The sequence below is a fragment of the Coffea eugenioides genome, chromosome 2 (genome assembly GCF_003713205.1).
Source record: "Coffea eugenioides isolate CCC68of chromosome 2, Ceug_1.0, whole genome shotgun sequence".
Lineage (NCBI taxonomy): Eukaryota > Viridiplantae > Streptophyta > Magnoliopsida > Gentianales > Rubiaceae > Coffea > Coffea eugenioides.
The window spans coordinates 18,114,111-18,172,770 of record NC_040036.1 but is presented as its reverse complement, the minus strand read 5'-3'; the positions used below and the strand labels follow the sequence as shown (position 1 = coordinate 18,172,770).

Here is a 58,660-nt window from a genome sequence, read left to right as displayed (position 1 = left end):
TCAGAGTGGGAATCACAATCAGATGTCTAATACACACACACCCACACACACACACATATATATATTTGAGATATTAATGTTACAGAGTTTGAGAGATAATTACACATGTTGCATAGTGGAATCAAGCAAAGAAGGATTAGATCAACGAGATAGCTAACAAATTCTGCCTGAAAACCTCTGGTGAAGATTTCTTCTTGTGTTCTGATGTTAATCAAGTAGTTTGCTTCGTATAGTTCATTGGTGAATTCAAACAAGGGAGTACGTAATTGTAATTCTCACATGTTTGTAGAACAAGATGCTAATAACTAAAACCATGTAAATTATATCGTTCTCCCATGACGTTCACGTACTGATTTACCAATCTGTGCAGTGCTCTTCATTAATAACGCGGTATATTTGTCTGGCAAAGCCGGTTTACTCACTTCCACCTTCCACCATGTATGGTTCTTTATCAATACTCTCTAGAAATAGAATAGATATTGAACATCAATCAAGCACAATTTGATCTGTTCAATCAGTCGGGACGCGCGGTATCAATGCATGGAAGAAAGCAATGAATGATACTGCGAGGGAGCGATAGGGAAACTTTCATTGATGGTGAACTGTAAACACAAGAAGAAATGGAGGACATTATTTCTGGGTGTTTATGCAGTGCACTCGAAAATTTACAAGCTTTACAAATCACTAACGTCCGACTGATAACTTGACAATCTCACACACAGGTCAACTTCATGCATGCAATCACAGCAACAACTAAAATTAATACAATATTCGACTTTCTCTCCATTTGTCTCTCTTTTTTTTTTTGCCCCCTTTTTTCTCCAAAGTACATTCTTTTTCTTCACATATCTGTTTTGGTTTAAGGATTTTATTATTGTAGAACCGGAAATTTCCCAAAACATCCTATATAGAATATTCAGGGGCAAATATATAGAAATCCTAAGGAGTAGACAAATGAGGTGACAGAGGAGGCAAAAGTCCAACTATAGGGTGAGGGGGGAAGACCTTCGGAGGGAACTTTGGAAGAGGAGGAAGCTTAGGAACTGGTGGAAAGGGTTTCTTGAAGGGGAATGGTGGTTTTGGGAAAAATGGGAAAGGTACAAGTGGCTTCTGGTACACCGGAGGCTTGTAGATTGGCACCGGCGGTGGGAGTGGCTTCTGGTACACCGGAGGCTTGTAGATTGGCACATACGGGCGGTGGAGGCTTGTACACGATTGGATTGGCTGGGAGTGGCTTCTGGTTGTAGATTGGCACGGCGGTGGGAGTGGCTTCTGGTACACCGGAGGCTTGTAGATTGGCACCGGCGGTGGGAGTGGCTTCTGGTACACAGGAGGCTTGTAGATTGGCACCGGCGGTGGACATGGCTTTTTGACTACTGGAGGCTTGTAGATTGGCACTGGCGGTGGAAGTGGCTTCTTGTACACCGGAGGCTTGTAGATTGGCACGGGGGGTGGAAGAGGTTTTATGATTGGAGGAGGCTTGATTATGGGAACAGGCGGAGGAAGTGGTTTTTTGTAGATTGGGATTGGTGGTGGAAGTGGCTTCTTGTAAATAGGGATTGGTGGGAGTGGTTTCTTGTAGATTGGGGGGAAAGGCAACTTAGGCAAAGGAGGGTGTGTAAACCAGGGATGGCCCGTGGGCAAAGGTGGATTCTTGAAGAATGGCCACAAGAAAGCTGAAGCACACAGTGCTGAGGTGAACTTGACACTTTCAGCTGGACCAAAAGTCAGTTTTCCATCAGTATCTGGCTTGGCTACAATTTTGTTGGCTTCAAGGCCATTGTGCGCTGGGCATGGGGTTGCTGATGCACTATGGAGTTGTGCAAAGCACTCCTCATCTAGTTTCCCATCTTTCAGAATTTCTCTGGGAACGGATACCCTGAACTTCCCGTCTGAATCAAGCTCTCCAGAACCCCTTCTTGTCACCTCTCCATTTTTGAGCTTGCAATCAACAGTCACACGTAGCCCTGCAAAAGGCAAAATCAAGAATATTCAAGGACTCTTTATAAAGAAGATAGACTGCACTGCATGCATTTTGGCCATCAGTAGCAGATACTTTTGGTTATTTTTGTCAATTAGCTTGAATACATGCCATGCCTCTCTCAACTGCAAAATCTTTACTGCTGCGGCCCCATTTAAGTAAAGTTAAAATGAGCCAACATCATCAGATCAAGGATTAATGCATGGGACAAGCATGAGATGTAGACAAAGATCTACCACACAAGTAATTAAGTACATGTACAGGTTCCAGTAAGTACTGCCGAATGAATGGCCTGCCATTTTTAGTATATTTGGGAATATATTGAAAGCGGTCATGCTGTGCAATTTGAGCTGCTTCACATGAGCAAGCTAGGATAAAACTAGTACGTTGTCAGATACCCCTTACAAAAAGGTACCCAGGATAGGACAAACCTGAGAAGGCCTGACTAGTCTTGATCTTAAAGTCCTTGCAATCTGCGCATTCTCCAGCCCCAACAACCTGGACCGTTTTGTCATCAGCACGGCAAAAGCTGACAACAAAGAAGATACTAACCAATAAGAACAGAAGATGGGAAACACCCCTCATTGAGTTAGCGGTTCCCTTCTCTCTTGTGAACTAGTTTTGAGTGATTTGAGTCAGAAAAACGTTGCTATATATATAATGATGATGATCACCAGGGGGAAGGGTCCACCGACACCAAAACTTAAAGGGCATCACATGAGGTTAGGTCCCAGTGAGCTTGACTTGTGCCCCGGGAAAACATTTCTCAAGCATAAGTGATCAATGGCCATTATCTTCGTTCAATGTCCTTTCAACTGCACAACCCGACTTTGTCCATCTGTAAACCTACTTACCAGCGCCATAATTAAATATCACTCGCTATTCTAAAATCCCATGTTGAATTCGTGAAAGATTTATATTGGTCTTTCTTTTTTTCCTTTCTTTAGTTCCAAGAGTTATTTTTGGCAGCAAAGCATGGGCTCTAGCCAGTAAAGAAGTACTTGGACTTCTTGCTTGGAGAATTACACACACAGAAACAGAACAACAAAAAGAGAAGGGCGCCATGTGCTAGACATTAAGTGACTAACTCCAAAATCTCAAAATCCATGTGAATAAACAAGCTTTTTACCCTAATAAATGAATTTCCTCAACAGTCTCTCGGCCTTGCTGCAATTCGATTGGCCAGTATTCAATCGTACAAGAACTGCTTTCTTTCCATTGCATAATGCACGAGAGACTATTAAACATGTCAGATTATGAGAAACTATATGTTGTTATTGTTTCGCCATGTCAGACTGTGGGATACGGAATTGTGATTACATACAGTAATGGGTTAGAGCAAGGAGTAGTTAAGTTCTAGTTCGTACCCAATAATCGACTTGCTACTGGAAAAAACTTGAATGCAGCAGCTGGATGGCAATAATGTTCACACTGTGCATGGCTCTTAACTAGAAACTTGGCCTAATTGATCGGCCACTCAAATCAACCAAAGCATGCTTCCCACCTATGTTTCAAGGGCACATGCACAGCCCTTTTCGGCCAGGAAGACAAGTAGGTGGCTGAATTGTAAAGACTAGCTCAAAAAGACAGATTTAAACATGAAAATGATGTTCTAACTAATTAAGCAGGCGCTTTACTCGATTCCTCCTGTGTAACATTCCACGAATTCAAATGAGAGCCCTCAAGTTCCCTTCCGATTCTTAGTATTGAGAGCTGCAATTAACCATTCTATATGGTATTCCATAGGGAAGTCAAAGGCCTCAAAGATCATTCCCAAGTGGGAGTGAAAACAAGAAATGGAAGTTCTTGCCAAAAAAGAAGAAGGAAGAAAGGTTGGGATGCAGTGTTTGTTTGATAATGCACGTCAGATACAAGAAAGATAATGTCCCCTGTAGAAAGATAATGATCATAGAAGCCGCACACAAGGCTATCAAAAAACTGAATAATGTAACGTGGTAAAGTAGCATATCATGTACTATGGAATAGCTCTCCATAGTTAATTAATCAATTACTGCTGATCAATTCCGTCGTAGAAAACTAGGTTCAAAAGATTGGTGAAATGAGATTTCATGCATACATGTGTATATATAAAAAGAACATTAAACAAAAGAAAGAAAAACTGGTAAACGAAAAGGACTGCATGAAGTAGAGAAGAAATCAGGTTAGAATGGGTTTTGGTTGCTTTCTCGTACGCCAGTTTAAATCACCTCATCTAAGTTAAGCGACACTTAACCAGAAGATTCGGTCCCTTTAATGTAAATGAATCAACAATCTGACTGTTTTGCTGACCAGAAGTGGGCCCAATGAAGAAAAGAAAGCTCAAACCGAGCGAATTAGTGCTTAAAAAAAAATTGGCAGTGCAGCTTAAGATGGTCAATTTATTATTGCTTTTTCTGTTTCTTTAGTGCATGAAATGAACCCATATCTTGATTTTGGTGTTCCTTTAACCAGCCCCGTCAATAGTGACAGATAATAGTCTCTGCGGCATTAATGTCAGGGGCAAATATCTGCGATATGTGCTTTGGATTTGTTAACGTCACATAATGCAGGAAGCTCTGTAGCACTAATGTAGTGGATACTGCTAATTTATTCATTCATCTTCATATGCATATAAGCGGAAGCGGCAAGCCAATCGTACGTAATTCATTATTTTTACAAGTAACCTGTAATTGTAGAATCAATACGTCTGTGCTATTAACAACTCAACAAAATTCCAATTTATAACTCACAAGTAGTAGAATCAAATATTAACAACACTACCAAGGGATTAATACATACCAATTATACTTCAGCAAAGTTGCAATTAATAACTCACAAATTGTGGGTAAAAACTAATAATAATATGTATTATGCACAAGTTTAAAGAAAAGACGAGGTACCCACATAGAGTGCCTTTTCCAACACTGAAAGTTGTGGTCTTATTCTCTATCGAAGTTTGTAAATGACTTCGAATTCAATTTTCGGGTTAGTTGACATCCAAGAATCCTTCTTTCTTTTCAAGAGAAGAAGAAAAGACAACAGACACTATCGGTTACAATTGGAAAAATCATCAGCCGCTGTCATTTTTACGAGCTGCTTTACTGCAGTAGCCCTCTGGGACAGAAATATAAATCCCTTGACAGTGGACATTATCGCTTTCTCCATATGCTTTTCTCCAAACGCATCAGAATCCAGTGCTGGGATGTAGGTTTCAGAATTTACAGTTTCCAGTGTTTACCCTAAAATTTTGAGATAATTTAACGTAAGACAGTAGTTTCTTCTATTCTATCGAGCAAATCAGTCCCAACAGTGACACTTCTCAGATTACTTGAGCTAATACTCAGTTTATTAACATATGCCATCATGCTTATTTTCTGTCGGGTACTTTCAAAAATCACATCCGTCCAAAACATCCCCCGATTCTTGTCAATGTCAACAAACAACTCTTTAATTACTATAATAAGTGGGCAGACAATACAGATTTTTTTCACAATCTTCAATATCATAGTCATACCGCTGTCACAGAAAAAACACCACCACAAAACACACAAAGGGAGCGGTCCTCCTCTTCTCAAAAAATTAAAAAAAAAAAAGGAAATAAAATCATGCAGCCATTCGACCATAGATATGCTCAATTTGTGGACTCGTCTAGCCTGCTGGGGCGTTTGAACGGCCCAGCAGACAAGACGCCACCAATAAGGATTAGAATTGCACAGTTGTAATGGGAAAATTCGCTCTGGCAGACTGGTCCCAACTCCCAACTTGTACTACCATCCATGAAACAGCAAGATGAACATGAACATACCTTTTTAAGGAAAAATCCGTGTTTCACAAAATTGTTTTTGTCTTTTTACCTGATCAATTCTCAACTAATTTGGCATTAAGAAAGGCTCAACTTTCAAAATCTCTTAATTTAACAAAATGAGTTTTCTTCCTCCTCCTACAACAGTGAGGCAATAAGTCGTTCTCAAGTTTAATTCCAAAAGAACATTCCACCTTCTGGGGCTCCTTCACTATCAAAGATGCCTAAGCTGTGTTACAAGAACTATGGCCTTGTCAAAACTCTCCTGAAGGGCAAGTGACCTCAGCAAGGTTTATCTACTTCTTCTTCTTTAATTTGCTGGATTGAGACTGACTATAAGCAGTTCCCTGTGAGAAAAAGAGTGGGCAATTTAATGAAGATATTTCATAAATTACTCCTCGAAAAGGTATCTAGAAGGTAAAAAAATATTCCTCAGTTAAAAACTTTGGATGGTCATAGTGCACAAACTACAAACCTCCAGCCACTCATCCATAGAGGCATCAGTTGTACCAGTTCCAACCTCCACCTTTGGCGCCCTCTTGCTTTTCTGATAAAGAGAAAGAAATAGGGGAGTGAAAACAAGTAAAGGGAAAGGAGGGCAGGCAAATGCAGATAACACTTAACGACCTATGATCAATTGAAATTAACCCTTTCAGAAAAGTCTAACAGATGAGCTATTGTCTTATTAACTTCTATTTTTCCTGTCATATGGAACAATTGGAAGGGGATAAAACATTAAATGCAAAGTAATCACAACTCTTCTTATGACATTGTCATATGCTCTTCCCTCTCTTGGTTAGACAATAAGAAATTTGACTATAGGTTTTCCTGACACATTCTGTAGATTGCAGCTATGTGATGCCAGTTTCACGTGCTATACCAGACAAGATGCAGGTCAATGTCTATAGAAATGTCAATGAATCAGACAATGCATTAGATATCCTTTTTTTTCTCTCGAAAACAAAACAATGCTCTACTTCCTAGTAATGGGAACAAATATTACTTTTAGATCCCAAGAAAGAAGAGAATACAGGAAAGCATCAATAAATGAAGTTGACTAGAACCATTCCTGCTCAATCTAAAGAGTTACTAATATTAGGCATCTGATTATCGAGATGCATTCAATGACGATAAGCCCCAATCCAAGGGAGTAACTTAAAACATTAATCATCTCCCCAAGATATCCAGTGCAAACACAGCCACTAACAGATTTTATAAGAAATGCCAAGATACTTTCTGTTCAGCTTCTAAGAATTATCTTACATTTTAAATCATCCAGATTACCACAACCTTTGGCTACTGTTGTATCTGAAAGGAAAAAGGTCAACTCACCTTTGACCAATGTTGTATCTGATTCCGTATCCAAAATACTGCAAAGCCAACAAAAGCAATTGCAAGAGAAACTAAGAAAACAGATTCCACGCTCAGAGGACCACTAGCCTCAGTTACTTCAATAGTACCATTGTAGAAGGTACTTTGATAGGGATGTTGATCTATTTCATAGACAATTGTGCCCACAAGATCAAATGCTCCAGGCTGCAAAATAGAAAAGTATAATAAGTAAAGCAGCCTTTGCAATGAATTTTATCAATTTAAGTAGTAAAGTAAATGGAAGATGTTATGAAAACAAATCAAGAAAACTATATTAGCTGCAAGTAATTAACCTAACCTGCAAAAATTTGCTGACGGCGAATATGTATGGGAATGTGGCTTGAGCAGCAGGAGGGACAGAGGCATTGGTAAAAGCCTAGAGAGACAAAAAAATTATGTTGTTACATCCTCAGTCAGAAAACTTGGTAACTAACATGTGAAGTCCAAGAAACAGTTGAAATTCTAATTCCAAAAGATTTAAGGACTTTGAAAGATAAAGTAGCATTACTCATCTAGAGCACTGAGAGCTCATAAATATTATAAACACAAAGTTCTGCAGTCAAACCTAATTCAGAGTAAAATCCTTAATCATTGCAACAGCAATCACCCCAATTTTCAAGGTTATGAGGGAAACAAACACATTAAAAGTATTGTTATGGCAGGTATTTTCAAATTCAATGCACACCAAGCTGTGCTTCATCTCACATCAATAGCCTGCAAATGAATTGTTAAAAAGTTAAAAAAGCAACTACTACGCCTCTTGAAAAATTACAAAACTTGGCCCCCTACTAATGAGATCCACCCTTCCATGATTGCAAACTCCAAGAAAATAATTATATTGATACAAGAGTTTAAGGCATGACAAGGCACAAGAAACCATAAATTGTCAAAAAACACCATATATGATATTCATATCACTACAAGAAAGCAGGATTCATGATTGAGCCCTCTAGATTGCACACAAAACTCGTGACAGAATTTACTTGAATATAACACAAATTGCAAATATTTTGAGATAATGAACTAGATTGCACACAAAGCTTGTGACAAGATTACTTTAAGATTCCACAAACTGTGAAGAAACAACAGTACCATTTGTTCTCCCCTGCAGTGACTCCTAAAATCATCTCTAACACAGAATCACAACGTGATAGCAATTTCCATAGAAACAACGGGTAACATTGTTATGTTAACTCATACAACTCTGAGCTCCGTGCTTTAATCCATAACATAGCCAGCACATGTCTCTATATGTGCAAAACAACCTAACACAGGTCACAGTGTGAACAAATTTTGCCTCCTACAAATGTTATAGTCCCAACACAAAAAGCTGGAGAAGCTCGATAATTGTTTTCCAGTCCTCTTTGTATCACAAAGCACAACTAGATTTTCATCAAGTAGTCTAGTCAATTTGAACAAACCACACAGTAAGAATTCAAACTGCAGAGCTTTACAAAGTGACAGCAAACTCAGTGTGGTAGAAGGCTGTTAATTTTATTTATCAATACAGATAGCAATTATCCAGTCAGGGAATCAACTGAATCAAGCAGCAAGCATACACCACTTACCTGACTAGAGATATTCTGAATCAGATACTTATGATCATATGGAAGATGAACACTAGCATGGATTGCAATGATATTCAGACTTGATTCTCCTGTTTCAATCATTATTATCAGAGAAAGACCCACAGAATAACAACAGATACATATAACTAAAGAACTGTACTACAAGAGACATATAAGAACTTAGATGATCCAAAAAAAACCATTTCAATCAAAAGAGGTTGCAAAACTGAAACGCAATAACAAAATCATCCACCAAGCTTGATACTTTTAAAAGAAACGGTGTACTACCAAATAGCAAGCTTACCATCATTCTTAACACCAACTAATAGTTCACCTTCTTCACCCGCAGTAACCACTGAAAAGGGGCAAACAGCATATCAAAGTTCCATTTTGGAGGAAAGAGAATGCACATTGTAATACAACAAAGAGGTGAGATTACATGCACTCATAATTACAAATCAAAAAGGAGTTGTTACTTACATTTAGAAGGATTCTTCGGGAAAACACAGATAGTCTCCACCCCAGGAGCTGGACCAAAACTCCCACCACCAATATCTTGGACATCATCACCGACGATACCAAGATCACTCACTTCCTCAGAACCTTCAACTATTTCAGCATCTGGGTCCGGTTCACCCCTAACAACTATCAAGTGAAAATACAGCTAATGAACCTCAGTCGCAACTTGTTACAGATACAAATTCAATGAAAACTCACTTAAATTATATGTACGGTAATTCCCTATATCATTGCTAACAAAATAAGTACAGAGAATCCATAGCAATAAGCTTGGCAGAGCTAAGCAGAAGCAGAATCAAATAAATCAATTTCCCCGGAAATTCTCTCCAGGGACCAGGCAGAGTTATTAACGAAACAGTCGAGCAGCATCCTCATCAGTAATAGAAAAGTTTCTGCCTATTTGAAATTGACAATTGCCCCTTTCAACTGTACACCACAGTAAAGGAGCAACAGATTTCGTATCAATTAAACGGAATAACTACAACGATCGCCACTTGAATGAAATATAGCCTTTGCCTAAAAGACTATATAGCATATTGTTTAAAAAGAGAGAAGCAATTCATTCAGGCAGCGTTTAACCTCAAATCAACCCAGGCGTTGACCGAGCAACATATGAAAGAGACCTAAATCACATGCATGACAAGGGAAACTTATGCAGTAGTAACTATCATTCTATACATGAACGAATTGCGTGGTAGAATTTGAATCCGAATTCGGATCGAATGTGAGTTGGACGGATGAAAAGCCCAGATAATGTATAGCAATTAAAAAATCCAAACATCGAACTCATTATTCCGCATGCAGAGGTATCAATACAAGTCAAATTAAGCATTAGAAAATTGAACTTTCCGAGCTACACTTGTCAAGTACAAATCATTCGGACATATAATTGAAAATGAATCCAGATCTACGATCGTAAGCAAACCTTGGAGGAAAGAGGAGGAAAATACAAGCAGCGCGAGGACGAAGAAAAACCTAATCGACATTCTCGCCTCGGTAAATGAAGAGGGGAGAGAGAGAGAGAGAGAGCACAAAGGGTACAGATAGACTTCCAGAAAAATGCACGAAGGGGGGAAATGCCTGGGTTTGGGTTCGGGTTGGGTTCTGGGCTCTGTTTTTTGGTGAAAACTGGAGCGGTGATGAGGAATTGGGGAGTTTTGGGAAACTGGGAGCTCTCTCTAACTCGAGGGCGAAGACAAAGAAAGCCAACAACCAAAAGACGTCAATGCTGAGGCAAATTTGCCCCCTTTCCCTTGCACCTTTTTATGCCCTCTTCTCCCCCCGCCCCCCCCCCCCCCCCCTCCTCTCTAATCCTTTTTATGCCCTCTTGCACATGTTGTGATAATTTTGGTAGGAAATAAGGTTCGAACCCTTGACCCCCGCACCACCAAACCTAAGAAAGCTTGGGATGATCATGGGAGCTCTCTCTAACTCGAGGGCAGAGACAAAGAAAACCAACAACCAAAAGATGTCAATGTTGAGGCAAATTTGCCCCCTTTCCCTTGCACATTTTTTATGCCCTCTTCCTCCCGCACCACCAAACCTAAGAAGGTTTGGGATGACCACTGGACCAAAAGGCCCAGTGGCCCTTTTTCTCTATCTAATTGCTTATTAATTTGTTTGATCACTCTCCATTTAATGATTGATACTTGTTATTACAGGAGTTTTAGTTATTGTGTTTGGAACCCTAGAGAGTTTGGGAGAGTGGAGTTGAAGTAGGCTTGGAATTTGCGAACCAGGCTTTGTCTAATATTATATATATATATATATATATAATGTTTAGATTCAGGAATTAGAGTTGCTATTCTCAAATTCTATTCTATTTAATTTTGTGTTTAAATTAGCACCATTATTCTTGATAATTTTTATAATACTATTAAGTTGCTAATTTATTTGGATTGCTTCTTTCTCTTTTTTTACCATCTTATTTTAGAAAAAAAAATATATCAATTCCATGAGAGGATTATTAGCGCATTTTTAGTCCTGACTTATGGGATTGAAGTTCAACACTCTAGAGACTTGTTCAGAAAGGAATAGCTAAACCATCTGGTTTGTGCTTTGGTTTTCATTTTTCGGGCTCAACTGAAGCCCATGAAACGTTGCTGAGTTTTATTTCTGGGCCTAGATTGTGTTCAATTCCTTTAATTTGTATCTGTTATGACCCAAGGAAAAAAAAAGAGAAAGCAATGGTGTCAAGTATAAACAATTTACTTTTAAGTCAAAGATTACTTATAATTTATTTCATCTTAACCGTCAATTCTTTCAATAGACTGAATAATTCACTTAGGAACTTTGAACACTTCACTTTGACCCAACACTGATAGCATAACAACATGCAAAAAGGTTGATCAAATCCTAACACTGAATTTAAATTTGGCACCACCCACGCCTTTATTGTGAAAGCGCTGCTAGAAAATCTATTAGGCGAACGTTTTGTCCACAATCAAATTTTATCTCCAGCTTCAAAACAAAAACGTTGTGTGTTTGTGATATTTCATTGCCAGCAAACCTTTTGATATCATTTCAAGCTGGGTCTTGTATTTCTTTAGCTATCCACCTATGAAATACATTATTTACAAAAAAAAAAGGACAGAAAATAACATTATTATATACTAGTAGTAGTCCACTAGATTGGGAGATGAGATTTGAGTAGAGAAAAAAATAAAGGAAGAGAAAGTAATAAGTCTTCCCAATTGATTTTGGAGGATGCGGCGGGGGCTGCGATGGTAAAAAAATTTCCATCCAAAATTGAACAGAAAAGGAAGGAAATTTATAGTAAAAAAGTTTTCCATCCAAAATTGAACATAAAATGAAGGAAATTTGTGGGAAGTCTACCCCAAATTTTTTTTTTTAAACTATCCAATCTATCCTTAAAAAAGCTATTGAATAAAAATTTATTAACTAATATATTCAAAATTATTTCATTTATTTCATAAACTCTCAAACGTTAAAATCCCTTTTCTTATCCATCACTTTCTCTCATAGGCTTTCTTTTATTTCCTTTTCTATCCTCAACTCCCAAACTAGCTGTTGGGCTCTTAGCTAGCGGAGGAGGAGAAGGAAAGAAGTCTTCGTCTCCATTGCAATTTGCGAGGTCAGGGACTAGTTACAGGGTAAAAAAATGGATCAATTTAATCATCAGGAAACTGTTTATCATCATCAACAAGTTCAGCCCCCAAATCCCCCGCTTCCCGAGTTTGGACAGCCTCCGCCTGATATGCACTTATCTTCTAATCGCCCCAATCTTGACTCCAGGTTTTGCCCCCTTCCCTTTCTCCTGCAATTCCAGATTCTCTAGTTTCGAAAGATCAACTTTTGCATGCAAGTTGTATTTATGAGATTGGGTTTTGCTTCCCTGGTGGTTTTTTGCTTTCCAGGTTTGGCTGGTATTGTTTGTCGTGATTTATTTGATCCTGACGCCTTAACTTGTGAACTGTGTGCTAGGGTTTAAGTTAAAATGGGGGGTGTTAATTGGTTAGGAAAAGCATGTGGAACAAGTTCAAATTTTTGATGCTATATGATGCTGCCCTATTAAGGTGGGCAAATGGGTGTATCTTGGGTAAATTTACTCTGAGAGGTTATATTACAAGCTACCCATAAATTTAACTAGTTTCTAGAAAGAGAAATCATTAGCTGGAATTATCAGGGAGTGTATGATTGTGGTTGCTTTTCGAGGAAAAGAGGGTACAAGTTTTTAAGTTTAAAATTGTGTAGAAACCTTTACGGTGAATGAGGACTTCTGTTATTGAGTATACAAAGCTTCTCTGAGTGGTAAATGCAGTGTAATTTGTAGGATGGAAATGCTTAATATTGAAAAGTGATCCAGTGTGTATATTTGTTATCTGAATGTAAAGAAAGCAGATGATTGAAAATCTGATGAGTTAAATGAAGTTCTGGTTAAGTTTTACTGCATTGCTTACTAGCGTGTGGAAGTTGAAGTGGTAGATGCAACAAGATAATTGCTTTTGACTTTCGTTGAAGAATTATCTGAAAAGGAATACACAGAAACGTGTCAGGCATTTACTGAGGTTAAAGGAAGCGAATGCTGAAAACTGTTGAAACTCGATTAGCTGTTGTCAAGTAATAACACTCACGTGTACCCCATTGACAACAAAAAATGAGAAACACTAAAATTACATATTTATCATATAAATTTGTGCATCCTTGGCTGATATAGTATTTGACACTCAATACCTCAACAGCTTACGTTCGAGTTGTGGGAAAACCTTATTACCACCCTTGAGACACTTCAAATAAGTGAATAACCTCTTATTTGCACACGACTGGTAGTCCATATTAGAAATAAGGATTAAGCTTAAAACAGCAGGAGTATTTGTGTGGTGATGATTGCTTGTCCTATGGAGCTCACAAACTATATGGAAATTGTAGCTGAGGTCAAAGGATCTGCTCCTTTCCATTTTCCCTTTGATAAATCCCGAGCCTTACTTTTGCAGACAACTTCACCACTTCTGGACTCATAAACAAGGAAGGTTCTTGTAATACTAGAAATATGAAGCGTCTCTAATTTATGGTGTCAGCGTGCCTGTATAGCACTTTTTTGTGTGGCGTAGCCAAATGTCGGAGCAAAAAAAAAAAATTACAAATAGGGCCACACATCAATTTTCTTGTCTTATAGAGGCACAATCATTTTCCTTCTCTTGTCATGCTTGCACAAGTAATAATCTGTTTCTTGGGTATAGTATTTTCTTACATGGCAATAAATATGCTGCTTTACAATGGTCAATATATTTTTCCGCCATCATCCTCTTGTATTAGGTGGAGTAGAATTCATGATTTCATTGAAATTTTGCTGATTTATTCTGTAAAGGGCTAAAGGCCATGGATCAATGTAGCTTAGTTTGAGAATAGAACAGTTTTTCTTTGAGTCTCGAGTGTGTTGTTGAGGATGGATGGGGATTGTTAAATACAAGTCAATTTATCAGTCTTTCAAAATCAAATCTCTGCCAGACTTACATAGAGAGAGAGATTTATTTCCTGCCTTGTGAAACATAGGTCTTTTGTGTATTTTAGTTCTCTGCTAAATATACTGTGTTTACCCATTCATAAGATGAATATCTAGCATCCAGTTGGCATAGTATTGATTCGCAAAAATGGTATAACAGATCATATAGCTTGGGTCTTTGATAGATGAAACTTGATAACTCTTTATACACAAGAGTATATATCTCTGCTGGATAAAATTGTTTTTGAAACATTAAATTTTTCATTTATATTTTACTGACCCTTCTCTCTCACCTCCCCCCTCTCTCTCCCTCTCTCTCTCTCTATCTCTCTGTCTTTTTATGTCCTTATTCTCCTTATTGCCTGGGTGGTCACTTGAAGGCCAGAAGCAGTGCCAAAGGACTCCATTGCCGCAAGGAAAGTCCAAAAAGCTGACCGTGAGAAGCTACGGAGGGATCGCTTAAATGAGCAGTTTGCTGAGTTGGGAAATACCCTTGGTAAGCCCAAAAGTTTTGAATTAGCTTGGTAACGTGGCAACTAATGCATTCTGCTTTCTATGAAATCTGTTGAACATCTTATCCTGGAACTCATTATAATGAAAATAGTATCCCAGAAATGTATATTGTGAGTGGGTTCATATCTCTTCTTCTGTACCTTGCTTTACTCGCAGAATCTTATGCAATTTTCTCATTACTTGAATTTCTTTTTCTTTGACTTATAAAGAGTTTGCCCCATTTGTAAGGAATTGTTTAACCAAATCCTTCTGAAGATTCACCAATTTAGTGGATTTTTTCTCTGGTCAAATCTCATTTGTGACATGGTCTAAAGTTATCACATCTGGAGGCACATTGCCGTCGGATATTCTCATGGTCTAAAGTTTGCCCCAGTGGACTTCTTTTTTTTTTTGTCTTAAATTTAGTATGCTAGTTACTGTTAAACATTAAGCATTAAATGACTGTTTGACTTCATAGCAGAAGTGGGGACCAGTTGTAGGACATTCATGTCATGGATCTTTTAACACTTGTTCCCTCTCCTCACTACCTTAATACTGGAAAACAATTTGCACTCTACTATAGTTGATGTCTCATATGCTTTCTGTTTAGTGTTGTAGAGCAACTAGACAACTGTATGACGATGTTTAATCCTGCACCCCTATAAACCCTCCTTGAATAGACAAAATCCTAATTTCTGGTATTACTTGAAACAACCAAGAGATTTTATATATTCAATTTTCAGCCAGTATGATCATGAAAGTAGCTTGTTGTTATGTAGTGTTGTCACTGGTGTTTCCCAAACATCTGTAACTTGGGCTGATTATGAAGTTTGATTTCAACCGCAAAACTTTGTCAAGAAACTTATTATTTAGGGTAAAATACATTAAACCCCCTTGTGGTTTGGGTTATTGTCATAATGCCTCCTCATTGTTTAAAAACCCCCATATAAACTCCTTGTGCTTTGGACTTCTTTGGAAAATGGATGGAAATCGTCCAATTTGACGGAAAGTGAATTACACACGCTTGACAAGCGAGTGTGATAACAATACATCAAGGGTAATGTGGTAATTTTACATTTTCTTTTCTTTTCTTTTTTTCCTTGTTCTTCCTTTTTTTTCTTTTCTTTTGAACCATCTGGAGTAAAAAACAGAAGCAAAACTGAAGCAAAATCAACACCAACCTTTGTTAATCTTGCTTTTCGTTTTTTCTTCTTTCCTTCCTCCTTCTTTTTCTTCTTTTTTTTTCATTTTTTCTCCTTTCCCTTCTGGTGCAACTACAAGTAGAAACCCAAAGCTCCGTGACCTTTGATAAACCCTCTCAAATTGGACTTGAATTTCTCTCACCAAGTCAAAATCTCCCTTAAACTTACAATTCACTCAATTCTTGAAGCCAAAGACACCACCATCTCATAGCCTTCAGGTGATCCCTTCACCATTCGTCCTCATCCACTGCCACCACCAATTTCGCTTCGCCGCTGTTGCCATCGACACTACTGCTTAGATTTCCTGGTGTGGGTTGCATCGCCAAGTCCGTCAACGACCACAAGGCCAGTCTAGATCTCATTTCGATAGACAATCTGCCCAAGCCACTCACCATTGCAGACATCTCTCCAACTCCGATGCATGGCTTGAAGCTCCATATTGCCCACCAAGGTGTTCCCGGAGCTTTCAGCGAAGCCACTGCCGGCAAAGTTTATATGAACATGCGAAGTGGGTTATCGGGGGTAATTCTTAAAGTAGTGAATTTTAATGTGTAGAAATATTTGATCTAGTGATTTTCATGAAGAAATTTTGTGGGTTTTAATTGAATTTTGATTTCTCATTGCCCAAATCGAATACAAGTTGACTTTAATTTGAGCGGTTTCTACTTAATTTAGTATTGAGATTCTTGGCGTTGATATTAATTTGATTTGATCAATTTAGTATGAAGGAAGAAAAGAAAAGGAAAAGGAAGGAAAATGCAAAAAAAAAGAGGCCTGGTATAAATGATTGATGGTTGAACCTAGATATGATGACAATGGAAAAGGCATTAGTGTTTGCAGCGTGAAGGAAGGTAGGTTGGAGAAGATGACTGTTTGGAAAAGATGAAATCTTTTTAAAATTTCAATTTAGCCCCTTAATTTACATTTTGTTCTCAAATGAATTAAGAAACTTAGTAAAATAACAGCTAAATCCTAAATTAACTATTGGTACATTTTGAAAACGGGGTTAGCATTGGAATTTTACGTCTTTCCGTCAATTTGGATGATTTCCATCCATTTTCCAAAGAAGTCCAAAGCACAAGGAGTTTATATGGGGGTTTTCAAACAATGAGGAGGCTTTATGACAATAACCCAAACCACAAGGGGGTTTAATGTATTTTACCCTATTATTTACGTACATATGGTTGAACCTATATCCCTTTTTTGTTTGGTTCAAGTAACTTATTTACCTGTAGTAAGTTTCATGTGATTTTTTCTTCTGGGAAGAAATTTAGCTAGGGAAATCTCATTAGATGTGTTTAACGAGTTTGCAGATCCTGATAGGCCAAAAAATGACAAAGCATCTATCCTCACTGATGCTATCCAAATGGTGAAGGAATTGACTGCTCAGATTGACAAATTAAAAGCTGAACATGCTGCACTTAACGAAGAATCTCGTGAGGTGATTGTTCTAGCTACTCATCCCCTTTTTTCCCCTTTCTTTTCTTCTCCTCGCGGCCCGGTGAGGACTGTTTTACTGAGTACTTCCATTTCCCAGCAGTTGACTCAGGAGAAAAATGATCTTCGAGAAGAGAAGGCATCTCTTAAGTCAGATATTGAGAGCCTTAATGGACAATATCAGCAGAGAGTGAGAGCTATGTATCCGTGGGCAGGCATGGATCATTCTGTTGTCATGCACCCAGCTTCTTATCCTTTTCCATTGCCCATGCCGATACCTGCTGGTCCAATTCCCATGCATCCATCTTTGCAGCCATTCCCACTTTATGGGAATCAGAATGCTGCGGTTGTTCCAAGTCCTGTGTCAACTTTTGTTCCATATATGGCTCCTAATAGCATTATTGAACAGCAATCAACACAACATGTTTCTCAAGTAACACAACCTGGTAGCAGATCCCATACTTCAAGCAGGCAAGATTCTAGACCCAAAGCATGCAATCAGAAGGATAGCAGAAGTGAAAAAAGCGAGACTTCAGATGATGTTGCAACTGACCTTGAGCTCAAGACCCCTGGGTCTACAGTAGAACAGGTTAAAATACAGGGTTTATTCTACTCTGTCAAGAAGGTCTTTTAGGTAAAATAATGAAGAGAATTTGACATGGCTGAACAACCTTGTGCAGGATGTTTCACCTGGACAAAGAAAAGCCAAAAGATCACCTAGGAAGGAGAGTAACATTACGGAAGGAAGTTCTTCAAGCAGGTGTTCATCGTCTCACAGTGTACAGGCTGCTTCGTCAAATAGTGTAGTTGGTGGCACAAAAACAGATGAGTGAAGGAGGAAACCTGAACCTGGTTATTTCAAATTCATTCTCCTCTCTTAATCGCTCTGAGTTAACCTTTGTCAACTGCTGGTGCCATTCTTCTACTCTGGTGTGCAGCAGCTGCGGCGGACTTCAGCTGGATACCAGAGGACGAGTCCAAGTGTAAATATGGTGTAGTTCCTCTCCATAAGTAGGTTAGTGCTTCCACAGGACGTGGATTATAATGGAGCCAGCATCTGGAAAAGTAATTTCAGAGGTGATCTATGTAAGCTTTGCTTTATATTTTTTGACCTGTTATCACGCATTCCTTTCTTGTTGTTGTACAGCTGTGTAAATTTTTATGTTTTAAGGATTAGATAAAGATTTTTACTGACTTCAAGGATGATCAAGTTTCGGTGAATGGACTTGTTGATGAATGAATGGGGGCACACACTGAGTTAGCCGAGTAGAAGTCAGGAGAATACAAATGCAGTGAAGTTAGCCGAGTAGGAAGTCAGTCAGTGATGAAAGTTATGCGACTCTTCACTGCTCCTATATGAATGTGGCACGACCAAATTTTCACTCACTGAGTCGTTACCATTGGCCATGCCCACTACATTTTCTAGCGCTCCAGTTCTTTTTCTGCTTTTGAAGGGAGGATGGAGTGCTATTTGACCCTTTTTTTTTTTTTTTTTTAAGGAGTGCTGGCAAAGAATGTGGTGCAGCGTAATGGTCTTCTCAAATGAAGAAACAAATGTATTCTACTAATGTCGAAAACCAACATAAAGGTGAAATGAAGAAACAAATGTATTCTACTAATGTCGAAAACCAACATAAAGGTGACAAATAGATAGTGGTGGGCCATATGAGCCAAGCAAGCAAACCTTTTAACCGGTTGAGACAGGGGTATGTCACTGGCAAAAAAAATTGTTGTGGGACCTCTCGGAATTTAATAATGTATTCAGTAAGACCTTCTCTTGACGCCAAAGAAATGCAATGGCACGAAATGCAATTGCGCGAAATACTTCTGACGATTAAGATATTTCCAAATTGCCCGCGTGCCAATGGTTAGGAGGGATATTTGTAATAAAAACTTGGGCGTTATTTGATAGTTTTTGGATGCCTAAAAGGCGTGATCTATCATTTTGGCAAATGGCGTGCTTTAATTTTGTCAAAACCACACGCTTTTAAGTTATTATGATTAATTGATGTAGGTGAGATCATATTAGTAACTTTAATCAACTATGTTCGACTTAGTTGACCATGAACAATCATATAAATAGTCCTTATTAACAGTTATATAAATAGGCATAAGTAGTTATAATCGTTGGAATCCACTATCTGATTAATGGCTATTATGAGTTATTATCTTCTTAGTCCAAAAACAATTTGAGAGATAACAATGATCCATATCTACCACCATCTTATGAGCTAGCATCAAGGAATCGACAATTAGATTAGACCCTTAATTAGTTATAATCGTCGGAATTGACAATCCAATTTAATTGTTATAATGAGTTGTTATCATCTTAACCCATGGAGGAATTGGGGAATTCATAGCAAGATGATCCATATTTACAACCATCTACTTATGAGTTAGCACCAAGGAATCTATAATCAAATTAGAGACTCAATTAGTTATAATTATCGGAATCGACTATCTGATTAATCGCTATAATCAACTATTATCGTCATAGTGTTACAACGCATTAGAAAATGCATAACGAAATGATCCTTATCTATTACCGTTTTCTTATGAACTAGCAACAAAGAATCGACTATCGGATTGAATGCATAATTATGTGGTATTTGGTAAAAGGATTTCGGTATAGAGAATTGGAATAAACCTCATAATCATTGTTTGGATTACTATTATCGGAATTGAAATTTTGGAATTATATATAAAAATGCAATGGCGTTTCCCAATTCCCTAGTAACTTGGAAGGTTTTGGATAAAAGCCAAGTTTGATTCCCTTTTAGAAATAGGGCTCGTCCCGCTACTCGTTAAAAAAATTAACATATAATAATAAATATAAATGTAATTATATTTATAATTATTATATACACATATAATATATTATATAAATATATATTATAAATTTATTAATATTAAATAATAATATATTTATATTATTTAATTAAATTCATAAGGAGAGGAATTATCATCTTAGGAGGTTTAATCTTTGTTGCCTTATTTTCTTTCATCTTAGGAGTTTTAATCTTTATTACCTTATTTTGTTTACATGTATATTAGTACTGGTATTCGTTTCATCGAATGTGAATTAGTAATAGTACTACTTTTCATTACACGTGTACCGTGTACTTAGAGGTGTCAAAATGGATGATTTGGGCGGGTTTGGGTTAGGTAAAATGGGTAATGGGTATAAATGAGTCAACCCATTTATACCAATTTAATTAGATGGGTATAAATGGGTAAGTCAAAAAATGAATTGGATAACCCAATTATCCATTTATAACCCATTTATTTTAACTTATTGTAAATTCATTTAAATTCATTTTTGCAAACTAAGTTATCAATTTATACCATCCTTTACACCCATCATTAGTTTAAAATATTTATTTATAATACTCAATAAACCTAATTATCAATTTTTTCCATATGTACTATATGTCGCAAAATTACATACTATTTAATAATTAAACAATAAGAATATAAAATTTTGAACTAAATACTATAAAAGTTAACATAAAAACTTAATCCAAAAATTTTGAACCTCTAGCATTTTTTCGTGTATAAATTTAAAATTTCATTTTGGAAAAATAAGAAAAGAGACTAAAACTTGTCATAAATTGATAATGGTGAAAAATAAGCAAGTTAACGGGTGGGGGAAGAGAGGAGGTTTGGGAGAAAATAATTCTAATTAGGTTAATTGGGTTTGATGGGTTACCCAATAATACCCAATTATTTAAATGGGTATTATTGGGTAATCCATTTATACCCATATGCAAAAATTGTACATACCCATACCCATACCCATTTAAGTACAATCAAATTTTTGTACTCTCATCAGCCATAACTGAACGGGTTTATTTGAAATATAGCAGGGATAAACACTTGGAAGAGGCCCTAACGTGACGAATGACTGATGGGCTACGTTATTTAACATATAGCAGGGATAACTAATTTCAGCAGGGATAAACACGATGAGTAAAGTATGACTGACGGGCACGAAAATTAAATGGAAGAAGAAAACTATCTATTTCCTCCACCAAACAAATTAGTATGGCTGATGCATAATTTATTTAAATTTTGAGAAATACACCGTTTGGAATGGAGGGGAAAAAATACACAGTTTGGAATCACAATAAATGGACTGTCATGAGTGCCTAACTTCCATTTGGTATTCAAATACTAACTATTGGTATTTAAAAATTGCACTCTATTTTATCCAATCAGAATAAATCCTTATACTTTTTTATTTTTATTTGTTATTAATATACTCAATTTTTGGTAATAAAAAGTAAGACAACAAAAAGGTAAATTTGAAATTATATTTTTAATATACTCAAAATGAATTTTTTAATATTATATTTCAAAATGAGCTGTAAATAAACAAATAGTTTAAAGTAAGGGGGCAAGTGAGTTTCAGACCCAAAAAAAAAATAGAGGCAAGTGAGATTTTTCAATATTTGTGAGTGCCAAGTAAAATTGTTAGAAACCTCCGGGGAGGTTTATGAAATTATTCCAAACAAAAATTAAGAATGAATAAGTTGTTTTTTATAATGGTTCTAAAGGTTCCTTGAGACTTTATAAATTAGATGTCTTGAGTTTGCAAAAACAATTTCTTGCATATCTTTGTAGTGGAAACGGAGTTTAAACTTGCTATAGGTTAGTTTCTTGTTTTCCATTGTATCCTAAAAGGGTAATTTGGCATTCAACCTAATTTTATTCTCATTTTATCCAACTAATAAATTAGCTTATGAAAAAAATGGGAAAATAGATAATTTATGGAGAAAAGTCATAAAGAGCTGGTGTTTTATTGGAAAACGGGTTTATTTTTATTTGTCCGATAAATAAATTTGTTTATGGAAAAATGGGTACTCTATTCTTATAATGGAAGAAAGCCATAAAGAGCTGTTGTTTTATTGGAAAATGGTTTTATTTTTATTTTATCAGATAAATAAATTTGTTTATGGAAAATGGGTACTCTGTTCTTATAATGGAGGAAAGATATAAAAAGTTGGTCTTTTATTAGATAACGGGTTTATTTTTATTTTATCTGATAAATAAATTTGTTTATGGAAAAATGGGTACTCTGTTTACTCTGTTCTTATAATGGAGGAAAGCCATAAAGAGCTGGTCTTTTATTAAAAATGGGTTTATTTTTATTTTATCCGATAAATAAATTTATTTATGGAAAAATGGGTACTCTGTTCTTATAATGGAGGAACGGGTTTATTTTTATTTTATTCGATAAATAAATTTATTTATGAAAAAATGGGTACTCTGTTCTTATAATGGAGGAAAGCCATAAAGAGCTGGTTGTTTATGGGAAAGTGATACTTTACAGAAAGTGATCGTGATTTGGTTTATGAAATTATCCCAAAAAAAAATTTAGAATGAATGTATTTATTTTGAAAGTTGTATAACGATCGTTAAATTTCAAATATCCATTCCTTAAACTTCAAAATCATCTCCACACAATCACAAACTCCAAACCCTCCGTCTCTCTCCCTTCCTTAGAGTAAAATTTCTAGTGAATAAATGGGTTTAATATGTAATACCTGTGTTCCCATTAATTACTATTTATTTTTGGCTTTCCTCCATAAACTGCTCATTTTCCCCTTTTTCTATGAATTACCAGTTCTTTATATCACTCCTCCACGAATTATTTATTTAATTCATGTTGCTATTTTTCTTGGTCCGGTTTCGCGCTTCTTCATTTTATATGTCTACAGTGACAAATGGTGTCGGGTTGGGCAGCCCTATGTGTCCTTATATGTTAAATTCATTTTTTACCCTTCAAACAATGTACTCCCTCCCTTTTTTTATGACTGACGTTTAAGGTTTTACACACCAATTAAGAAAAGTTTTTCATTGTTTAAATCTATACACTACTTTCCTTTTGTACCCTCATTAATTGTCCAATTCACCCATGTTATCTCTCACTAAAGTATTAAATGGTGCTGTTTTATTAGGCCAAAAGCAATGCAAACTAACTCCCACCAATTATGAAAAGAGAGATAAAAGGGTAAAATTGTGAAAAAATAATTAATGCTGCAGGGGATAATAAAACGACAGATAAAAGTACTTAAGAGCAAATTTCTTAAACGTCAGTTATAAAAAAAAGGAGGGAGTATCATTTTCTTTGGTTGGTCAAATGAAAGCTTTTACTTCTACAACCGGTATCCAACCACTACATCTGAAATCGTGCCACTTCTTCTAAGTACAATCCAACGGCTATATCGCACACAAGTCCATCTTTTGGTTGAGATTAAATTTCTACCACAGACATCAGAATTATTTCTGTGCTGTAGACGCATCCTTGGATTTGTTACGGTACAACTGACACCATAGGATGTGCTGACGTCATAGTGAGTGGTATTTGCCATTCGGTGAGCCATTCTGATGGGGGGAAAATATAAATAAATATGGTGTAGTTTTCATTATTGTTGGTTGGTGTGGGTGAGAAAGTAAGGCAGGACATAAATAGGAGATACAAACATAGCCGCGCGTGCAATTCCTTCCTTTCTTTTTTCTTTTTCCCATCTTTTAATGGAGGAGATATAGATACAAAATATGGCTGCTACAAACAAATTTTCATATTTCAACGGACGGGTGTGTTTGGATGAGGAATTATTTGAAATGATTGTTATAGTAATTTTTGTAATGTGATGTATGTGAAATAAAAATATTATTAAAAATATAAAAAATTGATTAAAAATCATAATTGTGATGTAAGTAAAATAATATTTAGAACAAATGTTGCTATCCAAGCTTGCTCAATTAAATATTTTGTTTGTATAAAAAACATAATTTCTAATTAACTTTTCAACTTGCTGTTATCGTTTGAAAAAAAAAATTAACTTTTCATCTTTTTAATCAGTTTATTTGCATACATCCCATTCCAAACATAGATATTAACCATAGGTTACCATTAAAGAAACCATTTGGAATTCATAGAATTTAAGTCATAAATTGCAAAATTTATATTCAAAAATACATATGAATTGCAAATGAATTATATGCAATGGTAATCGGACTTAAATCCACTGACTGTAAATTTCAAGGCTTGAAAAAAAAAAAGGAATTTTTTGAAAAAGCCCAAGGCATTATCTTGACTCTTGAGGTTAGGTGGACCATTGATTGTGTAATGCACGCGGCGAAAGCAACCGTGGGATGAGAGAGAAGCAGCCAACAACTCCGTACCAATAAAATACATCGCCACATGTCGAGGGACTGACTGAGAGGTGGCTTTCTCCCAATCTTAAAAAATTATCTGCTCTGTTCTCTCTGCTCACTTCTGCTTGACGAGGAGTAAAACTTTTAGTTGGCCAAGGCGTAGTAATAGAGAGTAACAACAATAATGGCTGTGGCTTCCACATCTCTGGCTTGCCCCCAATTCTCCGGCCTCCGCCGTTCTTCTTGTCCCAAGCTCGATTCTCCACCTCTTTCTATTTCCACTGCTCAATCTTTCTTCCAAAATTTGGACTCTCATCTCCGCCTTTCTTCTTCTTCCCCCCGCAATAAAGCTTGCCGGCCTGTCGTTGCAATGGCCGGCTCCGGAAAGGTTATTTTTTTTCATCCTTTTTATTCTAGTCTTTTATTATTATTGTTTTTATTTTTTTTTTGTAAACTTGACTTCTTTGACTGACTGTTGTTACTGTTGCCAGCCTATAAATATTGGGTTCCATGAGATGACAGATTTATTCCTTTGAAATTCATTGGGGTAGTTCTGGACTCTTAATTATAGTTTAAGGATTTATGCTAATTTATTATGAAAATGTAATGAAGCATTGGATTTAATGACTCTAGTCATTGGGTGGTTGAACTGGAACAATGATGAAGTAAACTGGACTTCAATTTGATACCTTTATTTCTTGTCCCCTCCCTCAAAACCAAACTAAAAAGAAAGAGGAAAAAGAAAAGGCTCCGGATAGTAAGAATTAGACCTTGTACTACTTTATTCGTAAGTCTTCAATGAAATGCGAATCTCTAAAAGCTCATATTGTTCGACAAGATCATGATGCTTACCGCACAGTGATAAATTATGACATTTCTTTCATAAGTTTATTGGCATACTGAGAAATGAGAATGGTGTCATTGGTGACTCCACTTTCTTCTTTTAGCCAAGCCGAAGCAATCCACGCCTCTACGCCATCTCTCTCTCTCCCACCTTTTTGCTAGAGTATGTTACTCATGATGATTCAGTTTGGTTTTGGATGATGCTTCTTGGCTGTTCTTGAATGTCATTGTGCTCTGAATCTGGGAGATTTTCTTTTTTGTTTTTCCCGTCCTGGTTAATTTTGATGGTCCGTTTTCCGAATATTATGCTTTTCCTTAATGTACTTCAGTTTGTAAAACTTATTTCAGTATTTCACTCTTTCTGGTTCTACTTGATCACTTGCTTTCCGAGAAACTATTCATCTTCTGATGATCAGTGTGACATGAGAATATATGAGCTTTAAAGAGTGTATTAACCAGAGTCTTTTGGTTCTTCTTGCAGTTCTTTGTTGGTGGAAACTGGAAGTGTGTAAGTGTCCTTTTCTTTTTCTTCTTTGAGTTCTTATTTTCATAAGATCGTTCATCATACAGGTACTTATACTTGAACTGTGTATTTATTTCCTCTTTGGTCAGTTGACTGTTTCAATGTCCAGTGTTCATAATTAAGAACTTTAACAATTTTAGCAAAGTAGGTCCGGCCCCTGACCAAAAGGTGATGGGGGTTCTTGGACTTCTAAAGGTGCCAATAAAATAATAATTATACCACTAGAAGGCAACACATGTAAATTATAAATTACAGGGACTGAGAATCCAAGGTACTAAATGGACAGTAATGACTATTTGATGTAAGAAGAAAAAACTAATAAGTCACGGTTATTAATTTCAGTAGTTTAGCTTATCTTTCACTGAACTTGCTTATGTCTTGCCTGTTATCTTTCTCAGCAAAATAGCTGTATTTAATGCTTGATTAACCATCCAAAAATAGTCCCAGGATACTGATATTCGTAAGTTTATGCTCATTGCTAACTAGCCTGTGGTATTCATGCTTTTATTGTTAGTTTTTTCACTCACAAGGTGGGGATGGGGGCAAGCTTGTTCTTATGCTTTTTCGCAGCGTGAAATGCTCGCTGCTGGTGTAGTTTGATATATATGATCTAGAATATGGGTGTTGTGCTCTGTGAAAATGTGATTTCTTTTGTCTAATTAAGTAAGTAGCATATTTTTGCCGCATAATGACATTATAAGACAACATATTTGCTGAATATGTTGATCTCCTTTTACCCCTCTTTCTCCATTTCTGATAGTTCTGGATAACTTTGACTAGATAGAGTACACTATTTAGCAAAGGATTGAGTTTTTTCATGCTTTAGCTTCGTTCTTTATTGACTTCTTATTGCATGTTTTGCTCAGAATGGAACAAAGGAGTCCATCGGCAAGCTTATCTCTGATTTAAATAGTGCAAAGCTGGAGTCTGATGTTGGTGAGTTGTCCACAATATGCTTTCAATATAGCAATAGCAAGTCACTTTGTCCCGAGTGCAGGAGAGTGCCTCAATGTGCCCCATACCGATGTGAATTGAATGAATGGACACCACACAAGTTCGTGCCTTTCCCTTATCACACAGCGATAGTCATTCTTCTTCCTTCGGGCTCCCTTGGATTGGTCTTTTTTTAGCGAATAGGGAACCCCTTGGTGGGAGATTACTGTTCTTTGTCAAATAACCCCAAAGTAGTCTTTTATACTAGTTATGTCATTGAGGTTGGAATGAAATTGTTGTAATTGGTAAAAGTTTTTAGTTGTGTCATGTCTACAGATTTCTAGCAAGCATCTTCTAGGGATAATCCAGTCTCAGTTACATTTTCTTCCCCGAGTAAGATGTACCTTAGCTTAGTGGTTAGCCGTATATGTTGATGCTATGACTAGCAAACCTTGAATATAATACTATTTCCATCTATAAGTCTGTTTGAAAGCTTGTAGAATTTAGAGCAGTGCCTTGCATTATTTTTACACCTGGGTGGCTACGATTTGGAGGCTATACTTTTCTGTTTAATTGCCAATTGTGCATCTTATCTTGCCACATTTGAGGCGCTAAACTACTTTGTCTTAGTTATTTGCTAATCTAAATCGTATTCAGCAGCTCTTCAGCTTTGAATGCCAAATTACTAGATTTATTTTGGCTCTTTGAAATGTCCAGATGTTGTTGTGGCACCTCCATTTATATACATTGATCAAGTAAAGAGCTCATTAACCGATCGCATGGAAGTTTCTGCTCAAAATTGTTGGATAGGGAAAGGTGGAGCTTTTACTGGGGAAATCAGGTGAGGTTATATGCGTATTGTACTATTTTTTCATTAAACTTGTGGTAAATCTGGTGAGATTAGTTTAGTGGGACCAAAATATCAGTTGCCTGCATTCTTCTGTTTCAGAAGTTGGAGAATGAGTATTAGGGAGAAGTGAGGCGATTTGGATAGGTGGGCATGTTGTAGCTCACTTGTCTGTGATTTTGTTACCTTGACTCCCAATTATACCAGCTTGCCACTTCGCTGGTGATTACGTAGGTCTTATGCTTAGAGGTGATTAGTTGGTTTGACTTTGACATTACAAGGTTTGCATGGCAATGGGGATTCGAATCTGATAAGTTCAAATGCATACAAGGGTGTTCAATTTGGCAAAATTTGTGAGTTTTAGATGTTGTGATGAAGTTGGGACTTGCTTAGTGGTTAGTAACTTTTGCTAGATTGCAGAATATAGAAGAGAGATACACGATTATGCAAGTATATGGAAGTAAGAAAAATCAGGGATAGCTCCATCCCATTCTAAATGTGGCTGGTGTCTGTGATTGTCCCCATTTGCCATTTAACCTCCACTGGTTTGAAATGCATTAGAGAGAGAGGGAGGGATGGAAAGGTGAGAGAGAGAGAGAGAGAGAACCTTACAGCATTTTTTCATTCTAGCTCAAAATTCTTTCTTGCAGTGAATGGATTATGCAGACGTTTTATCGTGAGTTAACTGTATATTAATAGATCTTTACAAGCTTTTAGGCCAACATTCTTTAGACAGAGTTTGCTCTTTCAATAGGACTACTTCCTTGGGTTTTCAATTGCTGATGGCTTAATAGTCTGAGTTCAGCTTGTTGATCATTTTAATTGTTGATTGGTTTGTGGCTATTCCAATGCCTTAACAAATGACTGAAATAATCTTAATTTTCATTTTTGTTTCATAGCGGGGAACAATTGAAAGATATTGGATGCAAATGGGTCATTCTTGGGCATTCTGAGCGAAGGCATATAATTGGAGAAGATGATGAAGTAAGAGTCTTCCAGATTTTACTACTTTTTAACCTGTTTTCTTCTCGCTAGTCGATTTGCAGTTTGTGCTTTGAAAATCTTTCTAATTTACCAGTAAATAAGTAGAGAATTATAATAAAAATGAAACAAGGAATTCTTAAAACTGACAGAACCCCTTATCATGCAGTTTATAGGAAAGAAGGCTGCTTATGCCTTGGGCCAAGGTCTTGGAGTGATTGCCTGCATTGGAGAGCTTTTGCAGGAAAGGGAAGAAGGAAAAACTTTTGATGTCTGTTATAAGCAACTGAAGGCTTTTGTAGGCAAGCTGTTAACTCATCTTCCATGAACCTTTTCCTTTGCACCCCCTTCTTCTTGCCACCTCCCTCCTTCCCTCTGTCTCTCTCATGAGTAAATGTTTAAGTGGGACATGGACCATCAAAAAAGAAAACATGATGGTTATCAATTTTAATGTCACATATAATTCATGATATTGCAGATGCTGTACCAAGCTGGGATGATGTTGTTATTGCCTATGAGCCAGTATGGGCTATTGGAACTGGTAAAGTGGCCACACCTCAGCAAGCACAGGAAGTGCATGTAGCTGTTCGTGATTGGCTTATTAAGAATGTTTCAGCTGAAGTTGCTTCTAAAACAAGAATTATCTATGGAGGTCTAATCTCTCTCTCTCTCTCTATCTCTCACTCCCCCCTCCCCGACGAAAAAAAAGAACCGAAAAGAAAAGTAGAAGCTATTGTTCCTGTGCAGCTTCATTAACTATTGCTGTATATGATCTCAAAGAATGCTGTGGGTCAGGAATTCAATTGACCTTGTCGTCCTTGTCTTTGTTTCTGCTCCAGCGGACATGAGCTTTCCAGATGATTCAGAATATTTTTGATAGTTGAATCCCTTTTTTTTTTTTATATTATTAGACTACTGAGTATCTTTTTGCAGGTTCTGTTAATGGAAGCAACTGTGCTGATCTTGCAAAACAAGAAGATATTGATGGATTTCTTGTAGGTGGTGCTTCCTTAAAGGTACTATTCTGCCTTTTAGATATTTATACCTAGTTCTGCTGTCTACTGTTTAGGTTTTATGTTTGTTTACTTGGTGTGGACTAGCAAATGAAAATTTAACATATTTCAAAGTTTGGCCAAAAAGGGATTGGGGTGAGCAAGGAGAAGAGGCTCTCTCGTGCCAGTGATAGCAACATGTTATCTTACCATGAGTGCAAGCTGTTTATTTCATGCAGCTTCACAACTTTGAATACTGTCGCTTCTTATCTTCATTTGAGACAACAGTTCATCTCATTTTGCTAGTTCACAATACCTTGACATGCTGGCATGCTAGTCTTATATTTGGCAATTGTTTGCTATATTCGATCAGATTCAGAAGGCTTTTAGGCATACAATCCTATGCTTATTGTTTAGTAACCTTTACATGTGTTGTCTTTGGTGTTAATAATTGAATATCCATAGAGACATGTGGTAGTGAATTTGTTGTTCTTAATGACAGGGATTAGTGATCTCATAAAAATTGGCGCATTTTGATTATTGAGGTTTTCTTCTCCATTTTAAGAGATGGTTTTTTAAGGAGCTTTATATTAGAAAGAGGATGCTTTGAATTTCTGAGTGTTGCTGGTGTTTTTGGCTCCTAAAAGTGGGCATTGGGAGTTTAGCAGGGTGAGTGGTGTCTGTTGGGAAAGCAGAGAGAGAGAGAGAGAGAGTCACATACCTGGAACATAAAATTGATGTTTGATTCATTGGCTGCAGGGACCTGAGTTTGCTACAATTGTTAATTCTGTAACTTCCAAAAAGGTTGCTGCATGATCCTCTGAGGTAGCTTTTGGCATCAAAAGGATAGGCGGATTGGAGTATCTTCTGAGGTATAAGTATTGCGCAACAGGATCTTTTGGTCAGATTTTGATCCTGTTCAACTTCTTTGTCCCATACATTGAATGATGCACTTAATTCGCTTCAACTATATAAAATAATAGAGATTGTATGCTAAAATTTTAGCTTTTGGTGTAACAAAATAAGTTTTGAGTTCAACCATGTATGATCTTCCCGGAACAGAGTGATTTTATGTTATGCAACATAAATTTTTCGCTCAGATATAAATAAAGCGCAGAGGAATCAAGAGTTGGATTTTGTTTGTTCTGTTCTCATATTTGAGGGGGCAAAAAATAAAATGGAATTTCTTGTTGGTGATGCTTACGGAACTTAAGTTGTGGACTGGTTTGAACTTGAAAGCTTATTAAGTTTGAATCCCGAGCCTTTTTTTTTATTTATTTATAAATCTTCATTTCCTCTTTTTGGTTATCCCTTTTTTTTTTTTTTTTAATATTTTTCAATCTGTCATGGAGGAGGAGGTGGAAGATGGGGGGAGAGCTCTACCATTTATTCTTGGTTGGCAGCACCACCAAAAGTATGATGTGGCTCTCTAGAAGCTGCACACAAGAATCCGGGTGGAGTTTTCTAAGTTTACTGAGCAAATACACTGAACTGAAAGATAGCTACTTAAAATAAGCAGTTTAATTTTCTGCAGTGTTCTTTTGAAAGGAATTCAAGTTTTTATTTTGGTCAAAATGAGCCAGAGTTTTGTTTTATAAGTGAAGCTTAGTGCTAAAACATTCAAATTATCGCTTCTTGACCTTTGCCAAGTGCTGGGGTTATCCCGTGCACGTCTACGGAAAAGGGTATGCGTACGTTTATGTTGGCACTAGGGCGGCAAGTGAACTAAGAGCATCAGCAGCTTTGAGTGAGCATTAGTTAAAGAAAAGGAGAATCCACACTCAAAGCATATATTCCCAAGCAACTCTTCCTAGTAAGTAAAGCATCCCAAAGGCCTTCAATATCTTCTACTATAAATCATCCTTCCAAAATGCTCGAAAGATGGTAAGAAAACAACAGAGGAGAGAGATGGATTGGTTTTATTCCAGGAGGGGTCCGGAATGGAAACAAGGATGGAGAGGCCAGACGATGGCCTCACTCTCCTTGCCACCGCTTCCGCTACTGGCCATATTTGCCATTGTTATTTTCTTGTTATCATTGTCCCAATCCACAAATTACAGGGAGCAGCTAAGCCCTGCAACCATCGACTTGAAGTTGCTCCTCTTCTTAGTGCCCATCCTTCTAATCTTGTTAATTCGTCCTAGCTTTTCTGGTGGCTGGTTCAACTTCGGGACTCCAAAGCCCAGGCCCGGTTCATCAGCACATCAGAGTGGCGGATTCCCATGGGGTGTTGCCTTGTTGGTGGGGATCCTCGTAGTGTTGGTTTCTTATCAATCATCATTTCAATCTATGTGGTTTACCCCTCTGCGGAGCTCAGATTAGTAAGCCGAAGGGCAGCAGTAACTTGCAAGCTAGGAGTTGTGTGCATCTCTGTGTGTGTGTTTATTTACAAATAAATTGAAACATTACTTAGAATAGTAAATTGCCAAAAAATTGTTACGTTTGTTCATCTGTGATTCCGGTTGAAAATTTTCCAAAATTTGATCTGACATTGGCTTTCATATCAAGGACGGTTTTGGAAGACGACATATTTTTCTAGCACTGGCAGTGGTGGTCGGGCCGCCATGCAGGCCTATGAGTTGCATCACGGAATTGGATCTATGTAGTTGAAAGTTGCTTTAGGCATAGAACTAGGCCGAGCACAAATGGCCCAGTGCAGAAATGCAGCAACATGAGGGAGCGAATCTAATTAACATCTTTAAATTAAATAATCTGCCTTCAACGAACGCTTAACCACCATTCCTTCAAAAAAGATACCCTTTACCACCATGATTTTTTACTCGTTGGAATCTGTTTCCTTGAATCATGATGGTATTATTATTGCGCTACTAATCAATTTCAAGAATCAGGAACAGGAATCAATGCACCATGTCCACAACAAAAGTCCATATAAACTGCTAATCAATTCAAGTTGTGATTCAGATAATAAATCCTGGGTCACACTCACATATAACGATCATTGAAATATCGACCAAGAGACCTGCCGACCATGCATGATAAACCAAAAAACATTTATCAGTCCATAAATAAACCTCTATCAGTGGAGCAACTGATGGGGCTCCATCAAGAATGGCTGTCAAGGATGATGACCACGTAGATCTCCAAACAAATGATATGCTGCTCTGAGACCATCAAATAATAACTAATTCAGGAAAGTTGAAAGCCATCAAAAAGCATGGACAATCTGTATACTCATTAAGCTATTTATTTACTACTCCATTGATCAGCAACTTCCTTTTCTCTCCTTTTTATCTTTTCCATTTGTTGCAGATTTTCAGCAGAATTTCAGGCCCTGTATGGATTATGGAGTACAACTCAACAATCATGAATCGCCAACATCATCTAAGATGACAAACTCTCACTCTGATGTCTGATCCAACCGTGTAACAGTTTAACAAACAAAAGATTTCCCTGCTTTTAATACATGTACACGAAGAAGAAGAAAAAAAAAAAGAAAGAGTAACGCAAAACCAATTATTACTATCAACCAACAAGCTGTACATACTTGCAAAAACACACGAGAAAGTGGACTATGAACTGATCTTCCACAAGAACAACTACTACTGGTCATATAAACCAACTATCAAGAAAAGTAGACTGAAATTGCAGCAAAACAATCAGCAGCAGGATCACGGCAGCCACTCCCCAGGGCGAGCTCCCTTCCGGGTGCCGAAAGTACTGCATCCTCCGATGCCGATCCCACGGCGAAGTACCCCAAAAGAACCTCTCCGGGCTGTCCATGCTGGACAAAGCCCGCACGAGGAATATCAAGACCACCGGCACGGCAAACATTATCCATCCCAGGTTTACTTCAGCGGTCTCTACCACTGACTCGTAAGAGACGTACGACTGGAGACCAAGAAAGATACAGATGACTCCCAAGAACAGCAGAACCGGGTAAGGCAGAGGGTTCAGTGAGAAAACCTCCAAGAAGGAGGCTGCAGTGCTTCTTCTGTGAACCATGATCATACACGATTGATGATTGAGTGGTGGCTTCTGGAGTCTGGACTCTTTATTTTTAGGACAAATTCAGGAGGTCGTTGGGGATTGAAGGGGTACGTGACTTAATCTTATTGTACTGCTAGTCTGCTGGTCCTAGTTGTTGCCCAATTAGCAGCACTTGACTATAAAGGGGATGTCTGATGCAGTGTGAGAGCGCCTACTGAAATTAAGTGGGGTAATGTGTACGAAAAGTTTAGAACCGTACAGTTTGTTTTTGGCGACTTCTTGATCATCACCATTTGGAATAGAGAACTTAAGTTAATTTCCTTTTTTAAAAATTACTTTTTTTTTTGGTAGGTTGAGTGAAAGGTACTTTTTTCCTGGCTAGAAAATGGTTTCCTAATTTGTGGGGATCAGTCATGCTCATCACTCATCAATGGCCCGTCAACGTAATTTAATGTGTCACGGTCCACTTTGCAGGTCCTGATTGGCAGTTGTTGGAGTGGCCCAGTTTGAAAGCAAACTATATCCCCATCTTTTGGTCCCTGATTTCAGGGCACTTCAAACAAGCCCTTATTTTTTTTCCAAATTGAAAAAAAAAAAAAAATCTAATAGTACTTTTTTTTTTTTGAAGCAGCTGCAGCGTAAGTGGGTCGTCTAACCAGTGTCTAATTAATTGGTTAAGAGAAGCTGAGGAGCTAACAAAGCAGAATTGAACCATACAAATGTTTTAACGCAAAAATGGTGGTAATAATTGTGCGCGCGCGTGTTTGAATAGCAAGTTAATGGAAATTTGGTTTACCAAACAGTGCTGATTAGAGATCCACTCGGAATGATTCGAAACCAATGACGAATGAATCCAATTACCAAGTCTAACAAAAAATTGGGCCTCCTCAGGCCCATATGTCCATGCAAGGACACTAGTAAGCGGAATTTAGGCATGCTGCTGTCTTGGCCCCTAAATGTCAGCGGACACTAGAAACTATATATATGTACACACACGCGAAAAATGACGAACAGGTAAAAGCAAAATTTTGTTTGCTTATCCAACCAGCAAGCCCTCGAGGAACACCACTCTGTCCAAATATACGAGCCTTTTCCACCAGAAGAACCTGAGTTCAGACTTTTCCTTCGTACTGGAAATATAACTTGTAATCATTCTGCAAGATTGCCAGAGCGCTTCTGCAAGGACCCTCTACAGGCCAGTAGAATAAGAAAGTTAGATTCGAAGCAACTAGCCCCTTTATAGTTCTCAAACAAAAAAAAAAAAGGTTGTCTCACCTCCAAATACTGAGTGAAGGTGCTGAAGCTGATCTGCTGAACAAGCATCAATCAGAGCGTATACACCAGGTCTCAAAGCTTCATCAATTTCCCTGTTGACAAGTTCAACCATTTTGCTGTGAGTGCAAGGCATGTACAATGTAAAAGTTGGACAGATGCAAATATCATCCATAATTGATGTTAAAATTCAGATTCCTAATGATCAGGATAGTAGACCGCGAAGTGAACGTAAGACACCAGGAATCACCTCCTGATGCCGGTTTTAAAAGGACCAAATCCACAGTAGACCCATATGTAACAGGATAAATATTGAAAACAGTAGCGACCAAGGCTATCCTTCTGCTGCCTTATCTGCAAAACAAGGAAAAAATAACCAGTTAACTTCTCTTTTTCTTTTTCCTTTTTTTTTGAAATGGCAATTGTTATTTAATGTGGGTGAGACCAGTATATGCAATTGAACATGCATCAAGTAATTTAGCTTGCTCTCCATTCAAGTTCCAAGGTCTAGCTAAAATTCAGAGTATAGCAGCATTTTTTTTTTTTTTTTGGGGTCAACAAGGCATTTGGACAAGATCTTTTCTTTTTAGTAAAAGAATTAGGGATTTGGAAAATGGCAAAAGCATAGGGATTTGGAACATGAACTAAAATTAAAATTGCAAACCCTGAACAGGTTGAAATATCTTGCAGCATGCCTAAAACGCTCGGAAAAGTACAATCTTTCTAGTGCATGGAATATAAGAATCAATTTATCCACAGAGTTACTTGAGAGCAATTTATCCCTGAGTAGTACACGCACACACATATACACATACCTCTTCATATACTCTTCTCAGACAGCAGGCACATTTAACACCCTCTTGCACTTCCCATGCAAAATTCCCTCCTCTCACAATTGGATCGATATTCACCATCTCCAAGCAATGAAGAAGAATACTGACTGAGTGTTCGAGAAGAGCAGCGCATCGCTGAGTCTCACTAAAGATCAACAGAACCGGGATAGCAAAATTGATTAGCCAATAAAAAGGGATTAAGGCAGATTTCTAGGACCATTTGAACCAAGAATATAGGAAGTTTTTGCATACCTTCCATGATGCTTAACAAGGGAGCACAATAATCGGCAGCATGCAGCATATAGGTCCAAGGAATACCTTCCGTCTAAGATACGGCCACTTGTGATTTTTAGGGAGCAAGTATCTGTGGTCTTTGAAGTAGTTGAAGAATAAGAATCGGAGTGTTGAAGCAGAAGGAGATTTTGGAATAATGCTGCAGGTATGTTTAAGGACTGCCCAACATAGGAGGCATCCATTTGAAAGAGAGCATGCTTTCCAGTAACCCTTCTCAGCACCTCAATGCACATAAGGATGACTGACCCAGAATCTGGACCAGTGTAACCTTCATCAAAGTTAACATTTCCTTGGAAAATGCTGGGCCCCTGCAAGTGTAGGACTACGTTGAAGAGACATGCAACTAAGCTCTGGATGTGTCTTTTTACTACGTTCAGACGTTTGCGCCCTAGAAGCAAATGGAAAAAATATAATTACATGCATAAATAACACTGCATGAAATGATCTAATTCACAAAAGATGCATTACTGTGGCAATTTGTTGTTTAAAACAACTGGAGAAGAAAAAGGGACTCACAAAGCATGTCGACTAAATAGCTCTACTGTGATACTAGTTCCTTTCCAATATCATCAATGAAATAAATCCCAAAGCATTATATTCACAACTTTTTCCCGCATGTCAAATAAAGAATTTTTGGTCCTGCTGGTCCATATGAACCAAGGCCTTGTTCAGCACCAATCTTTGGTTCTCTGTGCAAAAACTACTTTATTCTTCCAGAAACAAATCAGCCGAAGGCAAAAAACCAGATTGTCTGATGGGATCTAACATATCAATTGAGAAAAATAGGAAGATACCAAGAGACATAAAGATGTACAAACACAGAGAAACCAAGAACAATCCATGATTTAACAGACATGAAATCAACATGCCGAAAGTTGGCAATCCACATAGAGATTATCTTTTTGAAAATGTTATTCAAAACAAGAGGGGGGCAACTGAGTGAGGTACAAAAAGCAAAGTAACCTTACCTGTCACAAATTCAATAAGTGAATCCAAACAATCAATGCCAGCAGCAACAACTGAAGATACCTTCCCACAACCCAAACTGCCAATATGAATTTCATAGTTTGTCAAGCAGCCGTCCTGCACTCCCACAACAGCTCTTTCTATAGCCTGAATTGCTGTTAACAAATGCAACTCTGATGATTTCTGAACCAGAACTCTGAATGATGTCCTCAGTCTAGCTATAAAGTCATCCAAGCAACTCGATTCGTGAGAAATGGAGGACTCAGAAAAGTTCAACCACTCAATTGGCTTTTCCATACTTGACCCAGTCTCTTTTGAAGAAAGAGTAGCTATTTTTCCCTGTAAAACAATGCACTTTCCGATAGACCTCAAATGCAAGTCTATCAGCTTCCCGTACAATTTCCTGGATAATATAGGGCTGGATGAAGGAAAACAATTACCTAATTCTTCCATAAATTTGATAACCCCATTTAACCATACAAAAGAAAATGGAGGTGGAGCAACATCTCTTGCAAATTCCAGTAATAAGACTTCAGAAACTCCAAGTAGAATTGGCATAATATTTTGCAACAGAGCAGTGCAACCCAGCTCCAACTTCAGTCTCAATATAGCTGCAGCAGCAAGAAATAGCTGTTTAAGAAAATAAGCCTCTTCTGATTTGTCACCTCTGATAAGTTCATGCAAAAATGTCTTCCTTAAACATCTTGAATCAAACAATTGAACCTTGGCTAGAAGAGATTCAACATCTTCATTTTTTGGAATGGACTTCCCTTTCACTACAGATTTGTCAGAAATATAATGTACTTCATTATTTCCTCTGTTACCAAAAGGTTCACTAACTTGTGGCATTTCCTCATGCAAAACATCATTACCATCAGCACCTCTATTATCGAACACCTCTTCATTTTCCAAACACGGATGGTCCAATTCTGGCTGGTCAAGTTTTTGAGCAATTGCTAGATTTTGAGCCAATGAATCATCCTCAAGAAGAAATAGCTGTAAGAAGTAGCTTACATATTCTGCACATGTATTTATAAAGATGTTTAGTTTGTACAGAGGTTCCAATTCGCATTTGGACAATCTTATCCTCATTTTACAATTCTCTGCATCTATGTTGCCGAGCCCAGAAGCTAAACCCCATAGGAAGCCTTGAATGCAAGATATCACAGGTGACAATTTCTTCAACTCCTGAAACTCAGGCAGAACTCCCAAGTTTTCACTTGCATAGGCTTGGCTAAAACATGCAAGTGAGTTCTGCATGCGTTCTCTTAAAATATTGGCTACAAGTGCTAAACTTTTACATGGATCATTGTCTCTGCAAAAATCTAAATGTGGTTCATCTTCAGCCAAATCCGTGTCTTGACTACCGACAGCAAAATTATCTTGTCCATTATAATCCATCCCTGAAAAAAGCAATGAAATTTGCAACCGGTTTTTGCCCACTGTCAAAAACATATATGATGTGTGATCCATCAATGAAAACAACAAATCTTTCAGTTGAGAAGGAACAGCTTCTGAAGAAGCATTTTGAAATCCAACTACTGCAAGCAATGACTCCAAAAGCCATAATACAGGAGATGAACCCTCTAATAGTAAGCTAATAAGTGAAGAGTGATTGTAATCCATATTCTCTTCACATGAAGCCATCAATAAACTTTTAAGGGTCCTCCGACAGGAGAGAAACAGTTGGAAAAACTCATCATGACCACCTGCAAGTAAGGTGTTGTACCAACCTAACAAGCTGCCAACCGCAACCCTGAAATGCACGACTTTAATGAAACACTGAGAAAGAATTCTAAGCTGTGCATGCTTCATAAACTGAAATTGCAACCCCCCCCCCCCTGCCCCAAAAAAAAGGAGTAACTCATGTTGCATGACTAACCAGTACCATAGAATTCAAATCAAATAAGAAAAGAAAATAATAAAGTCCTCGCCCCACTTTAATTTTCCAATTTGCAGTGAATTGTTCTACAAGATTAAGCTGATTAGGATCTGAAAGAGCATAAATTCAAACCACATATAGACAGGTAGGCAAACTTTCACAAAAATTTGCGTATGTAATACAAATAATGTGCATTTATACTTCTACTGAATCGAAACTTATTAACTAAGATGCTGGAGTATTAATCAAGAGACAAACCCTATATAGGGCAAGTAGCCAATATCAAATTTTTAAACTGAAAAATAAAGAGTTGTTAGCTGAAGCAACCACCAAAGGTCAGTGCTTCCACACCACAGTGAGCACAGATGCAATACTCAACCTAGAATGCCACAGTGACCACAGATGCAATACTCAACCTAGAATACCACACTGTCAGTCAAAAGAAGCCCACATTATACTGAAATCATCAAAGCAAAGGATAGTCAAGCAAAGACAAGAAAATATCGAAAAATTGAAGGAACCAATAGCTAATACAAAAGGTCATATCTAAACAGAAGACTAGATGGTTCCCTGTTGGAGTTTTTACTGTCTTAACTCTGAACTATGCTTCTCTTTTTCACTCTGCTTCTTTCTACTGAAAACTCTGGCACTGTCCCCACTTCTAATCTCAGGACTTAAATTAAAGAAACTAATCCTTTTACCAAATTATTAACACATGAAAGAGCCAATGTTAGTGGCAAGAGGATCTTCACATTGTAATTTTAAATTTAAAATAGTATGACAAGTAAAAGAGTTCATTTAATAAAGTGCCAAGGCTCCATAAAGCAAATTTAAGAAAGATGATCCAATGAATACCCATTCCACCCCCACCCTTCTGGATTTAGTTGTTGATCCAATTTGCACAATGCAAACAATAACCAAAAAAATTCATTCCCAAGTTGTTATACTTTTCTAGTTAGTTAACATCCATAGTTTGGTTCACATCTTAAGACCAAAACACAGATCTAAACCTTGGAAACATATATTATAAACCTACCGCACATTGAAAAAATGGCTTAAATGCCAAAAACAACATCAGCAGCTAGCAGATCTCACATATCATATGCATAGCCACTTAAACATATTATCAGAACTAAGGTTCACAGGAATTGAACATACTGCTCAAGTTTGAGAATGCAATTCGCAAACGATTGGAAAGATTTTGGACCTAGAATCTCTTTTGGCATCCAAGACAAAAAGTTCAGCAAACTGTTACACAAAGCATACTCAGCGTTGCTGGAAGGAGCTACATCTTCTATTCTGCAAATTTCAGCATTCTTCGCAGACTTCTTGGCATGAATAATGTTAGATAGATTTCTAAGAGCGCGTATAATTTCTGACCAATCATGTTGTGAACTTAGATAACCTTCTCCAAAATCAGCAGAAATAGATGACAAGGATGCTTCCAAGATCTGGCAAAATGTCGATGCTATATGCCTGCGAAAAAACTAACATACCAGAAAGTAAGAAATTGCCTGCAGCTAGAATCCAGTCAAAAAATTTTAAGTGAATAGCTAGATGCCTGTGGGAATTGGGAGAATGGAAAGCAAAAAGTGTGGTTGGGACCATGGGATTGTAAGAAGAAAGAGGGAGAAGGTGGTGCCTACATAAAGACTCTATGACTTCACCCTAGAGGTAAATAAACAATAACTAACAATTTATTACGAGGTCCACTGGGCAAGGCCAGCCTGTCCCTTGTGTGACACATGCAAGTCTAAAAGCTGGTGAATATATTATCTGGAATGAACATACTATCTTACTTTTTGTTCATAGAGACCAGTATCATTCAGAAGTTCAAGCGAGATTTGCTGTGTGGTAACATTCCTCAGATGGCCAACCTTGTTAATGCAGTGTGATCTAAATTTGTCGTTACCACCACTTCCAATAAGAAGGGAACAGTTGATCAAATGTGTGAGAAATTGCTTAAGGTCTTTCTTAGAAGCATGTCTGCACCAGATATCAATATGCTGACAAGCAATCAACCACATTGCAGCTGGTAATGTCTTTTGGTCCAGAGCACCAACATTAAGGTCCCATGCATTGTCATTCTGAAGATTTTGGATGGATAAGCATTTAGAAAGTCCACTATCATATGAGATAGTTAACTGGTCCTTAAACAATGACGAGAAACATAACATCATGAATTTAGTCAGCCCAGCAGCCTCTTGCTTCATACTCAAGAGACGCTTCCTCCACTTTTTACCTCTCTTATATGATACTCTAGTATCATCAATCATCTCTGCCGCAATTAACTTATCATTTCTTGCAAGCAAATATTCAAAGGATTTCGTCATCCTGTTTAAATCAACAAGTCTCTGAATAGTCATGGCATTTAAAACATAGACTAAAGGCGGGCAACCAGCCAGAGTATCTTGAAAATACATCCTTGAAACATTGTTTATTATGGTAAGAAGATTAGCTGATGGTTGGATGATCCAAGAAAAGTAGCCTTCAGCATTATGAACAATGCCATCCAACCAATCCTTCCCGGAGTAAGCTGCATTAGGGTCACCCATTGTTTCTGACATCTTTTTTGATGTATGTGGTGGTACATGGCTGATCACTCGTCGATATAAGCTTCTGCAGGATAAATATAGACGGAAAAAGAACACTAAGAGCCAGCATGACAAGGAATCATTTTCTAATCCAACCCCCCAGCTGGAACTTTGTCCAGAAACAAGGGAGAAAAACTTATCCATGATATCTGGCTTAAGTAAATCTTGGCTATTTGAGCTGTGGCACATAAGTTCCATCAAATCCTTGATGGAACTACCAACAGCATTACAATTACCAGAAGTGACAGTCATGGAATCTAGAATTAAAGTATATATTTCAGACAAAAATCTTCCCAAAAGTTCTGCCTTCAAATCAAACCATGAGAAACCACCATCAGTACAACCTGGCTTTGATAAATCATCTGCAGGAGCAAGCTGAAGTTGAGCATTCAACCACTTCAGGGATTCAGAAATTTCTGCAGTTAATAGTCGAATACATCCACTCACTTGGCCTTCTGGAATGGACTTGAAACCGTTGTAGATGGAAAGTCTAAACTCCAGCGAGCATAGCAATGTACTCAATGACATTGAGCAAGAACAATAAGATTCTGAAGTGCATGCTTCACCGTCTTTATGAGCTGATTCCAAATGCCTTGCTGCTTTACAGAGAGCAAACACTGAGGTATTAACCTGCATTCATTTAACTATAAGATCAGTATCTTTCAGATTCCAATCCACCATAAGAAAACAGAGACTGAAACAGGACAATCAAGTGTAAAAATGCAAAACAATAGTGTCAAAAAAACAACAAACTGCCATCTACTTCTGGTCCCTTGTATTTCTTCTTTAACTAAAGCTCTGTCATTGTTACATGCAACCTCCTTCAGCATAACAATAACAAGCAATGGGGAAAGACTAAGATTGCTAGATTTGCATGCAACTGTGTTTGTATACCAAACCCATGACCTCCTACTTATCCTATGATGTTGTTTGCATCCTATTCAGCAAATAGAGTTTGCCTATAGCCTGGTTGTACAAATGAAATTGATAATTTCCTTCTTACTTGTGCCCCTCTGAGAAAATCTTTTCTTGTAGGGCGGGGGGATAGGTCTCTACCAACAAAAGGCCAATGTTCCATAGGTTGGACACAATTAGTATCAAACAAAATAACGTTTAAAACTGAAAGCCTCTGATATCAGCATCAACATCGCCTATTCATTATATATTCCCACTTTTTGAACTCAAGAGCAGTCATGTCAAAATTGATATGAGATATTCAACCAACCTGCCGAAGTTCACTGTAAAGATTGATTAGGGCACATCCAAGAATATGTATCTCTGAGATTAATAGGTGCTTATCCGGCACATCAACCATAGACTGGCTGGAGGATGCAAATGTGAACATCATCCCCCATAAGCTTTCTAGATCATCCCCAACAACCTCATATTCAATTTCCACTAAGAGATGCACAGCAACAACTATCTCCTTTGCCATTAGAATCAGGACCTCCTGATTTCTAACATTTGAACCAAATGATGACATCAGATGTTTAATCTTGACAGACAACAACATAATGGTCTCATAAATGAATCTCAGGAAATTCATGCATGCCCCTTCAGAAATATCCTCCAATCGTGTGTATATATTTTCCTGCTTAAAACTGGCAAGCAACTTGTTTGCTGCTATCAACACACACAGAACATCTGACAAGGGGGTTCCTACATTCCATTCAGCTTGAAGATGCATTGTAATATGCGATAGAAAAGATTCCATAATTTGGCCAAAGAAATCAAAAAGAGACTTCCGTGTTACTGCACTCACAGAACCTGAACAATTCTGTGTTTGTAACGCCACATTACTGCTACCAGAAGACCTTTCAGAAATATGACCAGCAGAATCTTCCAGTTGCCTGGAAACTTTACTGACACTTGAAACTCCTTTTTGCTTTGTGGCACACACAACAAACAAGTGAAATAGTGCTCCCACGCCACCTAATGGCAATGAATTTTTGCAGGCTATGATCTTCTCCAACTTGTCAAATAGTTTTCTATGATAACTTTTAATAAAAAATATTCTTTCCTTTGATTTCCCGTCATCAGATTTTTTATACTTGCCTGTGCTCTGCAAGCTCAAAAATCCATCAATATGAGCTGCGTGAAATAACCCCTGAGATGAAATTTCTTCAACTAATTTTAGTAGGTTTTTACTCCATCCTAGATCCTTGCATGTAGAAAGACGTAACTCATCCAATAGATGCATCAGTGGCTCGAGAAGCCGATCAATAAAATCATGAAAACCATTCTTACGAGCTGGATGGACTCTCAAAAACTTAGCAAATGGCTCAAGCAGATAGCATGAGAATTGAAGGATGAAGATACCCGCCTTGCTGTCAGCAACTTTGTTACTGAAAACTTTTCTGACAATTTCAAGCACTGTATCAGTTACCATAATCCACAAGTCCAAATTTGCATTTGCAACGCCATTATGGGATGAAAATATCAATGAAATGCAACTGAGCACAGTTTCTTGCAATTCATTGCCTTCACTGCTCAAAGCTGACTCCTTGGAATCTTTTAACTCAAGACTGAAACATGCCAATGCATCCCGTGAGATGCAATCAATTACCCGTAGAAAGTCTCTTGAATAGTTCAATGATACATTAACTTTTAGAGACTCCTCCAAACAGAATTTCAGAATCACCCAGCATCTGTAATCTAAACAGAAGCCAACAGTTTCTGGGTGACCCTCAGATCCTTTTTCTGGAGTTTTTTTAACTGAAGAAATCAAAACTGACTCAATCCAGTTGCTAACAAAAACTACTACTCTTGACATACTAACTGCATCCAAAATTTCAAGGCTGTCGTCACCATCTTCTCTTATAGATGTTCTTAACAGCACATACTTACAAGCCACCTCCAGCTTCCTGCATTAAAAGTGAAACCAATCAAACTCCAACAGAAATATGGCAAATTTTTGAATGACAAATTAATCTAATCATTCTACAGAATAGCTGGGTTTGAGGAAATGGAAGACAGTAGATTACGTTGGTTTATTCTCCCTCCAAACCCAACCCTTTTTGGCTTCCTTGAGCGACAGCTCATGCGATGTTATTGCAACACTAAGCCAAAAGCAGCCCTCTTTACACCTAGCCAACTCTCAAACCCACCCTCACCTCCCACCCAAAACAAAGATGAAAACAGAAACATAACAAACAGGAAACAACCTTCAAAGCTTCAGTGGGCTTTCTAATAGCATGAACTTTTCAATCATCCCTTCAAACAAATAATAAACAGGAATCCCCAAACTGTTCCACTCATTTGAACAATTTTGTCAAACAACTTAAGTATTGAACGTATACTGTTAGCATAAATGACAACGGTGCGTCTACTGATTAGTAAAAAGGAAACGGAAAGAGAGAAGAATACTGACGTGGGAAGATCAATGTGTTTATTCTGAAGCAACAAAATCAACTGTAAATTCCTCCATGGAGACACCTCTTCTAAATTAAACAGTAGTTTCCCATCTTCTGCCTCTGTTTTTTGCTTTTCATATGTTCCTTGAGAGGAGTCAACTCTGGAGCTTTTAGAAGGACCCTGATGTTCTTCTTCTTCTTTTTGGTGGGCATGCATTTGCTTTCTTTTCTTGTTTTTCATCGTCGTAAATTTTTCCCCTGCTGTCGGCTCGGAATCAGCCGGTATCAGGGCTCTTGGACGTGGTGGTGATGGAGGTGCTTCAGAATTTAATTCTCAGGGGTTCTTGTTCTTGTAGGGTTTTAGGAAAAAGCGCAGTAATTCAACGAGCGACGACGTCGTGTCTCTGGTGCGGAAGTTGAAACTTGGGAAAGAGGGTCTACATCTTATAAACTATAAAGCACTATTTATGACACTTTAGTACCTATACTTTTCTTTATCGTCACTTTGACCCAAATGGTTTGTAGATATATATATATATATATTTTTAAGTAAATGGCAGAACCTCCTATTTACATTCACTCCTATCTTACCACCCAATCCATTTTTTATTTACGTGGAGTATTAAAGTATCTCCTAAGGGATTAAAATCCTCTTTAGAATTAGGATTTGGACAAAGTCGATGAAGTAACTTAGTAAATGAAAAGGTAAAACAAATGTGCATACCGCTTTTATCTTTATAGAGATTGTTTTTACAAATATCCTATTTTATGATAATAAATTTTTTATCTAAACATAAAACAAAATCAAGAAAATGTGAAAGTAAAAAGACAAAGAAGCTCTTGAATGATTTTAATTATTCTATTTTTTTTTAAAAAAAAACTCTTGTAACTACTCTTTTCAATTATAACTCGCAATCACCTATCTCATTATATAAAACATAATCGATTCGAAAAAGCTGTTAAAAAAAATGTCGGTAAGTTCACATTTCAAATTCTGTGTCCATATCTCTGGTCCTGACAAGACCTTCTACCCCTTCTACACAACCCCATTGAATTTTGCTTCTTAAATAGAGTTGGAATTGTGATGGTGTATAAATAATTTTAACTACCTAGCAGGGTATAAAAAAGGGTGCTAGCACTAGATTTTACAATAAATGTATACTCCATCATGTACATGCAAAAGTACATTGTGGTATAAACACACATGTCATCTTTACCAACTAGTTCTTCAAGTGTATTTCTAAATAATTTTTCCATATATCTAAACTGAGTATCACTTTGTCATAAAACAAAAGATGTAAAATTGTCTAGCTTTAAGGAGTGTTCTCATTAATGTACATGAAACAACATGTTAGTATGCAAATTTACATCTAGTTTTGGACACATGGTATTATTATAGTTATAGCTTTGTTGCCACGGCAATTCCAAATCCAAAAGGACTGTAACATCCTTCACCGGTCCAAAGAAAAAAACAGTAGTAGTGTGGTTGTTGACTAGAGATTTTGTCCTCAGATGGAAATGTGAGATTTGTCCTTGGATGGGAATTTTGCCGTGGTAATAAAATTTAATTTAACTGTGGTAATAGTAGTATCAGCCCAAACCATCCTTATTCCGTAATCAGTACCATGAGGTAACCACCGGTTCACTTCCCTTTCAATGTTCTAAGCATTGAGAATGACAAATTACAGCATGCCAAATGGTAAGGAATTGATGTAATTTTCCACTGAAACAGAAGCAAGATTAGTATTCCAGTCTTAGGGAAAAGAAATTCTTGTGAAACATTCTCCGTGGAATACTTTCTTGTAGTATAGTTTAGTCAATGTAGTAATTTGAAATGGATTTTGCCTTTTCTCGCTGCTGGTCTGCATCACCCATATCCTTCGAAAAAATCGCACGAGGCTGCGGGGCTGTCATTTTCTAGAGCACCTTTTTGTGTGAAGAATGCCGTCCTATATACTTCTCGGTGCTATTTAGTACTGTATCTAGGGAAAGGAAATTAGATATTTATTTAAATAATTCCAACATGGGAATGAAGCCGGATGTACAAAATATCTTTTGGGCCTTTTTGGTAAAATAATTTTTTGCCAAAATTTTTCCCTATGAGTTTTTTTTTTTACCAATTTTAACTATAGTAACTTCATAAAAATTTTCAAAAATTTTAAACTACACACCTTAAAATACTCAAAAATATGTAAAAAAAAAAAAAAAACCCTTTCTTCCATTCCTTTGCTTAATCTCCCACCTCAACTCACCACTATCTCTGCTACCGGCCAACACCGACTGGCTTCTTTGTTAGTGGTAATGTCGACGATTGTTTTCTTTCTTAATTTTTCCTTCTCATTTCTCTCTCTCTCTCCTCCCTTTCCCCCTTTCCCTCTTCTCCTCTCCTATTCTCCTTCTTTCCTTCCCTCTCCCTTGATTCAATGACGAAGAAGGAGAAGAGAAAAAGGAGAGAAGAGGATAGGGAGAAGGGGAGGAGAGGAAGGAGGGAGAGAAAGAGAGAAAGAGAGAAGAAAAAAAAAAAGATTGTAGACAATGGTAGCCGGCCAATGGGAGCCAACGGGAAGTGATGGAGATGATGAGTAATGTGATTGGAAATAAGAAGAGGAGATGAAAGAAAGGGGAAAAGAAACAAGAAACAAGAAAAAAAGAAAAAAAATTTTCTTAAAGAAAAGTTTTTACAAATTTTAAAAAGTTCTTTTGATAAATTTTATTTAAAATTTTATCATAAATTACAGTAAAATGTTAGATAAATAATAAAAAAAATCATTTGTGAAACGGGCCTTTGTTAGTAGGCTAATAAAACTTCACATACATGCATGAGTAACAATCTTGGAATATGATAAACCAAGTGAAGATTTGTTTTCATTTCACACATCTATATCTATATCTATATGTATTCAGGAAGGGATTTTTAGCAGAAACCCTCTCAATGCCTTCTAAACTTGTCATACTTTTTTCTAAATTTTTGTATTTATTTTAATATATAAAAAAGTAGTGGGTTATAACCCACCTTATCACCAATCAATATTCCCATTATCCCACTATCACCTTATCACCAATCAATATTCCCACTATTTCACTCCCACTATCCCACTATCTTAACTCATATTTTTGTATTTATTTTAATACATAAAAATATAGTGGATTATAATCCACCTTATCACCAATCAATATTCCCACTATCCCACTATCACCTTATCACCCATCAATATTCCCACTATCTCACTCCCACTATCCCACTATCTTAACTCATCCTACAATTACTCCTACAAATTTTTCTTTTACTGATTGACTTAATTAACTTATCGAGTTAATTCCCTCACCTCTCTCTCAGTTTCTTATTTGTTTTGGGTTCTCTATTGATTTTGTAAATGTATTGATTTTGTTTCTTTTATGAGCAGTAGTGGAAGATATTATGTGCAGAGACTCCAGCAGAAATCAACTTTCTTGCGGCCGGCTTAATTTTCCAGGTCAGTCCCCTCTGCCTTTTAAGTATGTTTGCTTTTGCTTTGTTTTTTGTCATGAATGATATTGCATTGATTTTCTGATCATCCATTATTTCTGAAAACTTTTTACAAAATCTTATAAATGGTTGTTTGCTTATTGTTACACTGTAAAGCAAAGATGAAAAGGTATTGCTTGCTTATATAATTGCGGATGGTATAGGTTCATGATTGAGAGTTCTACTATTTCTAACATAAATTGTATATTATAAAAATTTATTTGTTTGTATTACTGAAATTTTTTTAATTATTTTTTATTGCACATTTATCACATAAAATAGGTGTTACGATAGTTATTTTCATAATTTTATTACAAAAATGATTGTGCATGAAATAAAAAAAAGATTTTTTTATAATTAAAAAAAATAATTAAAAATGGTTTATAATTGGAGAAAAACAATTCAGATACTACTCATAACTAAGGCACTATACGCCCATTATTAAAATTGGATTAATTTTTAATTTCGTCGAAAATCGTTTTGGCAAAATTGCATTCTAGCATTTATTTTCTTTATCAACAATGACAATTATAACTACGTGATTCATCTATCTAGCAACAGCACAATTCAACTCATGGAATAAATAGTTCATTGCTTAAAGTACTTAAACGAAAGGTTAGAGCCAAGTCCTACTTAACACTTGCAAGTAATATATTACAATTAGAAAAAAGAAAATGATTCAAGAGGAGCAAAAAACTCACCAAGCCCCTGACATATGTGCAATCGTCAAGGCACTTTTGAGCATTTAAAACTGCATTCCTTAGTTCAGGTAACCACTTCTCTGTAATTGTTTTCATTTGATTACAATGCAATTCTATTAAATTCTATTGATGCTATTTCTATATTAATTATTGTATTTTTTTTGTTAACAGTTCTCATACAATGTATCACTATTTACACATAAAATAAATACATAAACTATTGATTTTTAATTTAATATATATTTTATTTCTAGATCAAAGAAATGAAAAATCTAACTGTCCTCAAGATCGCCAGGCATCCACATCACCAATGATTTTGCGTGATCATGGTAAATATACAGTTTCTTATATCGTCATACTCATCTTACATACACACTTTTTGGCTGCACTATCTTGCTAAATCAACTATAGATACAATACAATACAATTGTATTACAATTGTTCGATTACAATACAATTGTATTACATTCTATTGATGCTATTTATAGACAACTTAGCAATTTTATAGATTAGCAATTTATTTTATTTTATAGATTACCAATTACTACATGTACCAAAATATTTTTATATAGGGATTACTTCATTAACTATGGGTGCTAATAACAATTCAATTGGTGCGTATTTTTCATTTGATTACAACACAATTGTATTAAATTATATTGATGCTATTCTATATTAACTATTGTATTTTTTTGTTAACAATTCTCATACAATGATAAAAAAAATTCTCATACAACCGAAAAAAGACGGTTCTTGAATGATATATACATTCTATTATATTTCAAACTATTGTTAAACATATATTATATTTTAATTTTATTGGTAAAATTTTTTCACCTTTATTTGTTCACCATTTTATTTTTTTTTTCAATAATGTCAGCACCGTGCTATGCACGGGTATTCCCACTAGTTGAAGACCAATAGTCCAAGCCGCAGAAAGCAATTTTGCCAATTAGGGACGCCAACCAAGCCCCCCCTCAGGGCGCCAGCCCCGTGCTCTTTTTCCCAACCCTTTTGGTGGTTGGATCTACTGATCGTACACGTGCACTACCAGACACAGATCCCTATAAACAAACATGCATTATTATTAGGATTGCTCCCTTCACAGGTACGGACTAAACAACCCCTGCCCCGTGGCCCCTTCCATCATCAGCTTAAGCTGCACAAGTCCCCACGGCACTTTTTAACTGCACATGGCATAACAAAAATACCAGAACCAACTCCGTCCGTCAATTTCACAACAGTTGTGGACCCAATGTACGAGGGACATGATTATCCGAAAAAAGAAGCAAAATCCCAAGACCTAGATCACATGATGTGCAACATTTCTAATGTCGCGTCTGAAGTTCACAGTTTTCTATATTTATATTATGAATTACATTCATATTGATTTGCATAATTGAACAAAAGATTATATTATGTTGAAATGCACAAATTTGAGTCGATTGAACTGACAATCGTTCGCGTCTAATTTCCTCATCGCTAATAATCAACTAATACGGGTTTGCCAAGTTCGCCATGAAAGACTTTTTAAATCTCTTTCGGTTCCAAGTCAAGAGTTTAAACCTTACTTACTAAATCTGCACAGTAAATTCAGTTTCCTTTTCATCAAAAAAATTTTGAGTGTGTTGGTCTACACAATCTTCCAGTATAACTGGTGCAACCTTTACCCTCTTTACATAATTTTTATAGTGTATAAGTAGAATAAATGATTGATACTTATTGGACTCAACTGTCTAACTTTTGGCTCTTAACATGGTTTAGTTGGGTTCTCTCTTCTCCATCGTATATAAGTATAATAAATATTGCGAGGATGGATAGAAAAAAAGTAAATTTTATATACACTATCAGTGTATACATCATCACGAATTGGATGAATGATACATGAGTAAAATTTGAATTTAAAATTTAAATTTTATACATGTATCATATATGTGATGGTGATAGTGTATATATGTATAAGATATACAAGATTAATCCTCAAAAAAATAGAAGTGATGTTAGTGGGTCGCACTTTAAATATAACGTGTGATGGACAAAGAACATAATAGTTTTTTACAACCATTTACTACTTGGTACTGATGGGACGCTTGAAAATGCTAGATAGCAGGCATGGAGAACTCACACTCCCATTTTTTTCCCCCAGTCCAATTTCAAACTTCAAATGACGGCACAATATGGAGTAGCCAACTTGATTTAGACATCGAATCCTTCGACACAAAATATTGAAGGGTGTTACAGAGTTTACAACTTACATATACATGATTAACATATCATAGATTTACCAAATCGCTCTCACAGTTGCAGTTTTCGAATGGCATAGCCCTCCGCCACACATGACGTATGAAGCCAGCTACCCCTCTTCCCACGCGCAAATTGGCTGGTGAATGCAGAGCATTTTTACCCTGTATTGCAATTCATGTAATTTCCGTGACCTAAGAAATATGTGTAGATGTTGATTGTCCTTACGTGACCAAGCTGCTGCTTTGGGTCAGCATCTTTCAATTATATACCCCAGGCTTCTCCAGGCCTACCTGTTGATATTTTGTCCCTATTACTGACGATATAAGAGATTTCCCATGTCTCTATATTCTAGCCTGGTGGTCCTTTCTTTATATTCAGCCTCTTCGTGGGATCTCTATCTCTTTCATTATTAATTGTTCTCACTCCTCAATCCTTAAAAAGCTTTGCGTAAGTGATGCTATTGATCATCGGTGCTGTTCATAATTTGGTTTTCTCTGCTTTAATATATGTATTATCTGTTTTCTGAATCTGGGTTTTCTCTCGTTTCTTTTCATGCATGTCCCAATACCTATTCCACTTCTTCTGCCAAATGGGAGTTCTTTAAGTCCTGAGTTCTGGTCTAAGATAAAATGATGTTCTCTCCCTCCACCGGGGGCGCCGCGGGGGCGGCGTCTCTGCCTTTATTATTATTTTTTTGGCTGCCTTTCTTCTTTCTTGTCTTCTTTCCTCCTGTTTTAATTATTTTTGTTGGACGTCAGTACGCCAAGGAATATTTGATTGGCGGTATCTATCTGTCTCTGGAATTAAAGCACATTAGCAAACATTACTTGTTGAACCCATATCTTAATTTTTTGCTGAAATGATTTTATCTGTCATTCTGCACGTCGCACGTGAGGGTTTTTTTGGCTGAATCTTGATTTATGAAATGCAGAATGCTAAGCTGCTGATATAGTTTGCCCCGGAACTACTTTTCTTGAAGACAATTAAAGGCTTCAAGAATGTCTACCCTTTCTGCTGATGTTTCTCAAAATGGTACTATCAAGAATGTTGATTCGTCGAGTAGTGTTTTTGAACTAGAAGAGTATGATTTCTCCAAGTTGCCAGATAGGCCTAAGAATCTGAATATAGATAGACAGCGATCATTTGATGAAAGGTCACTTACTGAATTACCAATGGGACATTCTCCTTGTCCCCCGTCGAGGGCGGATAACTACTATGGAGCTTTAGATCATTTTGACGGTTTTTTTTCCCCCAGTAAAAGGTCTCTCCTTAATACTCCGAGGTCATTATTCGGATACGAGCCACATCCCATGATTGCTGAGGCATGGGAAACTTTACGCCGTTCATTGGTCTATTTTCGTGGTCAACCGGTTGGGACCATTGCAGCATTAGACAGTTCTGAAGAAAAACTCAACTATGACCAGGTGAAGCAAGTGATACATTGAAAACGTTACTTCTATCTTTCTAGAGCAGTATTTAGTTTTCGCGAACAATTTTTTTTTTTTTTGACTCGTGAGTAGTAGCAATTTAATTCATTTTCACTTGAGAGCACGTAGGTATTAGAACATGAAGATTGGGTTCTGATTTGTGGCGTTATCTCGTCTCTTCTCAGTTAAATGCAGGGATTAAGGTGCTGTAATCTCTAGTGAATGTGTTGTTTACCTACGTTAACTAAAGGTTGATTGGTAGTTTATATTCTACTTGATGCATGACCAGCGTTAGGCTACCAACAAGTATGTTCATCATAAATGGGCTTTTAGAGTTGTTAGAATGGCAGAGCGCATGGCATGAAATAGAGATTCCTAATAGCCAGTCCATGGATAATATGGAAAATCATTTGCAAACTGTCATTTGGATAAGGTGTTGTTATGCTTTATGTTATTTTGAAGAAAAAATTACTATTAATTTTTTTATCTGTTTTTCTTTTCCTCCAATTACTCTATCTGCCTCCAGCTTGCATTTAGATAAAATGGCATATGATACTTTTACAGGCCTATTCCATCCTATTCCATTTGTACATGTGGTGATTGACATCTTTTTTTCATGTAGGTGTTTGTCAGAGATTTTGTTCCTAGTGCATTGGCCTTTCTGATGAATGGAGAACCTGAAATAGTGAAAAATTTCATCTTGAAGACCCTTCGGCTTCAGTCATGGGAGAAAAAGATTGATCGATTCCAATTGGGAGAGGGTGTGATGCCTGCTAGTTTCAAAGTACTCCATGACCCAGTCAGGAATACTGAGACATTGATGGCAGATTTTGGCGAGAGTGCAATAGGAAGAGTGGCTCCCGTTGATTCTGGGTTTTGGTGGATCATATTACTTCGAGCATACACAAGGTCAACAGGAGATTCTTCTTTGGCTGAGATGCCTGAGTGTCAGAAAGGCATGCGGCTAATTCTCAGTTTATGCCTTTCAGAAGGATATGACACATTCCCAACTCTTCTTTGTGCTGATGGATGCTGTATGATTGATCGCAGAATGGTGAGTTCCCGACAGTCTATGCTAATTTTTAGTTTTGTTGCTTGTGAGATAGGCTTTTCTCTACATTTGTTTCTTTGCTTTTTATTTCTCCTTTCTTTAGAACTCCTCTCGCTCAATGATCTTATGGTTTTGATATGATTGGAAGTAACAGGAATGAGTAAACTACTGTCAGTGAGAAATGACTTTGGTGGTTGACTGGAGCTTCTCCAATTCTTACACCTCACACCTCACAGCTCAAAACTTTCATTCACATATTGCTGATTTTTCATTAAAATTTTCATCATGGAGTTGATTTTATGGTATCAAAGATATAGCTTCTACATCTATTATTCCACATCCCCTGCTGAATGTTAACATAGATCCAATCAGCATCATATTTGTTGCTTGCTGTCCAATAGATACAAAGTTTTGTAACACTGTGTTTTGGATAAGCAAGATGCCAATGGAGGTATTAGACTGTAGTGAACTAAAGATACAAAGATATTACACCCATAAAAACAAATAAGAACACAGCTCAAAGGCACATCAGAATTTGCTTCCTATATGTCAGATGTCTACTTGATCCCTATGCAATATTTTTGGCCGTTTGCTTTAACTAAACTTTGTAAGGCTAGAATTAGTGGTTGTGAATCGTGCTGGAAGCCTAAACATATGGAACTGTTTGTAAGGTGCTTCTTGAACAAAAATGTCATTGTTGGAATAGTGATATTAAGTATTGTTCTGTAGAATTGAGAAGCTAGTTGGTCTCTGAATATTCAATGGAGGAGTAGGTGTTCAGTTTAGAAACCAGAAATCCAGAATTAAGTGTGTTGAGCATTTGACTCTTCAGATCTAGAAGGTGGATGTACTTAAGTTGGAAACAGTACCTGACTACTGGTATGCAATCAGCTCAGCTTCTGTTTTGCAGAAGTTCAGAAAAAAATTACAGTTGGAAAAACCATGCAGTTAATGGTTTTTAAATTGTTGTCCTCCTGTCTCGCATGATTGAGGGCTATTATGGCTGCAAGGCTCTGGAGATTTTTGTTTTTGTTGTACTTATCCCTCTGGAAGATAGATTACAATGTCATTATCCATGTTGGTCAATGATGCTCAGTCGCTATTCAGATTTTAAGAAGTTCCCTTCTTCTTCTTCTTCGTCTTCTTTTTTTGGGGTTGTGATTCAAAATTTAATCCTTACTTTTGTAGGAAAGCAATTACTTCATGTACTTACTTGAATTGACCAATGATCACTAAATCAGAAGCTAGTGTTTATGCTTGCAATCAAACACTGCCAAAAGCTCTTAATTTTTGCTTTCAAAGGGTGAATGATTAGTTGGAAGAGCTTTTTCCTTAGCATTGAGTTCTATGCTCTCATGTTTTAGAGTATTATTTTTCCTTTTCTCCTCAGGGTGTTTATGGATACCCAATTGAAATACAAGCACTTTTTTTCATGGCCTTGAGATGCGCCTTGGTTTTGCTCAAGCAAGATGCTGAAGGGAAGGAGTTTATGGAACGGATAGATAAGCGTCTTCATGCTTTGAGTTATCACATGAGAAGTTACTTTTGGATAGATATGAAGCAGCTCAATGACATATATCGGTATAAAACTGAGGAGTACTCCCACACAGCAGTAAATAAATTCAATATCATGCCTGATTCTCTTCCAGAATGGATATTCGATTTCATGCCAACACTTGGTGGCTACTTTGTTGGAAATGTTGGCCCTTCAAACATGGACTTTCGTTGGTTTTGCTTGGGCAATTGCATTGCAATATTGTCATCCTTAGCAACACCTGAACAGGCAACTGCCATTATGGATCTTATTGAGTCTCGTTGGCAGGAACTTGTTGGAGATATGCCTCTGAAGGTTTGTTATCCAGCTATAGAGGGCCACGAATGGCAGATCATTACTGGATGTGATCCAAAGAATATTAGGTGGAGCTACCATAATGGAGGATCATGGCCTGGTAAGCTTTCATTTAGAGTACCATACTTTGCAATTTAATCGGAAGTGCACCTGCGCTAGAAAACAGAACAATCTGATGATTGTTTGTATGTCTGGTTTCAAGTTCTCAAGTAACTTGTTTCTTGACTACATCATAGTGGTTTGTTGGTTGAAAAAATGCTTGAGTTTTTTAATGGTTATGGTCTTGAGATTGTCAAAAGAAGAAACAGTATCCATTTTCTGAGGTGGATATTGTTGTACTGATTTTATGGAGTTGTTAAAGTATCGTTACCGTGTACCTGCATATTGATGCTGGCATCCTTCTTGTTGAACGGTCATGGACGGGGTGATTATTTTTATTTTTTTATGTACTGTAATTGCTTTATCCTGAAAAAGTGAAAAGTGAAAAGCTTGCGGTATCTGTATACCTTTTATCTGGGTAAAATGCTTAGATTAATATCATTTTGGGTGAGGCAATACTATAGAGAATGTGAGAAATGAACCCTTTTAAGGTTTTGCTTATAATTGTTTAATTTTTCGTTGCAGTGCTATTATGGCTCCTGACAGCTGCATGTATCAAGATAGGACGGCCTCAGCTAGCACGGCGTGCCATTGAACTTGCTGAAACCAGGCTTTCAAAAGATGGCTGGCCTGAATACTACGATGGCAAACTTGGTCGGTTCATTGGGAAACAGGCTAGAAGAAACCAAACATGGTCCATTGCTGGCTACCTGGTCGCAAAAATGATGCTTGAAGACCCTTCACATCTGGGAATGGTTGCACTTGAAGAAGACAAGCATCTGAAGCCTGTCTTGAGGAGATCATCATCATGGACCAATTGAAGCTTCTCCATGTTCTTTCTCCTTGCCTGCGACCTCAGTTTCTCCCTCATTTCTCGGGATGAATGGAGATACTTGCACAGTTGAACCAAGTAATTGAATAGAAGGGAAAGGGCAAAAGGCATATATTTGGGCTATAGGAGGGACCAAAGATTTTTAGCTCATCAAGAATTCTGTGAAAGATGAGCTTTCCTATTAATAGTTTTCAGTCAGGAACTTGCACTAACCAGTTAGCAGATACATATGATTCTGTCGGCTCTTTTACTTCTAAATGCTTAGCGTTATCTGGATTCTTTTCTCCAGCTAGTATTTTTTGCTGTCATTTTGCACTTAGTATAAAGTCTCTTCAAATTTTCTTCTGTTTCAGAGTTTTTTTTTTTTTTTTTTTGGATAAGTAAGAATTTATTAGTACATAAGAATCAAAATAACATACATGATATGTCTCAAATCAACAACTTTAGCTTACACAACTTACATTCGATGCTAATGTCACAACAGTTTGAGATACTTTGTGTGCCAATTACAAAAGAAGCAGCAGCAGCTAACACTAAAATTTCAAATTGAACAAATGTTCTTTGGTAACAACCAAATCCTTTGCAGTCATTTATTAGTATCCGTCTTCTTGACTTTTTTAAAGGAGGACAATCTGCATCTAACTATTTGAAAGATCTCTTCTTGAACAACTTTTGTATCCCTGCATTCATTCCTGAATTCCCTTGATTTCCTTTCTTTCCAAATGCAGCAAAACAGCAGCTGCTAACAAAACTCTTGCTTGGGTTTTAGCAAGAGATTTGCCTTCCAAGTGAATTCCAACCCAATCAATCAAATTGCTCCAATTGGTTTGAGGCCATTGGACAGCACATTTGGATTTGAAAAAACTCCAAATACTATTAGTCACAGAGCAATCAAAAAACAAATGGCTGTGGTCTTCAATGTGAAGTCTACTGAACATGCAACTCACATTTATATTGTTTCAAAGTACTTACTAGCGCTTTTGAAGTCAAATCTGAGAGCAGGAAGTTTGCTTGTTTTCTTTGCTCTTTACTAGCTTCTTCAGAAAACTCCACTTTTCAGACGGCTTCTTAACGATTTCATACAAAAGATTCAACAAAATGTTAGTAGAAGTATTATGCGGTCATCTAATCGTCTTAAAGATTCTGTGTGTACACTGTACCAAAGGTGCATAATGCATAGCGCGTAACCTTAATTAAACAGCTTTTTTATTTCATAAGTTTAAAAAATACAGTCTTTTAGGCTAAATGTAGAAAACGACTAATAAACTTATGACATTTATACTCATAATTTTACACTTATTCTTCTATTGTATTTTCAAAAAAAATCCTTATAATATATATATATATATATATGTATATGTGTAGGAGTATTATATCTATCCAGTAAAACTTTAATTGCATTAGGCTGGTTCAGTGAGCAGTGTTCATCGGCCAATAATTCGATTAAAAAATTCTATTTTTTTTAGCAAGATCAACATTTAATTACTGTCCAAACTTTTGTTTGGTAATTGGATTTCAACCGAATAATCAATATTTCAATAAAATATCCGAAATTTTAGGTTGGTTTTCTAATATAGATTAGTTAAGTATATTTAGTATGTAATTAATAATATAAAAGTTATTAATATGTTAATTAATGCTATGTTTTAAGATCACATATTTGTTTATAAGCATAAATTATAACTTATAACACTAATAACTAATACATATTATATATTAGTAGGCATGAAATATATAAAATATTTAATTAAAATATGAAATTCGGTAATTCAGTCAGTAATCGGGAATTCGAGAATTGAATTTCAATATCTATTCTCAAATTGTTTTACCAAAATTTAAGATTGGATCTTAATCGATTTTCTCGAATTTCCTTTTATTGATATCCGATTTTTCTATCCAATTTTTTTTTTTGACAAGAAGTTCATAAACAATACCTATATTAACCCCACAAGATACAATCAAAAGGCAATTGCTGACTTTTGGTAGTACCCATGGAACTTAAGTATTACTCACACACACACTCAACAAACGATGTGGGACACAGGAAGAGGGAATAGAGGAGCCTCTACTAAGCACTAACTAACACTCACTCACTATGATTTTAACCTCACAAACATGTCTTTTTTCTTTTTGACAAGAAGTTCATAAACAACACCTAAATTAACCCCACAAGATACAACTAAAACGCAATTGCTGACTTTTAGTTGCACCCA

At 36.9% G+C, this 58,660-nt stretch overlaps 8 protein-coding genes across 9 annotated transcripts; 4 read left to right on the top strand and 4 right to left on the bottom strand.

Moving 5' to 3' along the window:
• Positions 1-558: 558 nt before the first annotated feature.
• Positions 559-2,608, bottom strand: LOC113761984 (proline-rich protein 4-like). Its single transcript, XM_027305204.1, has 3 exons — positions 2,413-2,608; positions 1,255-1,967; positions 559-1,188 (listed from the first exon to the last, which is right to left on the bottom strand). Exons 1-3 carry the CDS (start codon positions 2,564-2,566, stop codon positions 940-942), a joined length of 1,116 nt encoding a protein of 371 aa, XP_027161005.1. The 5' UTR covers positions 2,567-2,608; the 3' UTR covers positions 559-939.
• A 3,132-nt stretch (positions 2,609-5,740) lies between these two features.
• On the bottom strand, positions 5,741-10,436 carry LOC113760912 (translocon-associated protein subunit alpha-like). Its single transcript, XM_027303662.1, has 8 exons — positions 10,146-10,436; positions 9,182-9,346; positions 9,006-9,056; positions 8,702-8,790; positions 7,432-7,509; positions 7,095-7,298; positions 6,238-6,309; positions 5,741-6,109 (listed from the first exon to the last, which is right to left on the bottom strand). The coding sequence occupies exons 1-8, from the start codon at positions 10,204-10,206 to the stop codon at positions 6,059-6,061; spliced, it is 771 nt and encodes a 256-aa protein (XP_027159463.1). The 5' UTR covers positions 10,207-10,436; the 3' UTR covers positions 5,741-6,058.
• Positions 10,437-12,235: 1,799 nt separating this feature from the next.
• LOC113760910 (transcription factor bHLH121) lies at positions 12,236-18,580 on the top strand. Its single transcript, XM_027303661.1, has 5 exons — positions 12,236-12,475; positions 14,564-14,679; positions 17,191-17,318; positions 17,418-17,903; positions 17,995-18,580. Exons 1-5 carry the CDS (start codon positions 12,342-12,344, stop codon positions 18,145-18,147), a joined length of 1,017 nt encoding a protein of 338 aa, XP_027159462.1. The 5' UTR covers positions 12,236-12,341; the 3' UTR covers positions 18,148-18,580.
• A 5,974-nt stretch (positions 18,581-24,554) lies between these two features.
• Positions 24,555-30,739, top strand: LOC113761079 (triosephosphate isomerase, chloroplastic). Its single transcript, XM_027303901.1, has 9 exons — positions 24,555-24,866; positions 25,803-25,829; positions 26,711-26,780; positions 27,495-27,618; positions 28,524-28,608; positions 28,775-28,907; positions 29,084-29,257; positions 29,539-29,621; positions 30,357-30,739. The coding sequence occupies exons 1-9, from the start codon at positions 24,663-24,665 to the stop codon at positions 30,411-30,413; spliced, it is 957 nt and encodes a 318-aa protein (XP_027159702.1). The 5' UTR covers positions 24,555-24,662; the 3' UTR covers positions 30,414-30,739.
• A 704-nt stretch (positions 30,740-31,443) lies between these two features.
• LOC113762960 lies at positions 31,444-32,046 on the top strand. The gene has a single exon (XM_027306619.1). The coding sequence runs from the start codon at positions 31,479-31,481 to the stop codon at positions 31,917-31,919; it is 441 nt and encodes a 146-aa protein (XP_027162420.1). The 5' UTR covers positions 31,444-31,478; the 3' UTR covers positions 31,920-32,046.
• Positions 32,047-32,940: 894 nt separating this feature from the next.
• Positions 32,941-33,696, bottom strand: LOC113762030. The gene has a single exon (XM_027305266.1). It carries the CDS (start codon positions 33,564-33,566, stop codon positions 33,165-33,167), a length of 402 nt encoding a protein of 133 aa, XP_027161067.1. The 5' UTR covers positions 33,567-33,696; the 3' UTR covers positions 32,941-33,164.
• A 607-nt stretch (positions 33,697-34,303) lies between these two features.
• On the bottom strand, positions 34,304-45,036 carry LOC113758522. Its single transcript, XM_027301337.1, has 10 exons — positions 44,757-45,036; positions 42,612-44,250; positions 40,592-42,016; positions 39,951-40,279; positions 36,913-38,666; positions 35,903-36,332; positions 35,633-35,795; positions 35,068-35,171; positions 34,821-34,912; positions 34,304-34,734 (listed from the first exon to the last, which is right to left on the bottom strand). Exons 1-10 carry the CDS (start codon positions 44,978-44,980, stop codon positions 34,658-34,660), a joined length of 6,237 nt encoding a protein of 2,078 aa, XP_027157138.1. The 5' UTR covers positions 44,981-45,036; the 3' UTR covers positions 34,304-34,657.
• A 6,526-nt stretch (positions 45,037-51,562) lies between these two features.
• On the top strand, positions 51,563-56,768 carry LOC113763438 (probable alkaline/neutral invertase B). 2 transcript variants are annotated; one of them, XM_027307257.1, is made up of 5 exons: positions 51,563-51,636; positions 52,121-52,613; positions 53,239-53,670; positions 55,058-55,616; positions 56,141-56,768. In XM_027307257.1, exons 2-5 carry the CDS (start codon positions 52,188-52,190, stop codon positions 56,434-56,436), a joined length of 1,713 nt encoding a protein of 570 aa, XP_027163058.1. In that variant the 5' UTR covers positions 51,563-51,636; positions 52,121-52,187; the 3' UTR covers positions 56,437-56,768. The 2 variants fall into 2 exon arrangements, with proteins under 2 accessions (XP_027163058.1, XP_027163059.1); XM_027307258.1 differs by lacking the exon at positions 51,563-51,636 and having other exon boundaries at positions 52,038-52,613.
• The last annotated feature ends 1,892 nt before the right edge of the window (positions 56,769-58,660 follow it).

Excerpts from the sequence above, each read along its gene's own strand:
- LOC113758522 (XM_027301337.1), bottom strand. The coding sequence starts at position 44,980 with ATGAAAAACAAGAAAAGAAAGCAAATGCATGCCCACCAAAAAGAAGAA. Across the intron at positions 42,017-42,611 it reads TTTACAGTGAACTTCGGCAG|GTTAATACCTCAGTGTTTGC; the intron begins GTTGGTTGAATA and ends AAATGAATGCAG. Across the intron at positions 40,280-40,591 it reads CTGGTCTCTATGAACAAAAA|TTTTTTCGCAGGCATATAGC; the intron begins GTAAGATAGTAT and ends CTGGTATGTTAG.
- LOC113761079 (XM_027303901.1), top strand. The coding sequence starts at position 24,663 with ATGGCTGTGGCTTCCACATCTCTGGCTTGCCCCCAATTCTCCGGCCTC. Across the intron at positions 28,609-28,774 it reads TAATTGGAGAAGATGATGAA|TTTATAGGAAAGAAGGCTGC; the intron begins GTAAGAGTCTTC and ends CTTATCATGCAG. Across the intron at positions 29,622-30,356 it reads TAGGTGGTGCTTCCTTAAAG|GGACCTGAGTTTGCTACAAT; the intron begins GTACTATTCTGC and ends CATTGGCTGCAG.
- LOC113762960 (XM_027306619.1), top strand. The coding sequence starts at position 31,479 with ATGGTAAGAAAACAACAGAGGAGAGAGATGGATTGGTTTTATTCCAGG.
- LOC113760912 (XM_027303662.1), bottom strand. The coding sequence starts at position 10,206 with ATGTCGATTAGGTTTTTCTTCGTCCTCGCGCTGCTTGTATTTTCCTCC. Across the intron at positions 9,347-10,145 it reads TTCCTCCTCTTTCCTCCAAG|TTGTTAGGGGTGAACCGGAC; the intron begins GTTTGCTTACGA and ends TTCACTTGATAG. Across the intron at positions 6,310-7,094 it reads AGATACAACATTGGTCAAAG|AAAAGCAAGAGGGCGCCAAA; the intron begins GTGAGTTGACCT and ends TCTCTTTATCAG.
- LOC113760910 (XM_027303661.1), top strand. The coding sequence starts at position 12,342 with ATGGATCAATTTAATCATCAGGAAACTGTTTATCATCATCAACAAGTT. Across the intron at positions 14,680-17,190 it reads TGAGTTGGGAAATACCCTTG|ATCCTGATAGGCCAAAAAAT; the intron begins GTAAGCCCAAAA and ends ACGAGTTTGCAG. Across the intron at positions 17,319-17,417 it reads TTAACGAAGAATCTCGTGAG|TTGACTCAGGAGAAAAATGA; the intron begins GTGATTGTTCTA and ends ATTTCCCAGCAG.
- LOC113761984 (XM_027305204.1), bottom strand. The coding sequence starts at position 2,566 with ATGAGGGGTGTTTCCCATCTTCTGTTCTTATTGGTTAGTATCTTCTTT. Across the intron at positions 1,968-2,412 it reads GACTAGTCAGGCCTTCTCAG|GGCTACGTGTGACTGTTGAT; the intron begins GTTTGTCCTATC and ends TGCCTTTTGCAG. Across the intron at positions 1,189-1,254 it reads AGAAGCCACTCCCACCGCCG|GTGCCAATCTACAAGCCTCC; the intron begins TGCCAATCTACA and ends CACCGCCCGTAT.
- LOC113763438 (XM_027307257.1), top strand. The coding sequence starts at position 52,188 with ATGTCTACCCTTTCTGCTGATGTTTCTCAAAATGGTACTATCAAGAAT. Across the intron at positions 52,614-53,238 it reads AAAAACTCAACTATGACCAG|GTGTTTGTCAGAGATTTTGT; the intron begins GTGAAGCAAGTG and ends TTTTTCATGTAG. Across the intron at positions 55,617-56,140 it reads TAATGGAGGATCATGGCCTG|TGCTATTATGGCTCCTGACA; the intron begins GTAAGCTTTCAT and ends TTTTCGTTGCAG.
- LOC113762030 (XM_027305266.1), bottom strand. The coding sequence starts at position 33,566 with ATGATCATGGTTCACAGAAGAAGCACTGCAGCCTCCTTCTTGGAGGTT.